At 36.0% G+C, this 72,089-nt stretch overlaps 4 protein-coding genes and 1 long non-coding RNA gene across 12 annotated transcripts in view; 3 read left to right on the forward strand and 2 right to left on the reverse strand.

Moving 5' to 3' along the window:
• Positions 1 to 749: 749 nt before the first annotated feature.
• On the reverse strand, positions 750 to 12,259 carry LOC127844413 (uncharacterized). The gene is made up of 6 exons (XM_052374580.1): positions 12,109 to 12,259; positions 4,493 to 4,540; positions 3,655 to 3,744; positions 3,072 to 3,094; positions 2,793 to 2,866; positions 750 to 1,569 (listed from the first exon to the last, which is right to left on the reverse strand). The coding sequence occupies exons 1-6, from the start codon at positions 12,143 to 12,145 to the stop codon at positions 1,515 to 1,517; spliced, it is 327 nt and encodes a 108-aa protein (XP_052230540.1). The 5' UTR covers positions 12,146 to 12,259; the 3' UTR covers positions 750 to 1,514.
• A 3,459-nt stretch (positions 12,260 to 15,718) lies between these two features.
• Positions 15,719 to 26,240, forward strand: LOC127844410 (zinc finger Ran-binding domain-containing protein 2-like). Of its 3 annotated transcripts, XM_052374576.1 has the most exons (8): positions 15,719 to 15,872; positions 18,066 to 18,118; positions 18,767 to 18,872; positions 20,272 to 20,434; positions 21,160 to 21,339; positions 22,562 to 22,791; positions 24,609 to 24,680; positions 25,177 to 26,240. In XM_052374576.1, exons 1-8 carry the CDS (start codon positions 15,820 to 15,822, stop codon positions 25,181 to 25,183), a joined length of 864 nt encoding a protein of 287 aa, XP_052230536.1. In that variant the 5' UTR covers positions 15,719 to 15,819; the 3' UTR covers positions 25,184 to 26,240. The 3 variants fall into 3 exon arrangements, with proteins under 3 accessions (XP_052230536.1, XP_052230534.1, XP_052230535.1); XM_052374574.1 differs by having other exon boundaries at positions 24,609 to 26,240; XM_052374575.1 differs by having other exon boundaries at positions 22,565 to 22,791; positions 24,609 to 26,240.
• A 191-nt stretch (positions 26,241 to 26,431) lies between these two features.
• On the reverse strand, positions 26,432 to 44,551 carry LOC127844405 (serine/threonine-protein kinase MAK-like). Its single transcript, XM_052374558.1, has 13 exons — positions 44,355 to 44,551; positions 43,249 to 43,303; positions 42,542 to 42,663; positions 41,877 to 41,956; positions 41,179 to 41,320; positions 40,083 to 40,260; positions 39,236 to 39,406; positions 38,487 to 39,055; positions 38,174 to 38,241; positions 36,052 to 36,100; positions 33,735 to 34,082; positions 33,221 to 33,270; positions 26,432 to 27,241 (listed from the first exon to the last, which is right to left on the reverse strand). Exons 1-13 carry the CDS (start codon positions 44,480 to 44,482, stop codon positions 27,171 to 27,173), a joined length of 2,031 nt encoding a protein of 676 aa, XP_052230518.1. The 5' UTR covers positions 44,483 to 44,551; the 3' UTR covers positions 26,432 to 27,170.
• A 482-nt stretch (positions 44,552 to 45,033) lies between these two features.
• Positions 45,034 to 58,357, forward strand: LOC127844414 (uncharacterized). 6 transcript variants are annotated; one of them, XR_008032718.1, is made up of 4 exons: positions 45,034 to 45,110; positions 57,247 to 57,440; positions 57,921 to 58,030; positions 58,253 to 58,357. It is a non-coding gene; the product is annotated as an uncharacterized LOC127844414 (long non-coding RNA). The 6 variants fall into 6 exon arrangements; XR_008032717.1 differs by lacking the exon at positions 45,034 to 45,110 and adding an exon at positions 47,780 to 47,967; XR_008032715.1 differs by lacking the exons at positions 45,034 to 45,110; positions 57,247 to 57,440; positions 57,921 to 58,030 and adding exons at positions 53,164 to 53,335; positions 55,192 to 55,385; positions 55,856 to 55,965.
• Positions 58,358 to 63,817: 5,460 nt separating this feature from the next.
• LOC127846165 (uncharacterized) overlaps positions 63,818 to 72,089 on the forward strand; it is a 15,282-nt gene continuing 7,010 nt past the window's right edge. The window contains exon 1 of the mRNA XM_052377341.1: positions 63,818 to 63,992. Coding sequence (XP_052233301.1) covers positions 63,818 to 63,992 — 175 coding nt within the window. The remainder of the gene's footprint in view (positions 63,993 to 72,089) is intronic.

Raw genomic sequence — 72,089 nt, forward strand, 5'->3', positions numbered from 1 at the left:
ATACGGCAGTACCATGGTGAAAGTTCAATAAACAATATGTTTGGATGTCCCCCACTATAGTAGTAGGGGACATATTGTTTTTGCCCTGTCTGTTGGTCTGTCTGTTTGCGCCAACTTTAACATTTTGCAAAAACTTTTGCTATATTGAAGATAGCAACTTCATATTTGGCATGCATGTGTATCTCATGAAGCTGCACATTTTGAGTGGTGAAAGGTCAAGGTCATCCTTCAAGGTCAGAGGTCAAATATATATGGCCAAAATCGCTCATTTTATGAATACTTTTGCAATATTGAAGATAGCAACTTGATATTTGGAATGCATGTGTATCTCATGGAGCTGCACATTTTGAGTGGTGAAAGGTCAAGGTCATCCTTCAAGGTCAGAGGTCAAATATATGTGGCCCAAATCGCTTATTTTATGAATACGTTTGCAATATTGAAGATAGCAACTTGATATTTGGCATGCATGTGCATGAGCCATCTCAGGGAGCTGCACATTTTGACTGGTGAAAGGTAAAGGTCAGAGGTCATCCTTCAAGGTCAGAGGTCAAATATATGTGGCCCAAATCGCTTATTTTATGAATACTTTTGCAATATTGAATATAGCAACTTGATATTTGGCATGCATGTGTATCTCATGTAGCTGCACATTTTGAGTGATGAAAGGTCAAGGTCATCCTTCACTAAGTCAAGGTCATCCTTCAAAGTCAAAGGTCATATAGGGGGACATTGTGTTTCACAAAAGCATCTTGTTTTTAAGAATTCATTTATTAGTTTGTAAGTACTTGAGTATGTAACTATCCACTGACGGGACAGACAAATAAGTAATATATGAACACTAGAAGAAATACAAATGAAGAAAATGTTAATGTTGATTGCATCCAGAAGAAAAACATGAGATAATATCGATCTTATGATGATGTTCCCTGGATAATATGAATAATTATCAAAATATAAATTGCTGAAAACATTAACTTAACGTTATATAATGCTCTTATGGTGTAAAAAAATATATTGAATGGCTAAACAATTCAAAACGAAGCTTTTAGTGTATAAACTTGCTGCCTACATATTGCCATAGAATAAATTGTTTTTCATAGAAAAATACAACTTACTATTCTTGACACCTGTTCAGCATACAATCTATGCCACCAATTGACTTTAGCAAACGATCATAATTTTGTTTTATTTACTCATAAAGTAAAAACTGTATATAATGTTGGTATTAAAAAATGGTCAAATTAAACAAATATCTTCAAGAATTAATGCGAAAAATGATGCTGTATTAATAAAATATAAAAAAGCAGTTCTACTATGATTCTTTACGAGTATGCATCAAAAACAAATTTACATTTCTCAAAAACCTTCTAATTAGCATTTTTTGACATAACATTGGTGCTTTTTTGGACAAGTGTTGACAACAATGTTGATTTCTGATGATCATTCTTGGATATTTTTCTGTTGGCCTTTCGTTGAAGATTACCAATGACATCAATGCACACCGCTACTACAATCTAGTTGATCTTCAGTAACTCTACTTCGAATATCAGAGTGGCGTTTGGTGGAATAGTGCATCGCAGTTAAGGAAAAATATGTGTTCCTTCATAACAATATAAGGGATGTTCATGTACATATACAGAACAGTTACTACTCGGATTGCACTATAGTTAGGATATACACAAACTGAAATAATTGCAAGTAAACCTTGCAAGTATTTTCAAGCTTATGCCACCTCTTCAATTACAGTCTTCAACACCATAAATTGAATGACGAGGTAAAATTATGATGCTCTGTTTACAGGATCGGGTTTGCATAAAATTTTAACAACTAATTTCAAAATGTTTGGACATTCATTTAAACATTTCTATTATTATTTATAAAACAAGAAAAAAAGAAATATAATCAGCTCTTTTCATTTATAGCCAATTTTTCTAAATAAAAATACAGTGTGCACATTATTCTTAAAATGTTACAAGCACACCATTTTTCTATTTATGGTAACACCAACCTTTTTAAGCCTTGTAAAAATGCCTTACCAACACAAACCCTGCAACCCTTACCCTTAATATCCCAATATCAAGGACACCATTTATACAAGGATAACACCCTTGGCACCCAGGATCTGTATCTTCCAGTAAACAATAACATCTAACACAAGATGCTTTGCAAAACCACACCAGCCATCCCAGAACTCAAAAGTTCAGTATAAAGAATAACAATTACATACCTTGCTTTACAAACAGACCCCCAGCAACCCTCACACTGATTAATCCAGTTTTAAAGACTTATATTTAACACAAAAAGCTTAGCAAAAACCACCCCTGAATCCCTGGCACTGAATATTTTATTAAAAAAAATTAAAATTTACATAAAAAGTAAAATGCTTTACAAAAACCACTCTTGTGACCCTGGCTTTGCATACCAGTATTTTAGTATTAAGGTAACATTAAATACAAGGTTCTTTGAGAATACAAACCCTGGGACACTGAGTGGCACTGATTATCACAGATGACATAAAACTTCAGATGCTTTGATAATAACATCCCTTCATCCCTTGCACTGCGTATAACAGTTTTAAGATGAAATTTTACACAAGATGCTTTGAGAAAACCATGCTTGGGACTCTGGCACTTAGTTTAACAGTATTGATATAAAATTTAAAAATATTTGCAAATACCATCCCTGCCACACTGGCAATGTGTATAACAGTATTAATATAACATTTAATACAAGATGCTTTGAGAATACGATGCTTGCTACCCTTATACAGCATATTAAAGTATCAAGGATATGCTCCACCTGCTCCCTTGGCGCCGTAGCCGTAGTCAGGGGTGATGGTCAGTTTGCACTTCTCTCCCAGGGACATCTATAACATAACAGCCCCATGTGGCAAACAGGCTAACAGGTGGGGTAACCATCTTACTTAACATGTTATGGTATATCTACACAATGCACCAACAGCTATAATTACTTTGTCAGTAATTTAATCTTTCATGTGTATTTTTATGAACATAATGATTGCAAATAATTTTTTGTCAAAGTTTAAAATATTTTTATGGTTAACGACATACCTGCATAACACCTTCATCCCAACCTAAAAACAAGGAAACCGTTAAACAGGTGACTTTCAAATAATATATTATGGTTCATCATAAATATGTAACTAATAAACATATTCAGAATTACATGTATATTTTGATGAGTGTATATAGTTTACTTAACTGGTGTTTTGTTTAACTAATGATGCAACATAGATAATCATACATGTACATGTAAGAAGTTGAAAAGATTTCAAAATTGGCGAATGGCTTAGGTTTAAAGTACATTTTTCTACCTTACAAAACATAAATCATAAAATGCAATGCAGAAGACGTACATGTACAATGCAATACCAATATAATTGGCGTAATAGATTTGGATTTATAATCAGACCTAAAATTATCCCTATTCAAGAATGTTACACAGACAACAGGTGACACAGAAGAGATCCTTCAGACAGCACACAAAACTTTCAGTGCTCAGGTTAGGAAAAAATTTACCTATTCAACCTGGATAATATCCAGTTAAAGTAATGTGAGGGGTAATCTGCTGAGTTTGAATTAGACTCAACCTTTATTCACACATTAAAAAAACAGGTCTACATGTAAATGTTACCCTTAATGACTTGGCCGACTCCAATGGTGAATTCAAAAGGCTTTCCACGGTCACGGGAGCTGTCAAATTTCTTTCCATTGGTCAAAGTTCCTAATATCAAAACAAACCACAAATGCTTTAGTAAACTTGTTTATCTAAATAAAATAATATACAACATTAAAATATGCGTAAATGAAGGGTTCATTCAAGGAAATAGAAGGAATAAATCCAATACTGCCCCCATTGTAAACACTCATTACCATTTCACATTATTGAGAAATATTTTTCTTAATTCAGTATGATACTTCTCGTAGTACATGTTGTATAAGCAGCAATCAGTTGACTACTGTTTAACAGCTGTCACAGGGTACAAAAGTCAACTAGAAATATTTCCTAAACAAACTATTAGGTAAATTTGGAACAAGGCATAAATCTTGGTATACACTGCATTTTTCAACAAAGAATTATATACAGTATAACCTGTTGTATTTACTTATTTTGACCTCTAATAATTAAATTAGACACCTGCATAGGGCCCAGATAAGCGGACCATACCATGCCCTATAGAATACATTTTATATATTTGTATTTTATAGACACCTGCATATAAAATACATAAACATATATATATATAAATATTGCATCAAAAAAATTGATTTAACCACAAAACTGTATGCTTGTTTGGATTTTTTTAATTGCCGCAAAATGAAACCACATGGGGTCATAATATCACAAAGATAAATTTAGAACAGAAAATAAACAGTTGTCTAAGAGAAAAAAAACAAAAAAAAGATGTCTATTTTAAGTTCAATGTCTTATTCCATATTCTTTTAACAGCGTTTTTATGGAAAAAACTTACCTGTGTAGTGCATAGACAGTTTACTCCCTTTCTTTGGGTAGTTAGTACCTGAAAAAGGTACAAGCATTCATCAATGTTTACATTGAATTTTAATTTAAACTCTAAATTAACTAGGCATTTCTATATTTTACAATAGCTTTTTCAGAGACAAAACAGCTCTCACCATAACAGGCATTTATTTTTCTGGAACAAAGAATTTTGTCTCATCCCATGTGAATTCTTTGGGAACCAATAATAATTGGGAATTCACTGTGAGTTGTTCAGAAGCTAAGCATTTTGGGGATTTCGCATTGTTCTATATGAGCCCAGAATTTTGGGGAATGAGCTGTGTATTCTTCTGATAGCCCAAAATTTGGGGGAATTTGACTTTATCATAGTTGTTCATGTATTGCATTCAAATTTCAGATCAACAAGGCCAGACTAGGTTACAGTATAAAAGATGAGCCAGTCACACTACAACATAGTACTGTAGCTTAACTGTAGCCTAAGAAAACAGGGAGCATTGGCAGTAAGCTACATGTACCTTTAGTATATTTATAGTATTCATAATAGTATCCAATTACATTGATCGTTCATTTGTTATCCAATCAAACAGCATGCAGTGGATTCAATGGGGACAACCTTTCGCAATGAAATTCTGGATACCATGGGGTGGTTCAGTAAATGGCAGCAAAATTGGTGTTACTGACCAACTTTTCATCATAGCACACTCTGCTATCTTGCTAGCACAGCTTTTCTCTTCTAGGCAACACAATTTTAAATCTCTGTCAAGACACATGTGAATTTGGTGATCACCATACCTGACAGGTGGATCGAAACTACAGCAAAAGATGATAACAGTATGAAATTCAGCATTTTTCCCTTTTTACAAAGTACAAGAAATCAGCACTTTCCCAAATAGAAACAAAACTGCAAATTTCCTGATTGATGTCAGAAAAATTCCCAATTGAAGGTTTCAAAAAAAATATTTTTTTTGTAATAAATAAAATGCAACATTAAGTTAGTTTCCCTATGCAGCTCTATGGCATAAACCGAAGTAAATATAATATTGACAACACTACGTTATACATTTTTAAGTCCAAATATGAAAACTTCCCATGCGAATTTTCCCAACGTCAGGGTTTTTCGCGCACATTTTCCCAATTGGGCTGGTACCGGTACTTTTCTACATTGGCCAAAAAATGGTTGCATGGGCTCCGAGTATTTCGGTTCACTTACATTCCTACACTCGAAAATAAATACAGACATGACTAAAATGAGGAAAAAACTAGAAAATTGCATTTCAAAATCTTACAGCAAGTGAAAAACTTCAAATGTATCCCTATTCCATTCATTTTTGTTGGTCCTCTTCATTAAGCTACCACATAAATTGCAAAGTAAGGCAGATGACCATACTAGTGTAAACACAACACTTTTATGTATTTGATTAATTTAAAGATATTTTTTTTATTTTTTCCCCCGATTTCATAAAATATTAAAAGGAAAAATATGTGGGTGCACATCGTGAAAATAGGTGACATCCTGATATACACATGATCAGGCTATGTAAAGTATTTTTCTTATAGGTCACTTTGGCTACAATGTATTAGTTTTATACATGTACCGGTAAATTCAATTTTATAGACAAAATTTATACTTTTTTCACGGAATTCGGTTTGATCAGGAAGAACTCTGAGCTATACAATCATATGTACTTACGAAAGCTCAAGCATTCAAGAAGAACTACAAGATCATTCATTACAACCTAGTTCTTCTTGAATGCTCTGAGCTTTTATGAGTATATGCATACAGCTCAGAGTTCTTCCTGTTAACCAAAGTTTTAATGTTAAAAAAGTATGTCTCACCTATGTCGATAAAATAGAGTTCAATTAACCTAATACAATAGTAACATCATAACAAGAGCACCGCCTTGCGGGTGCAGACCGCTCATCTATTTTCTTTTTAAAGGTGAAGGGACTCTCATTTTCAATCACAAAGGAGGGAGGGGTGGAGTGAAGAGCGGTGCATTGTGTGGGGGTGTGGACATTTATTACATTTTCTTCCAAAAATGCAAAAAAAAAAAAAAAAAAATCGGGGGGTGGGGGGGTGGGGGGGGTGGGGGGGGATTCTTGGGTGTGATGGTTGGACGGTATTTCAAACATAAAATAATAAAAATAAATATTTGTGTTTTTTAACCGTTTCATAAAAAAAAATGGGGGGGGGGTGAGGTGGGGGATATAGTGTGAGGGTGTGGTGGTAATTTGTGAGATGATCTTAAAAAAAAAAAAAAAAAAAAGGGGGGGGGGGATTCGGGTGGGGGGAGGGGGGGTGGGGGGGATTCTTGGGTGCGATGGTTGGACGGTATTTCAAACATAAAACAAGGGACAAAATTGTCACAAAACCAGGTTTTCATTGTGAAAAAAAAATCTGATAAAGGGAGAAAACTCAAACTGAACTTTTGAAATGACCAAAAAAAAATTAACCCCCTTTGTAATTTTTTTTTTTTTTTTTAAATCTATTTTTAGTCGTGGCGACCTTGACATTGGAGATATTGACGTGATTCTTTCGTGGGACACACCGTCCCATGATGTTGAACAAATGTGCCAAATGATTTTAAAATCTCACAATGAATGACATAGTTATGGCCAGGACAAGCTCATTTATGGCCATTTTTGACCTTTGAACTCAAAGTGTGACCTTGACCTTGGAGATATCGACGTAATTATTTCGCGCAACACACCGTCCAATGATGGTGAACAAATGTGCCAAATGATTTTAAAATCTGACGATGAACGACATAGTTATGGCTCGGACAAGCTCATTTATGGCCATTTTTGACCTTTGAACTCAAAGTGTGACCTTGACCTTGGAGATATCGACGTAATTATTTCGCGCGACATACCGTCCAATGATGGTGAACAAATGTGCCAAATGATTTTAAAATCTGACAATGAACGACATAGTTATGGCCCGGACAAGCTTATTCCGCCAGCCCGCCAGCCAGCCAGCCAGCCCGCCAGCCAGCCAGCCCGCCCGCATTCGCCAATCTAATAACCAGTTTTTTCCTTCGGAAAACCTGGTTAATAATCAAAATAAATAGTTTTGTTTTTTAACCGTTTAAAAAAAAAATTGGGGAGGGGGTGGGGTGGTGGGGGGGGGTATAGTGTGAGGGTGTGGTGGTCATTTGTGAGATGATCTTAAAAAAAAAAAAAAAAAAAAGAAAAAAAAAAAGGGGGGGGTTGGGGGGGGGGGGGGGGGGCACGGGCGATGGTTTGGGTGGAGTCTATTGTGGTATGTCAGGTAAGAGTAGTTTTGTCAAAGTATCAATCAAATCTAATCATAAATAAAGAAGTTATGGCAATTTTAGAGAAATTTAATAATTTGACCTTGAGAGTCAAGGTCATTCAAAGGTCAAGGTAAAATTCAACTTGCCAGGTACAGTAACCTCATGATAGCATGAAAGTATTTGAAGTTTGAAAGCAATAGCCTTGATACTTAAGAAGTAAAGTGGATCAAAACACAAAATTTAACCATATATTCAAAGTTACTAAGTCAAAAAAGGGTAATAATTCCGTAAAAATGACATCCAGAGTTATGCAACTTGTCCTTTTACTGTACCCTTATGATAGTTTGCGAGTGTTCCAAGTATGATAGCAATATCTATGATACTTTAGGGGTAAAGTGGACCAAAACACAAAACTTAACCAAACTTTCAATTTTCTAAGTATAAAGGGCCCATAATTCCGTCCAAATGCCAGTCAGAGTTACATAACTTTGCCTGCACAGTCCCCTTACGGTAGTTAGTAAGTGTTGCAAGTATGAAAGCAATAGCTTTGATACTTAAGGAATAAAATGGACCTTAACACAAAACTTAACCAAAATTTTCAATTTTCTAAGTATAAAAAGGGCACATAATTCTGTCAAAATGCACGCCAGAGTTATCTAACTTTGCGTGCCCAGTCCCCTCATGATAGTAAGTAAGTGTACCAAGTTTGAATGCAATAGCATTGATACTTTCTGAAAAAAGTGGACCTAAACGCAAAACTTAACCAAAATTTTCAATTTTCTAAGTATAAAAAGGGCACATAATTCAGTCAAAATGCACGCCAGAGTTATCTAACTTTGCCTGCCCAGTCCCCTCATGATAGTAAGTAAGTGTACCAAGTTTGAATGCAATAGCATTGATACTTTCTGAGAAAAGTGGACCTAAACGCAAAACTTAACCGGACGCCGACGTCGACGCCGACGCCCACGCCAAGGTGATGACAATAGCTCATAATTTTTGTTCAAAAAATAGATGAGCTAAAAACACAATAACTGTTGTCTTCGTCGACTTCGACATAAATTGAGTCACTCGTGGAGAAATACTCACAACAATAAGAGATGTGTTTGTCAAAAACACAACGCCCCCTATTGCACCGCTTTGAAATAAAATTTCAATATATCATTCAGGGCCCTCAATCTATTAAATCTGCCGCCGAAATTTGGCGGCAGTCCCCCACCGGAAAAGTATACTTTTTTCCCCCTTTTTTTTTTTAATAGAAAGATGTGTCTCATGATTATTATATCTCAATTCTATTTCAATTTATTGCAAACATACTAAATTATGAAAAATGCAATGAATATAGTGCAAACATGTACAAATGTAAAAATGAAAGAGTAAGTAAAAAAATCCCCCAAAAAGGGAAACGCCGCGAAAATTCCCCCTCCCAAGGGCTGCGGACCCCTTCCCCCAAAGTAGTGTGAGGGTGCTGTCATTTGGCAAAAAAAATCTCCCTTTTAAAGCTTATTACTTCCCTAGGATTGTATTTTTTTACTTTTGACATTGAAGGATGACCTTGACCTTTCACCACTCAAAATGTGCAGCTCCACAAGATACACATGCATGCCAAATATCAAGTTGCTATCTTCAATATTGCAGAAGTTATGGCCAATGTTAAAGTTTACGGACGGACTGACGGACGGACAGACAGTTCAAATGCTATATGCCACCCTACCGGGGGCATAAAAACTTAACACAACAACCGTTATCAAACTGAAGGCTGAAGATTTGAATTGACGATTCGATCCATCTTACTGAGGTTCAAGAGAAAGTCGGTGTATTATGATTGGTTGACAAGACATGAGATCTAACTTGCGGAGGATTCCGGAGAAAATCAATAGCTTATTTTCGAATTTGCAGTGCTTTGCTTTTTCCATTGCAAAAACATACACATTTTCTTGAACTGTTGGCGGGTTTGAAACTTTGGATTAATATCATTATTTCACGAGCACACCAAATCACGTAACTGTAAGTTGTTTTAATTTGTGCATTAGTGTTGTATACAAGATATGTTTGTGTATATTTATACCAGAAAATAGTTACTGTTTCCATACCCGTAGCTAGGGGGGGTGCGTTGGGTCGCACCCAACATTTTTTTATCAGTCACTAAGTATGGTCCATGAAAGTGAAATTTCATATAAAAATGCTCTTTAACTACAGTCTCTAAATACAGTTAAATCATGCAGGATTTTAAGTTTCATTTTCAAAATTTGCTAGGAGGAGGACCTCCAAATTTTCCCAATTTCATGAAAATGCCGATAAAATTCCCAATTCCAAAGCCATGGGCTATCTTCCCAAAAAGTGGAGAAAAAAACCCTGTTCCAACAAACGCAAAGCCATAGTTGATGATAGACGGCTCATATTCCATACATGGCCAAGTCCTCAAGCAAACCAACACAGCAAAGTACTTTAGCGTTATACTCGACAATACCCTGTCCTGGAACAGCCATATTGACGCAACATGTAAGAAGGCTAATAACACCACAGCACTCTTTAAGAAGAAACCTGAGCGCATGCCCACAAGATATCAAGGCCACATGCTACAAGTCCTTGATCCGACCTCAGCTGGAGTATGCAGCATCAGTATGGGACCCGCACACTAGGACAAACATCGACAAGCTTGAGAAAGAACAAAGAAGGGCTGCTCGATTCTGCACAGGGGACTTCAAACAAGCCAGCAGTGTCACAGCCATAATGAAAAGGCTTGAATGGGACACACTTGAAGCCCGTCGCCAGCACTCCAAAGCCATCACAATGCTCAGGATTGTAAACAACCTAGTCGACATCCAATCCCAGCACATCCTACTACCAGCTGGTGTTCATTCAAGAGGCCACGCGAACAGGTTCCTTGTACCCTTTGCCAGCGTCAATGCCTACAAATACTCCTTCTTTCCCTCTGGCATCCGCATCTGGAACAGCCTACCAGAAGCGACGATCATGGCACCATCCCTCGACGTCTTAAAAACCAGGATGGACAAGCCAAGGCCTTAACTCTGGAGCATCTTGTTTTTATCTTGGTTTTAGCCGTTTTGCACGTGTTTCCCCTTACGCATGTACATAGTCACAATTGTGTGAAAATGCTCCAGAGGAGCCCAGAAGACTACCCGGAAGAAGAACAATCGTTGGTGGGAAAATTAGCACCCCCTTTTAGTTTTCAAATCCCTGGCTATGGGCCTGGTTGCAAATATTACCGATAAAAGTGTCGCCTGGATTCCGGGTGGCACGTTTCCATGAAATATCTCGCTACCATTTGAAACTCCCTGCGACAAGGATGGTCAATAGCTGGGAGTTGAAATATTGCAACTACATAACAACCTAGTGGCAATAATTCAACTCTAAGCTTTATAGCCCAATGGGCTGCTTCCAGTTGCAATGCGCTCTCTCTTGTCCATGGGTACAAAATGTTATAAACAATGCAAGGGTTAAGGAACACTGAATCTGCAAGAACTTATTAAAGTTTACCTATCTAAACCACAAACTTATCTAAATGGTACCATTGTAGGTCGCCGTGGTGTAATGGATATGGTGACCGCCTAGCGACAGGGAGGTCACGGGTTCGATCCCCACCGCGGGAGCGTTCTTTAGATCTCCCCAAAGACACCAAGTACTGGTTCTAGGCCCAGGAAACGGACTTGAGAGCGTTTATATAAGCCTTGGGCTTTCGATGCAATCGAGATAAAATAAATAGCTTTAAACCAAATGGTACCATTAAAGCAAGAAATAATTGATTTTATTGACTTAGGTTTTGTTTTGTACGCTGACTCCGCCATATTGGAAAATTGACCCAATATTGGTTAGGTCGCAGTACACCAATATTTTGCACGTCGGGTTATGTGCTCCAGCCTATTAAGTTGATAACGATGTAGTATTCGATACAGAATACACTGTTTCAAATTTAAACATAAACATGTCAGCGAGAAAAGTGTGTTGAAACATCGTCGTGTTTTTATAGGGTGCATGCATCCGTAGGTTGCCATTCAGGTAAATTTAACATGGTTTATGAAGTTTATTCATTATTTTCCTCGATTTGTCTCGAATGACGTCTGTTAAGTGAAGCGGACGGATTCGCTGCACTGAACTGCACCCATGTTTATGAAGGGTTGCATATGGACTGCCAGAGCCGCCATAGCAAAAATTATCAAAGGCTTTGGGAGTCCGTTTATATGGACTACATAACAACCCAAACATGCCAAAACAGACCAAAAACACGTGCGTATCCGGTTTGCTTTACACTTTAAGCGATTCACGGAACTAATTGCTGACATGCAAAGGCGATAATAAACCCTAAAAAATTGAAAGCATGGTCGCATCTTACCATCTCCTGGATTAATAACTTCTCTTGTAACTCCCATGACTGCTTTGGGTCAACCGATCAACAGGATTCACAAGCCGGCTCAGATTATTTTTTCAATTATCCAGTGCGCATGAGCAGGATATTGATATTTTGCGGCTTTAAAAAGTTATATCCGTGTGTATCTGAAATATAATCTTCTAAATTTAACAACTCACACAGATCTTTAAATAAAAAATTTGGTAAATCTTTACATAGATAAAAGTTAAATTGAGAAATTGATATTATTCGTCTCGTGTCCCACTTCCTTCAAAGTATAAATTAATTAATAAAATATTTAAGTTGCTATAATGACATTAATGAAAACATATTAGTTTTAATCTGAACATGTGCGGACCCTACGAATCAGTAATTATTTATAAAAATGACGTTGCAATAAATGGCAACTGTTCTCTTATATCATCGTTTAATGACAAAAATAAGGATAAATGTGTTAATACCTTTATTAACAAATATATGTTAAAAATACATGTATGACAATTTTGAGTGATCTCGACATACACACATTCGAAACATTGTGAAAGTGCTAAGACTGAACCCTTTTGCTGTGCTGCTGGCGGAAAAACTTCTTAAGCGGGGAGCAGATTTAGAAGTGCCACCGAATCGCGATATACACTGTTTAGGGAGAAAAATTGGCTGTGATTGAAGCTCTTGAAAAGGCTCGCTATTTTGTGCTCGGATACAATTAACCATATTATTGCTGTGGTCGTAAGCCCCTCTTAAAGCTATAAGGAGACATATTCCTTGAAAGTAACCCAAACGCTTGACTCCGAAATTTAAAAGAGAAGACTCTTCGTCATGTTCATGTTACAAATTCAAAATGATGAATATACCAGGTGCGAAACATCGAGCACCAGACGTCGTCTTACGCAACCCAACTGAATAAGCAAATACTATGGTACTAATTGATGACGTGTCTGCGGTCTGTTTGGAAAATTAATTCTACCTCTACTCTTCGGCCGTCAGCTTCGTTGAAAACTCGAAATGTGTGACGTGTGACAAAGTGCGAATTGCTTCATCAAGTGACGAGAACACCCATCAATTAGTAGAAATCATCGAAGTAGGTTCCCAGATACTCGTTGTGATCTCCCACCTTCCCCGCAAAGCTTCTATGGGATTAGAGACAATTGTCTACGGTTTATGGTGTTGCTATTTACAAAGATAGACCGGTGATTTTCCCCTCTCTTAGACAGACTATATAAGCATATATTTTCTCTGCACATCAAGGTGTCACATCAATGACATCCAGAGCGGAGCAATCAGTATTCTGGCCAATAATCACCGCCGACATAATAAATATGAGGAAAAATTGTACATACTGCAATAGAATGGCACCATCTCAACCGAATTCTACCCCACCACCATTGGTGTATGCGTAATACCTGTTTCAATGCATATGTGATGACTTCTTTCATAATAAGGGTGTGAACTATCTTGTCATAATCGACAGATATTCAAAATTGCCGATCGTAGAGCAATAATATACAAATGGATCAACAGGTCTCATTGACAGTTTGAAAAAAACGTTTGTCACTTTCGGAATACTAGATGAACTGGCGTCAGATGGCGGTCCGGAATTTACCTCTCTGTAAACTCTAGATTTCTTGAAAACTTGGGAAGAACACCAGAGCGGAGGTTGGTGTCAAAACAGTAGAACTGATGCTCTCTGAAAACATTGGACCTTGCTGGAGGGTTTTTTGAGTAGCATCCTGTATGTATTCCCTAAATGCAGGCCAATTTGCCTTTTTATAGAGACGGCATGTTCTGGGGATCTGTTTGAGGATTGTAGGTCTTGCTTTGACAGTTGCAAAGACAATATCATGATCTGATCGAGATTCCTGGTACTATCTCAACTCTCTCAACAAGGTTGTAGTTTTTAGTAAGGAGCAGATCCAGGATGTTTCATCGCCGAGTTACTTTCGCTCACCATCTGGGTGAGGCTAAATTCTTCTATGACCTCGAGAAATTTGTCATATACAGGAGAGGTGCTGCACCCTGATTAAGGGGATGGTTAGTGCTCTGTATCCCAAAGGAGTTTGGGGAAATTGAAGTCTCATATGATGATTTTTTTGGTCATTTAACCTTACTGCCCAGTGCAAGAGATTTATCAAGCTCAGTAAGGCTTTCCATGTCACTCTCATGTGGTCTGTAGTAGGCTGCGACATTAAGGGGCTGACTTCCCTTAATATGTATATTGATCCATAGGATCTCACAATCAGTGTTTAGTTTAAGCAGTGCAGATGTGAGAAGTGTGTTTTTAACCAGTATGAAGACTCCACCGCCCTTACCTTTGGCCCTGTCCCTGCGGAAGCCTAGTTACTCGGGAAAGATTTCACTGTTGTAGTGGCCATTAGTCAGCCAGAATTATGTTGCGGTCATGATGTCTGGATGACGTGTGTGGAACAATTTTTGGAACTCCAGTTTTTTGTTCACTATGGATTGGCAGTTGATACAGACAATGTTCAATTTGGATATGTGTAGCAAGGTTCGGTATAAGGAGAACTTATACCGCCTTGCTATATGAGCTAGCTTTTATAGCGACGCGGTAGAGTGTCTGCCTGATTTTGGAACCGGGAGGTCCCGGGTTCGATCCCCATGGTGGTCGGGGATTTTTCTGGTCGGGTTACATTGGCGCCCAACGGAAAAGACCCACCATGTGTGTCAGACGTCCCACATATGTCATGGCAACAGGAAATTCGTGGAAAAATTCACAATAAAAGGGGGTGTATGTAGCAGGGTTCGGTATAATGAGAAGTTATACTGCCTTGCTATATGAGCTAGCTTTTATAGCGACGCGGTAGAGTGTCTGCCTGATTTGGAACCGGGAGGTCCCGGGTTCGATCCTCCATGGTGGTCGGGGATTTTTTTGGTCGGGTTACATATGTAATTTGTGGGTTTCTTGGTGGTTATTTGTGATATTGGATTGATCATCTGCTATAAGAGAAGAGAAGCGATATACATGAGGCAGCCACACTAGAAGTTTTCAAAACCCTTACTACTGTGGCTGTCATTGTCTCCTGATCCACATCTAGACACTTACAATTTAAATAATTTAAAATTAACACCCAACTGAGCACTTGTGTTCAGTTTTTATCCCTTAACAAACTGGCGTCTGTGCCGGCACAAATCTTCTATTAAGAAGGACTGTTGTGTCGAAAGAAAAAGTAAAAAAAAAACGTATCATTTGTTTCCACTTATACTTCACACATAAAATTTGGGTATGTCGGTCAGTTATACAGTAAACTTTTTCAGTGACGTCACCAAACTGTCACAAGAATATGTAAAGACATGCGTATATTGTGTGTTTGTTGTTTTCTTATATATTTAATTGTAATTTAGCGAATATGATCGATTGGCAAAATTATCGCAAACTAAAAGGTTTATTTTGTGATTCTATGCAATATTTTCAAAAGTGATATGAAACTAAATATAGAAGATCAACAGAAACCTTAGGGTCGGCGCAACCCGTATTAGGTATTTATATCCGTCATATCTCGAAACATACTACTCGCAAGTGAGAAAACCGAAATAGCCCACAATGAGCAGTATTTTCTAACATTCCGGGAAATATACTTTCACCAAGCAAACATAGTGGAGTTTATCCGAAAGATCGCTGAAAACATTGTAAATCGAAAGCCATATTTGCATGCTCTCCGACTTTTTAACGTTTTAAATATGTCAGGAAAGTTTAAGCCAAACGAAGGCGATTGGATTTGCCCAGAACCAAAGTAATAAACTGTTTGAAAAAAATGTTTGATTCAACATTGGCTTATCTTTGGCGTTTTAGCAATTTTGTTTTTTAACCTTTGCAGTGCTCATTTGTCGCTTATATCTTGGACAATGTTTATCAAAAATCAAAGCCCAGTAAGACGATCTTAAATTGAAGATAAATGTCTTTGAAGTGTTAAATATGTGTTGTTTGTCCATTGACATTGTTACTGACAAATGACTAGCTGTCGGTTAATGAAAATCTCACACCTTTCATTTTAATTTTGGGACTTTCCGTAGTTGCAATAATTCAACTCTCTGCTTTAAAACCCAGAGCTGGAAAAAGCAAAAATCATCAAAGGCTCTTATTATTGCTTTTACAAAGTCATAATGTATTTAACCATATAAAATCATTGTGCATAAAAATGAAATGGAGGACACTTACAGTTTGGGCTGTCCTGTCTCCTGACTTATGATTGACATTGTCTCTTGTAGGTTCTATAATTGGTTGGTTTCCAGTCGTTACACCCCCTGGACGTTACACCCCTGGTCATTACACCAACCAAGCCTGGTCATTACACCCACTAAGCCTGGACATTACACCCACCAAGATATTGATTAGATTAGAAAGGTGTTATCAACTTATGAACCACTAATTGGATTTGTCATGTAAGATGACACTGATGAGATTAATGGTTGCTCAAATTATTTAATGACTGTAACAATATGCATCTAAATAATAAATACTTTTTTCAAGAATATACAGACAGAAAAAACTTGAAGAAATAAAAATAAAGATAAATAAAATAAATATTTAGAATAAACAAAACACAATCTTAATTCATATACATTTATTTTTATTTCACCATAATGTAATAATATGCATCTACATCATAAATAATTTTTTCAAGAATATACAGACAGAAAAAACTTTGAAAACAAAATAAAATAATGATAAATACAATAATTATTTAGAATAAACAAAACACAATCTTAATCCATATACATTTATTTTTATTTTACCATAATGTTATAATATGCATCTAAATCATAAATAATTTTTTCAAGAATAATCAGACAGAAAAAACTTTGAAAATAAATTTCAAAAAATGATAAATAAAAAAAATATTAAGAATAAACAAAACACAATCTTAAATTTATACATTTCTTTTTATTTCACCAAAATGTAATAATATGCATCTAAATCATTAATACTTTTTTTCAGGAATATACAGACAGAAATAACAAAACTAAAATAATATTGCCAAGAAATCCCTTTTCACTTTAAACAGTATATACACTTCCTACTAGTGAGATTTCACGATTCTAGACAATTTCTATACTTTATATTCAGCCGCACCGTACAACCTACTCACTAATCTCAAGAGTCCCGATGTACTGATCTCTTTGGCCTCATACTTTCTCCAGGCATCAAAAATCTTCCTGTCACATTCCCTATGATGTAGTTGGTTAAAATGTAACAAATAGTTTCTAATTACTAATAATTAATGGATATGTTTTTATAGAGACTAATAATTATATAAGTTATATAAACAGATAAAACACAGATACCAAGTTATACCCAGTAATGTCCATAAGACCATTAAATTGAATTTCATTTATGTAAAAATAAGAAAGTATTATTAGGATTCCAAACTTTCCACATTATGTAGTTGGTTAAAATGTAACAAATAGTTTCTAATTACTAATAATTAATGGATATGTTTTTATAGAGACTAATAATTATATAAGTTATATAAACAGACAAACAAACAATAAAAAACACTTGGACAGACCCCCATTGGACACACATTAAAGCAGAAACATCATTAATCAAGTGAAGTGTGCCCCATGGTAGGTGTGATCACACCTTAGGAACCTAATCAATTATGTTTACATCTTGGTGGGTGTAATGTCCAGGCTTGGTGGGTGTAATGACCAGGCTTGGTGGGTGTAATGACCAGGGGTGTAACGTCCAGGGGGTGTAACGACTGGACACCAATTGGTTAACACAAAAAAATATATTTAAGAGTTTTTATACATATGTGTCCTTTTCAATTTACATGTTTCAAGTAGAGGCGATTTAACATATTTTTGTTAAAAGACCAACACATAGGACATTTTTCTTTTTATAGTTTCTGCTGTTTCTCAATTTATTTGTTTGCTAAAAAAGTTCAATGGTGTGTATGTTTTTATAATCTTTAATTTTGTAGATGCGGAAATGTGAACTTTGCAAGAAGAGGACAGTGTAATAAATGTGGAAAAGGTAGTAATATTACTCCAATCTAGAAGATTTTGGTTGTCTTAAGGAGAAAATATTAATTTGATTGCCTTTGTAAATGTACATATATTTGATAAGTTTTCTATAAAATAAAGTTATTTAAATTTATTTCAAATCTTAATGAAACTCAATTTAACATATGTCCCAATCAATGGCAATCATATCTTTGATGAGTTTGAAACTGCGTCACATGAGATCAAAACTAGATTATATGGTCAAATAAAAAAAGCTTGTTTACACCAGGGATGTATTATACATCCCTGTTTACACTGTAGAAGGAAAATTAATAGTCCAATCTTGATGAGAAAGGGTAGAAACATTTTTTTGTTCTAATGATATCTTGACTGAGTTCAAAATGATTTAATTTCTTTGGAAAAACGCCGCTGCCAGGGGGTTCCGGCAGTTTTCCTTTTATGGCTATAGTGAAACATTGTTAACACTGGAGAAGTCACAAGTTTAGTGCAATTTCTATGAAACTTGGCTAGTTGCTCAGAATAATTTTTATTGTTGGTTAGATCATTTGCAATATTTGTGCGTCTCCATTCTGCAATAAATGTTAAATATGTTGAACGCTTAGTATATTGAATATAAACTTTCATAAAAGCTAACATTATATATTGCTTATTTTTTCAGATCGCAAGGAAGGGATAGTGTACAAAAAGGGTGGCACTGAGATTGGTAAAAATCTTGCAGAGAAAAGTAAAGGTCTCTTCAGTGCTGATGATTGGCAGTGCAAAACGTAAGAGCATACTTATTTTTGAAAATGTATTTTAAATACTGCTTGTGACAAGAGTTTCATTAGTTAGGCTTCATGGTTTGTGGATGTACTGCCTTTCAGGCAAGATCATCATGCTGTATGGATTTGAATGTGGATGGATTATTTTTAGCTCGGCTGTTTTCGGAGGAAACCCGAGGTATTGTCATAGCCAGCTCGTCGTGTCCGCCGTCCGCGTCGTGCTTAAACTTTAACATTTTGTCAAGGTTTTGAACATTGGCTCTAAAATCAAAGTGCTTCAACCTACAACTTTGAAATTTCATATGTAGCTGCACCTTGATGAGTTCTACATGCCACACCCAATTTTAGGTCACTAGGTCAAAGGTCAAGGTCACTGTGACTTCTAAAAAAAATAAAAAAATTCTGTCAAGCTTTTATTTATTCAAAACTGAACCCGCAGCCGAGCGTGGCAACTGTTATGCGGTACTCATTTATATCTTTAATTTACCATTAAACATTGATTTCACCACTTCTACCACTACATTTGTAATCCCAGTGACAGTAATACAAAAAAGTTTATTGAAGTAAGAAACCTTTCAGTTGAAAAAAGCAAACAATTTTTTAAAAGTCTATAAGAATATTTAAATAGTTTAAAAAATTGTGTAAATGAGTGGATAATTTGAATTCATGTTGTATTAAAATAATATTTGTTTAAATTATAACAACAGAAACAAGACATCGGTAACAGTAATGATGAAATTATTTGAAATTGCTTGGCCACACTTTTGCATGATGCATTCATCTTTCTTTTGACAAGTTCCAAAAAAAGTTAAAATCTACTATATTTTCTAAAACATATTGGCTGTGCTCTGTGAAAAGGGGGTTTAATGCATGTGTGTAAAATGTCGTCCCAGATTAGCCTATGCAGAATGCACAGGCTAATCTGGGACGATGTTTTCTGCTTTTATGTTTTTTTCGTTCACAGGGTGTCTATTCTTAGCAAAAAACTAGTTTAGGCGGAAAGTGTCGCTCCTGACTAGCCTGTGCTGACTACACAGGCCAATCACGAACAACACTTTATGCACATGCATTAAACCCCTTTTTCACAGAGCGCGGCTAATACATAATTATTTGAAAGACGATGCGGCCAGCCAATATATATTTTGGCTAAAGGTTAGTTACAATAACATTGATAACATGGTTCATATAGGAAGGGAAACTTTTATCATTTTTACCATGGCTGCACAACCTCATGCTTGGAGTTCTTCTTGTAGTGTAATGTTAAGAAGTTTTTCATTAGTTTTCATAGAAAGTTAAGTGACTCTTAACAAATATTGTGGGCCATTTGCTAGCAGGGCCCATTGATATATGTAAGTTTCATCCTTACATCATTTCTGACTCAACTACTGCACTTGGTCCTCAGGTGTGGTAACGTGAACTGGGCACGACGTATGACCTGTAACATGTGCAGCACGCCCAAGTATGGCAAGCAAGAGCAGCGAACGGGGCTGGGCGGTGGGTACATGGAGCGAGATGAGGTGGTCGAGTATAAGGAGAGGGAAAACTCAGACGATGAGTATGATGAGGTATGGCATTAATCCTTACACTGGTTAATTTAGGGTAGTATTTTGGGCAAGTTTTTAAAGGATTTGCCTGTTTGGAATATTTTGTTCATATTTATATACCTTGCAAATTATCTGAAAGAAAGATGCAAATTTAAATTTAGTGTTGTTGTGATGAAGGTCAGAATTTTCAAAATAATACACTGTGAAATTAAGCATACACACACTTGAAAATGACATCAACTTTTTTGTTTTCTTATATGTTTTAGTAATAGTTTATAGAAATTTCTTATTTTAATCATTTACATCATGAAGACATAAAATTATGAGATAGTTAATGACTAGTATTTGACCCACCATAAAGCTTTGCTTTGTACTGTGTGTTTTCTTGCCATCCAAATAAACTCATCTTGTATTTATTTATTAACTTTGTTATCATTTTTTTCTCGGTATAAGCATGGTAATACTCCATTTAAATGTTTAAGAAGAAATTTATTGTCTGTATAGATTTTAAGATTGTTGTATCAACTTTATTATCTTATACAAAAAAGATTATTAAATTTCCTTCATAATCTTTATAAGGTTGAAGGCACTTTTATGTCCGTTTAAAATGTCCATGTCTTCGATGAACTTAGTAGATTGATTTCTCTATCACTTCATTGTAAACACAAAAGGGGAAGTAAAGTTATTCAGCATATTCTGGTTTCAAGTAGTCATGGAGAGTACATAAGTGATTTGCTCTTTCAAAGTTTGGAAGAAAAAAGAAGAAAGGTCAGGTTCAGGGTCGAACAAGTTCCACTGAAATGAGGCAGCAGTCAGATGATCAGGATGAGGCAGATGATGATGAGAATGGAAAGAGGGAGGAGGAGGAGGAAGAAGAAGAGGAGGAAGAGGGGGATGCATCTGCTTACAAGCTGGACTCTGATGAGGTGGGCTTGTAGTAATCACTCTGATAGGAAATGGACAGCCTTCTTTCAGCACTAGAGTTTAAGAGATTGAGGCTTGTTTTTGGAAATCTGAGCTCATTGCATGGGTGTAAGTGTTGTTCCAGATAAGCTTGGAGGTATTCACAGGCCTATCAGGGACAACACTTTCTGCTTTTATGGTATTTTTTGTTTAAAGGAAGTCTCTTCCTTGCAAAAATCCAGTTTAAGGCAGAAAGTGTCACCTCAGATTAATTTTTCAACGAAGGGTGGGGGGGGGGGGGGGGGGCAAATTTCAGATCTGCATGATTGCATGTTTATTCTCTATGATCCAAAGGCCTAATAAGATTATGATTATTCATAATTTGTTGAAAATTGCTTGGATTATTGACAAAAATGTCTATAGCTAAGCCATTTCTTGTACAAACATTGTCTTTTTTTAAAATAAAGATTATATTTAATTAAGACAAGAACAAGCATTAAGAAGACAAAGATAAACGATTTTAAGAGCTTAACTATAACTTTTATAGTACTTAAATAATTTCACTGAACTGCAGAAGTGATGTATTTGTCAAATTTCAATAAATATCTTGTTCAGGCACATATTTCTAAGTGAACGATTTGAATGATTGTTTTAATATTGTTCAGAGTAATTATTTCATCCTACAATGGGCATTGTTTTTTATCTGATTCATTACATGTTGGTCACCAAATAGTAAAAACATGTCATAGCTCAAGTGTTTACTTATTTCTTTTATGATATGTGTCTTGCTCTGTGAAAACTTTGCATAATGCATGTGCGTAAAGTGTCGTCCCAGGTTAGCCTGTGCAGTCCACACAGGCTAATCAGGGACGACACTTTCCGATTTAATGGTATTTTTCATTTAAAGGAAGTCCCTTTTTACCGAAAATCTAGTTAAAGCGGAAATTGTCGTCCCTGCGGACTGCACAGGCTAATCTGGGATGACACTTTACGCACATGTATTATGCACAGTTTTCTCAGAACAAGACACATATGAAAAGTTGTGGTATAGAATTTTTTCTCATGAAATTTCTAAACGTTCAAGATATGTCGCAATTATTCACAAAACCCATGATTTTGCAAGGGAGCACTCGTGAGAAAATCACACAATTGTTGGGGTATAGTTTTGATGGTACTGTTAAGTGAAATACAATTAATATGCAATTGTTTTATTTGAACTTGATGCATCAGTGGCTTTATCGTCAGCAGGAGGAAGATGATGACGATGCTGACCTTGATGCGTACAAACTTGATGAAAGTGATGAGGAGAAGGACAAGGACAAGTCTGGCAGTAAAAGGTCAAGGTCATCCAGCTCTAGTTCCAGGTCATCGAGCAGTTCAAGTGGAAGTTCAAGTTCATCATCGAGGTCAAAGTCTGGGTCAAGATCACGTTCTCCAGATAGGAAGAGGTCGAAACGCTCTCGGTCTAGGTCCAGGTAACGGGTAATCGGGGTCAATGGTAAAGGTCAAAGGTCAATATCAGTCTCTACTTTTCTTTTACTAATGTCTTTCCTATTTTAAAGTATTAAATGATATTTTAGCATCAATTTTTCATTAAGTTCCATTAATGTATGGGTTCAAACATATTATTTTCAGCTTTTTAAATCCAAAATATAAATTTAAAAAAAATGTTTGTGTTTAGGTATTCTTTTGTTTGGAACTAAGATATGAACATGTTTGCCTTATCAAATGTTTTAGGACAAATTTCTATTCAGTTTATGTGAATAATATTCAGAATTTGACATTAAAGCTCTTTTGAGAAGTATGTATATTTAAAATAAAAAATTGAAACTCGTCTTGTCCAAAGTGCACATTTATTATTCATGAATTGTTTCAAAGTAACAAAGATTATGTCATTTGGTCAGCACCAGTTTGTTTTTGCTCTCAACAGGCAGTTTACATACATGTACATTTACATGTATGAAGTTAACCCAATATCTGAAGACCAGAAGATAGTTTTGCAATTATCTTATGTATCTGTAAAGAGAAATGTTGGTCAGATACACCAGATAAATGTGCAACCCTGAGACAACCAAACTAATTTTTAAGGGGGTACATTGGAGTCACTCGAGCGGGAGGTTTGTCTAAATTGTATGTATGTTTGAGAAGCAAACTACTTCCACATTGCTCAAGTAGTTAACTCTCTCAGTGCTGGAACCGAATTTTGAAGGCCTTTGCAAACTGTTTGGATCCAGATGTGACGCCACAAACAGTGGCGTCTCATCAGGATCCAAACTGTTTGCTATTAAGAGAATGTGCAGGGTGTGTCTTTCAGGCCTATTGATTACTGGCATATGTGCCCTTGAACTTTTCAAGTGAAACTTGAAGTGTACATGCGCAAGATACAACTTTCATTCACATTAGTTGCTCTTTAACAAAGCTGACAATGCGGTGTGGGCACATTAGTCAGAGTTACGTCAAGGGTGTAGTTAATTGAGTTTGCATTAGCTACATATGTTTTGTTAAAATGCTATGCTCTATTAGTAAGAATTCTATACAAAGGTTAGCTATACAACATGTATGTTAAGTTAATAGGAAACTATTATAAATCAACTTCTCAGGTGCAGCACCCTGCTTCATTTTTGCTTTCTTCATGCTGCCCATTTGGGCTTATTGACACAGACATGTTCAATATCTTTTTTAATTCATGTATTTTGCCATTTGTCCACTGACAATGTGTGCTAGTTAGAATTTAACATAAGCATTTGACAATTTAATGCGATTTAGCAATCTGGGCTTTAAAAGCCTTGCATGAGTGCAAATTATTCACATAGATGTGATTTTTTCCTCCTTTCAGCTAATGTCCTCCCTTTGAACATCAAACTTAGCCCTTTGCATGCTGAGAAATTTGTCGTCTGCTAAAATGTCGTCTGCTGAATTTCTAAAATTAGCATTTTCTTCGATTTTTTTTTCAAAGAATACTATTATAATAGCAAACAGTTTGGATCCAGATGAGACGCCACGTTCTGTGGCGTCTCATCTGGATCCAAACTGTTTGCAAAGGCCTTCAAAATTCCGTTCCCGCAGTGAAAGAGTCAATTTACAAAAAAAAAGTTATTAACTTTGCGCGATCTATATAAGCATGAAGATATTAATTTAACCCTGTAAGGGTGGGGGGATCTGGCATTTTTCTCCTCTGGGGTGATTCTTATATCCGACCCCTGTTATTAGAAAATGTTAGATGACTAGTCTGGATGTTCACAAAATGATTCTAGATCTTTCCCTGAAGAAGTTCATGTGTACTTTATTTCAGGTCGAGTTCAAGCCGCGGGTCTTCAAGTTCTAGCTCAAGCTCGAAGGACAAAACACGGTCGCCTCGGTCAAGGTTTGATAGATAACAACTGGTGAAATTGTGACTTAAAAAAGCATTCCAACATTTCAAAATTTGTTCGTTTCACCAAAATTGACAAACTGTTTGCACTGTTAAGTGTTATTGATCCTTGTTTGTCATCATAAATATTACTATGGAAAATTAGTTTATTCACCAATATATTTAAAATCAATAAAAAGACTTAAAATTAAAGTCAAAGTCTTCCCCCAAACATCTTTACAATTATTATCAGTAATATTCTCTGTGCACTGTTCAATGTTCTTGACCCAGGTTGGTCAACATTAATATTTCAATCAAACATTATACTTGTAATGAATTTCTGTCACCAGTAAATTTTTAATCAATAAAAAGAATCAGATTTATATATAATGTCTCATTATTTTCCGAAACATCTTTGCAATTATAATCAGTTATGTAATTCTGTTTCAGAAATCTGCTTTCATTTTGTACTAATTGAATGTGGATAAATGCACCAGTGTTGTTTTTTCAGGTCCTAAGCAGGCATCTTCTTTGGGAGCTTCAAGATTAAACCTGTGTTTTCAATCATGAAGTGAAATCAATGAACTTTTTATTTGCAAATGTTTCACATCATTTGTTCATTTAATGATTATGTTTTGTGTCGTTTTGTATTTATTACATAACTTTGTCAGTTAGGTTACTGTTTACAGTACATGTCTTCTAGAATATCAATTGCTTGAAATTAATACAATGTGTTAAATTACTAATAATGTTGTACCAATAGTACCAATTGTAATACCTATTTGAATATTTTATACAAATCCTAACTAAAGGTAAGTATTTTAGCTTGATGACGGTTAAATGCGTTTGATAAAAGGATGTTTGCAAGTATCATACATGGTTTTAACAAAAAGGTGCATGATAATTTGTTACAGAATTATTGTTCTTGACTACGTTAATGCAATTTGTTATTGCCTATATTTAATATTTGGTATTGAATTCCATTTGATGGATTTAAATTATTTTCCTGTTTAAATGGTTACTTATTTTTACAACTGTACAAGCGAGTAAAATTGTACATGTATTTACTACGTTAATGAACCTGGCTCTGGGTAACCAGGTTTTTGCATGTGCATTAAGTGTTGTTCCAGATTTCTCTGTGAAGTGTTGTCCCAGATTTCTCTGTGAAGTGTTGTCCCAGATTTCTCTGTGAAGTGTTGTCCCAGATTTCTCTGTGAAGTCTGCACAGGCTAATCAGGCACTTTCAGTTTTTTTGTATTTTTTGTTTAAAACAAGTCTTATATCAAAAACCAATTTAGGCAAAAAAATGACGTTCATGATTAGCAGATGCGAAATGCACAGGCTAATATGGTACGACACTTGACACACATGCTTGAAAACCGGTTTACTCAAAGTGACGCTCTTTTTAAATCTGTCAGAATTCAATGTTCGCCTATTAAGCATGTAGAACCCCTTCAGTTCTTTCCTTTCTGTGTATATGTTCTATAACATGTGCGGATTATGATAATGCATTTCCATAGCACTTGGTCGAATAGGATAATGTTCTGTCAGAAATAAATAATTCATTTACATTGATTGGTGTTGTTATTGGTAAATAATGATAGTTCACTAAGCATTTTCTAAATACTACTTGATAATAAGAAATATTGAACAAAACGAAGATTATTGCCTTTTATTTGTTAAAATGTCACAGATTTATACAACGAAACACACATACAAATATAAATATACAACATTTGTAATAGGAGGTATAGTAACATATAACTGTAAATAAATCGAAAGCGTAATCATTAATGGGTTCAAATGCTTGAATGCTAGACTTCACGTATTGTATTGATTTACGTGCTTGGTAATTAACCAGTGTAGTCAACTGGTATGCTTTTAAATTCCGTGTACCTGATCATTGAGTGAATATATTTATCGGTATTCATAGTTGTATTATCACATAAACTCTCCTGTGGGCCCTACAGATTACGGAACAGCAGGCAAGTTTATAGCAGTTATTACGCCATCCAAAGGAACCAAAATTCATTGTGTCAAGCTATCGTTTAACAGTATGCAATTCTTTATAACAGAAAGTGTTGCGTCGGAAATAAAAACAGTCTTAGGTGGCAGATTCAAGTTACTCGTACAGGAAGATGCATTATTGTTGGTACCGGCTGCGTCGTTTCCTGCGTGAGCCCCAAACGGGCTCTGTGTTGCATAAAATCATGACCAGCCTTACAAACTCCCTCGTAAACAAAAGCGCTTACCGGTATTCATTTTATTATTCCTAGTTCATATAATCTAGATCACATATCTGATACCTATTTAACCTACGTTCATTTTTTTTTAAATCAAAATACTGAGCAAAATTGATGTGTTTAAATATATTTAATTTTACTACATGTATCATATATATGTATTAAGTGGGATAATTTCAATTATCATTTGAAAATATTGCTATAGTCAGCAAAAAAAAGAAACGTAACAAAGACGGCTATCCCGGGGACTTGGTATTAGCAGCTAGAACGCACGGGTTCCCGAGCCGTTGTCCATCCAGCTTGGAGTGTAGTTGCCGTGCTTGGCATCTGCATCTGGAGTGAAAGAATAAAATAACGTTGGACTATTCGACTGTAAATGGATTTGATAAAGCATTTCCAAAAATGATGGCTGACCAGTATACATTTTTAATTTGTAAAATTGAAATTTTTAAACAAGTAAAAGATATTTTGATACAACATACTGGCATTCAATTTGTTCGTTTTAATTTCGTTTTAACCTGAATACGTTCAATGACCGGTATATAAAGATGCAAATAATGTACACAATTGACGCTTACGGTTAAATCATGCATTTGTTGTGTTTTTATGGTCCCCCAAAAAATTTGGGGGGGAGCATATAGTCGCCGCTTCGTCTGTCCGTCCGTGTGTCCATCCGTGCACAATTTTTGTCCGGGCTATTTCTCAGCAACTAATGACTGGAATTCAATGAAACTTCATGGGAAGCTTCACTACCAAGAGCAGATGTGCATATTATCTGCGGGTTCTGGTCGGATGATTTTTCACAGAGTTATGGCCCTTTGAAATTTTCCATTAACTGTGCATATAGTGCAATTCTTGTCTGGGCTATTTCTCAGCAACTTATGACCGGAATTCAATGAAACTTTATGGGAAGCTTGACTACCAAGAGATGTGCATATTATCAGCGGGTTCTGGTCGGATGATTTTTCACAGAGTTATGGCCCTTTGAAATTTTCCATTATCTCACAGACATCTGTACATATAGTGCAATTCTTGTCCGGGCTATTTCTCAGCAACTAATGACCGGAATTCAATGAAACTTTATGGGAAGCTTCACTACCAAGAGGAGATGTGCATATTATCAGCGGGTTCTGGTCAGATAATTTTTCACAGAGTTATGGCCCTTTGAAATTTTCCATTAACTGTGCATATAGTGCAATTCTTGTCCGGGCTATTTCTCAGCAACTAATGACCGGAATTCAATTAAACTTTATGGGAAGCTTCACTACCACGAGGAGATTTGCACATTATCAGCGGGTTCTGGTCGGATGATTTTTCACAGAGTTATGGCCCTTTGAAAATTTTCCATTAACTGTACATATAGTGCAATTCTTGTCCGGGCTATTTCTCAGCAACTAATGACCAGAATTCAATTAAACTTTATGGGAAGCTTCACTACCACGAGGAGATTTGCACATTATCAGCGGGTTCTGGTCGGATGATTTTTCACAAGAGTTATGGCCTTTTGAAATTTTACATTAACTGTACATATAGTGCAATTCTTGTCCGGGCTATTTCTCAGCAACTAATGACCGGAATTAAATGAAACTTTATGGGAAGCTTCACTACCAAGAGGAGATGTGCATATTATCAGCGGGTTCTGATCGGATTTTTCACAGAGTGATGGCCCTTTGAAATTTTATATAAAAATATTCTTGTCCCCCCAACTACTGTGCCCTCGACGTTTCCTTTTATCTGAATATATAGTGCAATATTGTGACAAAAAAAACTTTGGGGAGCATCACCCGTCTCCGATGGTTTCTTGTTTCTATCAACTTTTGTCCGTTGTTAATATTTACCACTGCCATATAGAGCACGTTTATCTGCTGCTATAGAGAGCATATTTATTACCTTATCTTCATTTCCGTTTAAAACATGGCTGCCAAGGTATTGGTAAGTTTGTCTTATATGACTTCATTGCGACATAGCAAATAAACGAAACCTCACATGTTTACCCAATCATCACGAAACTTTCTCAGAGCATTTGTTCTTATGATACTAAATTTCCTGGTATAGTTTGAAAATGGTCTGTCCAACAGATTTTGGCATGTATTGCAGCTTGTCAGTAAATGCTTTATATTGATAAATTTAAACATTTGAACTAAAAATCTCCAGTAAAAAAACAAGAATACAATTTTTAAAGGAAAAAAAGTAACCCTCAATAGGGCTCGAACCACTGACCCCTGGAGTCCGAGATTAAAAAGCCTCCCGCCTAGACCACTTGACTATCCGCGCTCAGAGCAGAGCGGTGTGTGTTTCAGAGTTTATTTACAGGTCCTACTGGCCTCTTCACGAGGTTACGGTAGCCCGACCTGCCCCTGTGACCTCTCAGGGGAAAAAGATTAATTTTAGAGCCAAAGTAGGTCAAATTTACCCCGGCTTCCCGGGTATTCGCCAAATACTTAAATTTTTAAGAGAGTTCCGTGCACGTTGGCCAATGAGACCTTAATGTGCTAACTACCTAAAGGTGGTGATGAGGTGCGGATCCCGCCGAGTGTCCCGCTCATTACTAATGTACAAGACACGCAACGCGACCCACATTCCAACACCACCCGGTACGTAAGACCCGGAACACACACACGTATCGCTCTCACACCCCCACTCATTACGGGTGGCGCGTATGAGAGCGCCACGCCCGTGTGTTCCGGGTTCCTTGGTGGTGATCTGTGTATGGTTGTGTATAGTGTGTGGTATGTGATTGTTGTGCATAGCAGAGCGGATGTATTGTTTAGCTATATAAGCAATCCTCGTAGTTTCCCAAAATATCGAATCGCGTCGATACGACGCTTTATGTGTTGGACGGCCCCTTTAAAGGGACTGTCAACCACGACGACGAAGAAAAGAAAAGTTGTAAAATACCGTATTTTTTACAATTTTGTTTATATTGATTAAAATATAACGACTTGTAGATAACATTACTTGAAAAAAGTTGTTAAGTTTTCATATTTTCAGTATACATTGTATTTGGAAATAAATTTTACTGGGTATGTCTACCAGGTAACAACCGGTTAACTATAAATAACGCCAGTAGATTGATCATCATCGTCACGTTGTAAACCATGCAGGCATGCAAATTGTGCAAGCGAAGTGGATTGTATATATCAAATATATAAAATGATCGATCTACTTGCGTTATTTATAGTGTGTATATCGTTATGTCACCTAATTTCGCGATGTACTTTCGAGTTCACATCGCGAAATTGTATTACCAAATATACTGAAAATATTAACTTTTTTCAAGTAATGCAATATACCAGTCGTGATATTTTGATCAATATAAACTAATAATTGTAAAAAAATACGGTATTTTAGAACTTTTCTTTTTTCGTCATTCGTGGTTGACAGTCCCTTTAAATAAATATCTGCGAGGAGGTATTATGATGAACAATTGTATGCGTATTAGGCTTCTACTAATATGTTATTGTTCCAAAATAGTCAACAAAAACGTTTTTAGCTTACTTATCAAACTTGTTGAGTACACCTGTTCTACTTATGTCTCGGCCCACATAAAATCTGTGTTATACGTTGTAAAAAGCTTAGTCGGAAGTGACATTTATTACACAAATATCCCAAATGTAAATCAGATCAGGAAAGTTTGATTGGGTCTCAGGTGAGCGCATTAGGGCATTTGGCCATCTTGTTTTTCATTTGTCGCTGTTCTTTTTTTAACCCATTTATTCCAATGGGACTATCCTCTCCTTCTAAATTGGACCAATTTATTTCCAAAATTAGGGATGTCTAGTATATTTATTTCTATATTTAGAATATTTTACAGAAGTTCCTTTAAGCAAACAGCGCAGACCCTGATGAGTTGCCGCGTCATGCGGCGTCCCATCAGGGTCTACGCTGTTTACCAATGCCTTTTTTCTAGATGCTAGGCATAAATGGGTTAAGGTAGCGCATCCCTAATGATTTCCCGCGATTTCTTCGAAGGTTGAAGAGCCTAATATTAGGTGCCGTTGCCTAGTGGTTAAGGCGATAGACCAGAAATCTTTTGGGATATTCCCGCACAGGTTCGAATCCTGCCGACGACTTTTTTGCTACGCGTTTTATTTCTTTTCTAACGTAATTTGATTTAAAAGGCATATAAGCTATGTTTATTGTTAAATATGTTTCGATTTTTATGCACATTCTTCAATTTTTAAAATTAAAACAACGTTTTGGTTAAATTGGGTGATTAACTGCTGAAATTACGAACCATGCATGTTGCATTTTTATTTTTATTTCAAAAAGTAAACGGTAAATCTGTCTATTTCTTGGTATTTTTGCTGTATATAGTGTATCTATAAAAACTAAGTTAAAAATATTACTTAAATGATACTATTTTGAATTTTATGACACTTTGTTTTAACCAACCCAATTTCTACTTGCCTGAAACCACTTACTTTTCATGGCGCTCTTCCATATATAACAAGTTATAACAAGAGCACCGCCTTGAGGGTGCAGACCGCTCATCTATTTTCTTTTTAAAGGTGAAGGGACTCTCAATTTCAATCACAAAGGAGGGAGGGGTGGAGTGAAGAGGGGTGTATTGTGTGGGGGTGTGGACATTTATTACATTATCTTCCAAAAATGCGGGAAAAAAATGCAAAAAAAATTAAAAAAAAAATCGGGGTTGGGGGGTGGGTGGGGGGGATTCTTGGGTGCGATGGTTGGACGGTATTTCAAAAATAAAATATTAAAAATAAATATTTGTGTTTTTTAACCGTTTCAAAAAAAAATTGGGGGGGGGGGGTGGGTGAGGGGGGGGGGGTAAAGTGTGAGGGTGTGGTGGTCATTTGTGAGATGATCTTAAAAAAAAAATTAGGGGGGGAGGAATCGGGGGGGGAGGGCACGGGGGATGGTTTGGGTGGAGTCTATTGTGGTATGTCAGGTAAGAGTAGTTTTGTCAAAGTATCAATCAAATCTAATCATAAATAAAGAAGTTATGGCAATTTTAGCAAAATTTAATAATTTGACCTTGAGAGTCAAGGTCATTCAAAGGTCAAGGTAAAATTCAACTTGCCATGTACAGTAACCTCACTATAGCATGAAAGTATTTGAAGTTTGAAAGCAATAGCCTTGATACTTTAGAAGTAAAGTGGATCGAAACACAAAATTTAACCATATATTCAATGTTACTAAGTCAAAAAAGGGGCCATAATTCCGTAAAAATGACAACCAGAGTTATGCAACTTGTCCTTTTACTGTACCCTTATGATAGTTTGCTAGTGTTCCAAGTATGAAAGCAATATCTATGATACTTTAGGGGTAAAGTGGACCAAAACACAAAACTTAACAAAATTTTCAATTTTCTAAGTATAAAGGGCCCATAATTCCGTCCAAATGCCAGTCAGAATTACATAACTTGGCCTGCACAGTCCCCTTATGATAGTTAATAAGTGTTGCAAGTATGAAAGCAATTGCTTTGATACTGTAGGAATAAAGTGGACCTAAACACAAAACTTAACCAAATTTTCAATTTTCTAAGTATAAAAAGGGCACATAATTCTGTCAAAATGCCAGTCAGAGTTACATAACTTTGCCTGCACAGTCCCCTTATGATAGTTAGTAAGTGTTGCAAGTATGAAAGCAATAGCTTTGATACTTAAGGAATAAAATGGACCTAAACACAAAACTTAACCAAAATTTTCAATTTTCTAAGTATAAAAAGGGCACATAATTCTGTCAAAATGCACGCCAGAGTTATCTAACTTTGCCTTCCCAGTCCCCCAATGATAGTAAGTAAGTGTACCAAGTTTGAATGCAATAGCATTGATACTTTCTGAGAAAAGTGGACCTAAACGCAAAACTTAACCGGACGCCGACGCCGAAGCCAAGGTGATGACAATAGCTCATAATTTTTTTTCAAAAAATAGATGAGCTAAAAAATAAATGTCTGTAAAAGAAAACTTTTTTCATCTTGTATAAACTTGAAACACCTTTACTGCATCTGTACACACCAACTGCATGCCTATATTTGGAAATCTGGATGAATTATGGAACTTTCATATACCCCAGGGGCGCACATAAACTGGACAAAAGCCGAGTGTGGGGGTGGTTTTGAAAAAATCAGTATATGAAAGACTACCTAAAAATTTGCATGTAGTTTAGTGAAATGATGCTGATTAAGAAAATAATAGATTAGATTATATTTGGATAGGTGCCCATTACAAGTGCGCTACCTTAAATGGTATTATCGATCTAATTGTTACGCAAACAGATCGTATATTTCAGATTTATAAAACATCGCAGACACTTTCTGCTGCTAAGAAGCTAAAACTGTAAACTTACATGTTTTCGGGTTAATTGCCCCGTCATTGCCACCGCCACCCATAATTTTCCTGAAAAAGTACCAGGAAGTTTCACACATGATCATTGCAGCAGCGTGCTGAAGATAACCGAAAATTGCTTAGTCAATGATATCAGAAAGCTTAACATTTTCCCTGTCATGGTAAAGATACCATTCAAACTCGTTTTTTTTTTAAATCATAACGAAATTAACTGTAATTAAAATCAATCTTATTAAAATCCTCGTCAAGGTTGCCATTTAAGTCAAACAATTTACACTGATTTTATGCAAATAAATCTTTTCAGAAAGCACAAAAGTGAAGCATCAAAACCATAAGATCGACTGTATGCTAAATGGTAATATAAGCTTCTAAATACAACACATGTAAGTTGTACCCTGTATCCTGCAAGTTGCCAGACACCAGCTAATACAAATCAGACGTATCTCAGGTCATGTTAACAACATATTTAAAGCGGAACAAAAAAGTACCATGAGTTGTTCACTCGTACTACTTACTTCATATCATCGTCTCCGTACTTGTCCCTGTACTTGACGAGGTTCTGCTCACGGAGCCTGGCCGCCTTGCTCGCGTGGTCGATAGGCGCGTACTTCACGTCGGACTCAGGAAGGCGGCGACTCGGGGAGACGCGCGGCGCGCTCTTCTCTTTGATCGCCGGCAAGCCGTTCTCCTGGGGCTTATTGCCGCGATAACTGTTGGTGTTGTTTTTTGGACTCTGTGGTCCTCGCAGCCACTCTGCCTTGTTTAGTTCCGTTTCTGATTTCTCCCCGAAGTCCAAGTTAATGTCGAGGTCGTAGTCGGCATCTGAGCCGCCCTTTCCGTTAAACGCCTGCTTGGGCGGGGATCTGTGGGCATTATATGGATAGAATGTTGGACAACAACTTCCATCTAGGCCTCCCGAGCCTCAAGTAACGATGAAGCATAGTATTGTATCAAAGAGCATCAGTAGTATTGGTTTAGTGGCATTGGTTGTAGTGAAAATAGTAGTAGTAGAAGTAGTAGTAGTAGAAGTAGTAGTAGTAGTAGTAGTAGTAGTAGTAGTAGTAGTAGTAGTAGTAGTAGTAGTAGTAGTAGTAGTAGTAGTAGTAGTAGTAGTAGTGGTAGTGGTAGTAGTAGTAGTAGAAGTAGTAGTAGTAGTAGCAGTAGTTGTTGTTGTAGTAGTAGTAGAAGAAGTAAGTAGTAGTAGTAGTAGAAGAAGTAGAAGTAGAAGTAGAAGTAGTGGTAGTAAGTAGTAGTAGTAGTAGTAGTAGTAGTAGTAGTAGTAGTAGTAGTAGTAGTAGTAGTAGAAGTAGTAGTAGTAGTAGTAGTAGTAGTAGTAGTAGTAGTAGTAGTAGTAGTAGTAGTAGTAGTAGTAGTAGTAGTAGTAGAAGTAGTAGTAGTAGTAGTTGTAGTAGTAGAAGTAGTAGTAGTAGTAGTAGTAGTAGTAGTAGTAGTAGTAGTAGTAGTAGTAGTAGTAGTAGTAGTAGTAGTAGTAGTTTTGATGTCGATGGCACCCTTTTGGTTTCTCCTATATTACAGACATGTTCATGTTCAACATACAGTCAATAACCCAGTTTCCCCTTCCTAGAATATAAAATGTATCAAAAAGATGAAATAGTTGAGGATTTCAAACAAAGTATAATTTTAAAATAAAGACTTTTGCATAGGCCTACATCATGATACAAAATAATTACATGTCTAATGCAATAGTTAAATATTACATACACCAATAAACAATCCACATAATAATACAACATTTTGTGTGATAAAAATAAACACGTGCTTTTATAACATTAAAAAGTGAGAAAAATATATATCGTTATACGAATAAATAATGATTACGTAAATTTTATGTTTAATTAATTAAATTAGAAATAACACGTTCCCGATTTAGATTAAATAACATGTTTTTAGGAAATACATGTAATTCATTCTTCAAAACAATCAAAGTGAAAGTTAACAAAATAAAAATAAAATAAACTGATGAAATCAAAATATTAAACTCGAGCATACAGGTAAATTATTCGTGATTTCACCAAATCTTTATTTCGTAAGAAATACATTAAATGTCTAGTCAAAGAGCAGACTACATATACAACTCTTCAAAAAAATCAAAGTGAAATTGAACAAAATGAAAATAAAATAAACTAATGAATTCAAAATATGAAACTCGATCATAAAGGTAAATTATTCGTGATTTCATCAAATCTTTATTTCGTAAGAAATACATTAAATGTCTAGTCAACGAGCAGACTTCATATACAACTCGTCGCAATATAAGTATTTTACATTTATCATACTAGCATAGAGAGCATGTAAAGGTGTACGTACAGCAGTATGACACTGATAGGAAATGATTACTGGCACCGATTTCCCTATACACATGTAAGATTTCTAAACAAAATAACTAAAATCTTTGCCAAATGCTTCATCATTCAAAGATTTATTTTGTAAATACAAAAGGTATTTTATATAAATGGTATTCACATAATAAATGATAGTACAGATGTTGTTGAACTTATTACATACATTTTATTATAACCTTTCTAGTTTAAAATACTTTAGCCAGTAAGTCTTAAAGCAGTTCCCGAAACCGGACCCAGACGATAGCCGGTGGGGTTTATATGGGTGCAGTACACACGTGAATAGAATCAGGTCCACCAATACAAGGGGTACCTTAAATCATGAAGAAAATAAAAGGTGAAATTGAGTCCGCTGTTATATAACAGGGGTATCGATAAAGAAGAGAGATAGTTCCACTAGAATATGGGTGCATGCGGCTGACGTGTCGGTTTGCCCGGGTCAGCCCAACTGGGCTTGTAAAAGTCGTCGTACCTGGTTCGAACGGGGTCACGTGACTGGCCCCGGTCCTGCGCAACTGAGCCTGAAATACGGAGCGCGTGACATTAGCGTTCCCTAAAATAGCACTGATATGCAAAAATGAATGGTTGTGTCCTATGATTGCATTGCAATTCAATGGTGACGTGAAAATGAATAATTAATTTGCAGTGATCTAAAGCCAGAGCTGTATATAATATTAAGTATACATTTGATCCAATTGTTATGACTGGATTGCACCCAATACATAAAGCACTTATTCTTATTAAATAAACTTAATAACACGATTTCTGGCCAATAACTAAGTATACGTGTATGTTTACTATGACGTACGCGTTAGAGCGTTGTTTCTTTTTTAAGAGCGCAGCTTCTGATTATTGCATAGGCATACAAGCACTATGTAAATACAAGCACTATGTAAATACAAGCACTATGTAAATACAAGCACTATGTAAATACAAGCACTATGTAAATACAAGCACTATGTAAATACAAGCACTATGTAAAGAAACTATTAAAAACATTGATAGCAAGTCGATTCTCTTTGTGTCTAAGGGTTCCACTAAATACCGGTACGTGCAATCCTTGCATTTTATTCAATACATAGTATAGGTCAAATGTAAGCCTTATTTAAGATTTAAATTTCCATCATATACAAATAAATATCTGCTACGTTAATGAATAAATTAATGTAATTTATACTGTTTTTCATAAAAATTACACTCGGATAGCATTTGTTAAAGTTTTTAATAACACGTAGTACATCTTGTCAACTATGTAAGGAATGGTCAGAGATCTTTAAACGACCGTTTGTTCGGCCTTATTACTTAAAACCAGAAGGTACAATACAATGCATGAATAAAATCCCGGTGACATACAAGTGACCCTGATGTATTGGTCGTTAAATCTGCTGTTTTGGTTTTCGCAAAGATTACAAAAAACAACAAGATAAGTATTGATGCAAAGCATCAAAGGGAGTCGGGAATTTCAGTGTAAAAGGCACTCAATGCAGTTACATGGAACGTTTTTTTTCTTCTGTAAATATTTATATATTGGCCGATTATTTTAAACAAAATAGAAAAAGATACTGGTTTAACCATTATCTATGATTTTGTGTTATAACCCCCAAATAACCAATATCTATGAGGTTGTGTTATAACCACCAAATAACCATTATCTATGATTTTGTGTTGTAACCCCCAAATATTGCATAGTTCATTTTATTTACATTGGTTTCCTTTTTTTACTGGCATAAGTGTGCAGTTTTCATTAATGGAACAGAACTGTGTAGGTTTTCAAAAATCTGCTTCATCTTAACATAGAACACAAATAAAATAATTTGATTCTACTCGGGCTCGAACCTTGGACCTCTCACGTGTGAAGAGAGCGTGTAACCACTACACTACGGAACAGCTTGAACAATCACCTTCTAAATAAGATATTAATAAGCTATTAATAGTCGGTTTAAATGTAAACCCGGAAGTTTAAACGCTGGATAGTGAGCGGGGTTAAAGGTCCATACCAAAGGGCCCATACCACTGGCAAGATACGGGTCAGGCCTGCGGCCTTCTATATGTGGTTCTTAAAAAAAACCTGTAGGAGGACTTGATAGTAATGAGAATGGGGTGCTGTGATGGTGCTCCTCATTGATAAGCGGCTGCTTCCTTTATCAAGACTCATTTTTACAATTAAAAATACGTGTCGCGCTTCGCGCTCTATAGCGCCTTTATTAGTAACTAGGTGGTTGCTAGGATAGAGGAACAAAGAAGGTATGTTTTTATACAAAACCAGAAAGTTTCACCGGTTCGCATATTTGCCCAGTCCCTGTGATCTTTTATTATTGCCCAGTCCCTGTGATCAGTTATTAATTAAAAGAATTAGCTTTGCATTATTGGAAATAAATGTTGTAGTAAATGTAATAGGCACAAATGCAGTACTTATTTACACTAATTTACACAAAAAATCACCACTATACAAGCTATTCTGACAAAAAATATATACATTGATCCGTAAAATAACTTCTCCTCCCATAAGCGAAAAAAAAACGTATTACATACTAGTCGCCGCACTTCAGTGCGACGCCAATCATGAATTGTTTATCTTGTATTTATTTGCTTACCCTTTCTGTTGTTCGACGGAGCGACTGTTTCTTTCTCATTCGAGGCGAGTTTGTCTCCAAGCTGGCTTCTACAAAATGCAATTACAACATAAAACAATGCGTGCGTTACTTTAATCAAAGTCTTCCCGAATTTTGTATTATTTGATACTAATAAGTTGATAATTCAATGATTTTTTTTTTTTAAAGTGAAACATTAAAATAAACTGTCGAACATGCGTTTCAGTCGTATGTATTCATACTAATATAGGACACACATTAAAAATTGTATTTTTCGCTGCTTGTAAGTATTGGCATATATAAAAACTGCGTTTACCTGAGGAAGTCATCTCCATACTTGGTCCTGTACTTGAGATAGTTCTGTTGCCGCATTTTGTCCGCGCGATCTCGATGATCCACGTTTTTGGGAGGCTCTTCTGGCGCAAACAGTGAGTCTTTGTTTGCCGGAGGTCCCTGGTGCGAGCGGCGATGCTCTTCTCGGCTCTTAATCTCCTCTGTAAAAGGGTTCTTCTCGCTCTTGCGAGGTGAGAGGTCCATCTGGAGACGCTGAGGTCGAAACTGCCCGAACGGATCATCTGCGCCTCCCTTTACACCGAGTTTCCTCTGTTGAGGAGGGGAACCAAACTTGCCACGCGGCGTACTGTCGCCAAGCAGCGGATTTGACGTCTCAAAGCCCTGGAACGGGTTCCGCTGAGGCTGGTGGCCTGCTTTGTGCGTTACGTCGGCGATGATCCTGTCGAATTCGGCCAGCGAGTTTCTGGTCAGATCGGCCTGGTAAGTTTCCCGCCATGTTTGCATCTTCTCGCGCGCGAATTTCAGGATCTCCTGATTTTCTGTGCTGTTTACAAACTCGCCATCCGACTTGAAGAAGTCATCCCTGATCGCCTATAAACGCAAATCAACATGTCCCAACCCAAAACAAAAGAGTATTTCTCTATCTAACAATTACTAGGTTGTGCATGCATGTTGTATATGAAACTCATTTTAATTACTTATTAAACAGCCGTTCGTAGGGTGCTGAGCCCAATATCAGATTTTAAGCCTACTACAATATTAAAAACATACTTGATCCGCCGTCTTCCTCTTGCTAGGGTTCCAAACGACGAGGTCCATGATGAGCCCCTTTGCGTCCGCCCCAACTTTCGCTCCCGCCTCGCCGAGTCCCCTTCCGACCTCCACTTTGGGAAGGTTGAACATGGCCTGCCTGAGTGCCTGGGACCCTTCCTGCCACTCGCCCTAGAGTCAAATATGAATCGCGCTCAGGGAAAAATGGACTTAATGCATGTGCGTAAAGTTTCGTCCCAGATTAGCCTGTGCAGTCCACACAGGCTAATCAGGGACGACACTTTCCGCTTCCGTTGAAATTGTCGTTTATAGGAAGTTTCTTCTTCACGAAAATTCAGTTCAGGTGAACTGCACAATGTAATCTGGAACAACACTTCACGCACATGCACTAAGTCCAGTGTCCACTGAGGCTCATATGTATAAAATGTGTTTGTTTGTTTTCATTGTAGTAACGTGTAATACGATAACCAGCACGGAAGACAAATATTATTAATATTGTACTGCCGCTTAACACTCTTCACCGTAAATATAGATATTACATTGCCTCCATTTTCTGAAGATGTTCATGACAACAAGTATACAAACATAGCACAAATACTGCGGACTACACAGGCTAATCTGGGACGACACTATACACACATGCATTATGCCCAGTTTTCTCAGAACGCGACTCATATACTAGGAAGCAAGCGTTCGTGAAAAAAAATGTTCTCACTTTACTGAGAAACACACACGGTATTACGCCAAATAAAAATCTTCTTTTTATTAAACTGTGCTACTAATTAATTGCTCATTTTATTATTTTAATTTAATATAATCGAAAAATCAAAATAAAGTGTTTCCATACCTTTGTGAAAGTTCCTATTATAACACAGATCTTCGACATGAGATCCTTTATCTCCATGACGTCACTCTGGAAGAGGGGGCTTCCGGTGAGCAGCTCTGCCATCACACAACCGGCAGCCCACATGTCAACCGGCGTGCCGTACTTCTCGACCTGCAGCAGCACTTCCGGAGGCAGGTACCTGGGGCAGAGGTCACATGTGGGTTTGTCATAATGCCGCAAGTGACAACAACTGGAATGCTTTGCTTATTTTGCCAATATTCAATGAAATCGTTTTGATGTATGTGGCACACAAATCATCAATGTTTTGAAAGCATTAAACATGCACTATGAGATTATCTCGACGACACGAGATAAACCTTTTTTTATTTATTTTTTATGTGTTAACACTTTGATTACGAAGGTGCTGTATAATGCATGTATGTGTGATGACAATTAACTTATTTTCATAATGCCTTCAAACATATTAAAACGTATTCGCATTATAAATAACATAAAAATTTAAGTGTGATAAAAAATAACAGTAATACATCAAACGTTTTACATGAATATAAACAACTTTATAATAATTCAGATTAACATGACATCGTATTTCTTGATGTAGCAAATTTAACATTTTTCATATTCATGAATTTTGCCCACAGTTGCTTAAACTTTCAAAATGTTTTTGACGCTTCGTGTCTGAATATGCACACAGAAGAACAAAATAATCAACCGACAATTTTAGTCGAAGAGGTGTTTTAATAGAAACATGAAATATAGCTTAGAAAGGCGTACCTCTACAACTATTAAACTATTTCCCACTCAGAAGCAAAGTGAAAATGGCTATGTGCAAACAGCATAAAACCAGAACAGCCTGCGAGTAACTCGCAGTCTGTTCAGGTTTTATGCTGTTTGCTGCTCATCGGTATCTAAGGCTTGGACAGGGTCTGCGCTGTTTGCTTAAAGGAATTTCTGTAAGAAATATAGTAAGAAAGTAAGATAGTAAGAAATATTCTAAATATAGAAATAAATATACTAGACATCCCTAATTTTGGAAATAAATTGATCCAATTTAGAAGGGTGGGAGATTCCACTAAGCGGTAAAGGGTTAACGTACGGGTGAAGCTGTCCCGTGTAGTCTGCGATGGTGTTGATGGTGTCGAGGGAGGACCGAGCCAAGGAGAAGTCAGAGATCTTAACTTCCGTCGCGTCCTCGTTGCAGACGAGCAGCTCCGGGCGCAAGTTCCGGTGGATAAACCCTGCATTAAAAATGCCCGAACCTTTGAGAAGGGATTTTCATAGTAACATGCAAGTAAAGTGATACAAAATAAACAAGGCTATTGTCAAGCAATATGGTCCACTACCGGCTCCACCATTGTCAGAAATTCCATCATTTTCAGAATATTTTTTTTTTGGTTGCCAAGTAAACCACAATTTTTGACGTAGGAACAAAATGAAATGACGTGCATAATGTCCATATTGTCATCTATCCGTGTTGCAAGTTTCATGAAAAAATATTAAGAACTTTTAAAGTTATCGCAGGATCCAGAAAAGTGTGACAGACAGACAGACTCACAGACGCACAAAGCGCAAACCATACGTCCCCTCCGGTGAAACCGGTAGGGGACAACAAGTGTTACTAATAGCTTGATCATATCCATAATACACCACCCGATGATGGTCGCTTAGAATATTTTTGTATCATTTTTTATCATTTAAAGTATTAGTTTCCATTGCTCTGTTATATGTTTGACTGCAAAGTACGTACAAAGTTCAATAATGCAGAAAATAACACGACTCGTTGCTTAAAACAACCTTGACCGTGTATGTAGGAGAGTCCATGGAACACCTGAAGCATGATTCCCTTGGTCTCGGCCTCGCTGAATGGTTGGTCCCTGTAGGACAAGGGGGCAAACATTGAACGTTTAGCGGGGCTATACAATCCAAAATACACGTGTTATTCAGTAAAACGTGTGTTAAATGTGTATTATTTAACACTAGAAGGTTTGTCAAATGTATTCCAAGTCAGGTCTGCCAACTCAACGGACATTTCAACTTATATAGCTATACTTAATATTGTTCTGGTCATGTGGATTTAAAGCCAGAAATTTTAGAGGCTACATCAACACCCCCGCAACAATCATATTATCCAATGAGTGGTTTTCTGGAAAAACTGTGCTTAATGCATGCCCGTAAAGTGTTGTCGAATATTAGCCTGTGCCGTCCGAAAAGACTAATGTGGGACGACACTTTCTGCGTTTAAGATTTTTTTATTTATGGCTCTCTCCAGTTTATGCGGAAAGTGTCGTCCCTGATTAGCCTGTGTCGACTGCACAAGCTTAGATCTGGGAAGACACATCATACATGCATTAAGCCCGTTTTCCCAGAACGAGGTTCCAATATGCTCTGTAAACCAGACTTACATTTAAGCGATACACCCCATACAACAAACACATTTGGAACACGCTCAGACGACGTACCTTCGTTTCATGACACGCTTTACGTTGTCTGGAATATACTCGAAGATCATCAGGAGCTGGTTTGAGTCATTGATGAACTCGAAAAACTTCAGGACGTTAGCGTGGTTCAATTTTAAGCAAACCTGGGGAACAAGACGATAAGTGAGAGTATTTTCGTATCATCCATATTTAATGGAACACGAACACGAATTGGTATTACTAAGTTGAACACTTGACTCAAACGGATTAAACATGGTCAATAAGAAACTGAATTGTAAATAATACGCAAAAAATTGATCGTATACTTGAACTTATATCGTTGATTTTCACACAAAAGTGGCGCGATAAAGGAGTTTTTATTGCAATATCTCATGGGTTTGGGGTTTCTAAACGGTGTTCTCAATACTGCTCCACGTGGTACATATGAGCCTTGTTCTGAGAAAATTGGGCAAAATGCATGTGCGTAAAGTGTCGTCCCAGAATAGCCTGTGCAGTCCGCACAGGCTAATCAGGGAAGACACTTTCCGCTTTTATGGTATTTTTCGTTTAAAGGAAGTCCCTTTTTACCGAAAATCTAGTTTAAGCGGAAAGTGTCGTCCCTGATTAGCATGTGCGGACTGCACAGGCTAATCTGGGATGACACTTTACGCACATGCAATAAGCCCAGTTTTATCAGAACGCGGCTCATATTGTCAAATATTGCAACCATAAAGAATTAGTCTATTCACCTGCACTTCTTTGTTGCCCTTACACTCTTCCAGCGTGTAGTAATTCTTCTTCAGTCTGAAACGTTTTGGACACGGTTTTAATGTATTCTCGTGAAGAGCCTACATACTTTTGTGGTAAATAAAAACGTTAGTGTTGTCAGTCTTAGCCTTTCTTAGAACTATGCCCAGAATATGTCAGTGAGATTTTATCTTATGTCGCACAATACGCTTGACAAATTTTTCAGCAGCATACAATTACATGAAATATATGTTGCAATGTTGTGTTGTTTTCAGGCTTAATTTAATGAAAATACCGGTATTCACTGCTCGCGTTAATAAAAAATATGAATAATATCCCTTTTCAGAAAAGCTTTTGCTTGCTTTCACATTGAAAAAGAAAACAACTCATGTTGCCTACAACGAAAAGACTGTGCTATTTATGAAATATTCAATTCTGATTGCTATAATTATATAGGACTTTTACATGGACATTTATCCACATTTGCTAGGAATTATCCAGTCGTGCAATATGAATACAATTCAACGCATGACGTATTACTGATATAATGCATTAATAATTAACCCATTTATGCCTAGCGTCTAGAAAAAAGGCCTTGGCAAACAGCGTAGCATGATGCGGCGTCTCATCAGGGTTTGCGCTGTTTGCTTAAAGGAATTTCTGTACGAAATATTCTAAATATATAAATAAATATACTAGACATCCCTAATTTTGGAAATAAATTGACACAATTTAGAAGGATGGGAGAGTCAACTTGTCATAAATGGGTTAAGACGACTTCGTTGTCGCCAGTTGACGGCACGGGTCGTGTTTATTTGACATTGCACGGATACGATTATAAATAATGCAGAAGCAAAATAATTACATACAACGGTAATGACTTATAAAGTCATCATCCAAGTTTTTCAAATAAACATTAAAACGGACCATCATATTATGGTAGTCTTCTTCTTGGTGAACAATAATAAATGCATATAAACCAGGTACTATTTCTGAAACAAAATGGATCTAAGACAGACGAATGTCGGAAGGTCAATTTTAATTGGCGACTTATAATAGTATCCCAACATTGTCGGCAATTTGAATAAATAAATAACTGTTGACGTACATTTTCATTAGGACGATCTCGTCCTTTTTGACGTTCCTCGCCAGGTGGAAGTCCGCCGTGGGCGTGGTCTCGAGGTCCTCGGTGATCTTGTAGCGGGACATCTTGTTGGAGCGTGCCGCGGGCTGCATACTGACGCCGACTTTCGTTGCGCGGCTGTAACGTCGTATCCGTCTGCGTTGTATTTTTGCTACGTTTACGTTGCTGTAAGACAGTAACGTAATTTGACTGTAAGAGATTGGTGCGAAAAATGAAAAAAAAAAATAACGTCGCGCTGCGGTGACGCTTAATCCGTTGACGCTCTAGGTTTGCTGCGTTTTTTACGTTGACGTTTTGCTTTCTTAAGTATTATTATAAAGGGTGCGATGTAGAGAAATAAGTATATTCTGAGATTTCTATACCAGTTGGATAGCCTTTGACATACGTGCCAACGAGTATTCCTGTGTTAAATTGATAAGGCGCGAATGTCATTCTACATAATAAATAAATCTTCAATATTTTAGCTTCTTTCCATTTACGATCCACGTGAATGATATTATAGTATATTAACAAATAACACAAAACAATCGTAGTCCAATTTAAATATATTGTATTGATAAACCATATGTACAACCTTCTACTTACCGTTAATTCTCAGGAATGGCAACCAATTGTTTGTTTAGGGGCAATTTATTGCAATTCACTCAGGTCAGGCATGGCTGACCCGTTTCACTTGGGACTACTTAATTATGGATGTTCATCGTCCATCCGGTAATATTGGTAGGTAAACTTTATTATTGCCTCGACCGCAGTTGATACGCAAGCGCCTTTGGGAATAACAGTGGTGTAGCCAAAGCGAATTTTCAATAGAACGGAATTTAGAATTCATGCTTTGTATTTATTTAAGGCACGTAACCTGCCTTCAACTTGTGTTAACTCACTAAGTTGAAATTATTGTACTTTATTTATAACACATCAAAAATAAAGGGGATTTAGCTTGAAATGCATGCCCTGGCTATTTTATTTAAGTTTTACATACACGAGTTCATAAAAATATTTCTGGTTCGAGTGGGGTGGGGTTACACGATGGTTCGAGTGGGGTGGGGTTACACGATGGTTCGAGTGGGGTGGGGTTACACGATGGTTCGAGTGGGGTGGGGTTACACGATGGTTCGAGTGGGGTGGGGTTACACAATGGTTCGAGTGGAGTGGGGTTACACGATAGAGGTTCATGATCACAATAGCGAAGCTGTAAGAAGCAGCACAAATTAGTTCATGGTTCGATGTAACTTTTCTATAGTTTATAGTGTACTACTTTAATGGATAAATTGTGGTGACCTCACGTATTGGTCGCTAAGTTTCAAGACTTTGGTTGACAAGCATTAACGCAAAGCACGCCTTCAGTACGTAGCTGGGTCCATATTTACCGGCCCTGACTTAGATCCGCGAAAGAAAAAAGGAATATGTGCAGGCTACCTATGGTGCCGATGTCAGTCACAAACTGTATTAAATAAAGACATGTTTAATGTTCGGTGGTGCATGCTAGTTTTGATTCAAGATTAAAGCAATTATTGAATATTTCAATCTAAAGAATGTTCTTAGTCTTAAGTCTGATGATTTGTTTGGGGAATGCGGGTCCTGTTGACACGAAAAGAAAAACAGCAGCGGATGCTGCATGAGAATACTAACAGATGGCGCTGTTCGCCCTTTCTATAGGTAATTGGAGCTAAATCATGTCCCTCGTTGCGACTATAAGCAGGTCCACCCGTGGCACTTTTATATACTTATATACATGTACAGCGAGAGAAATAGAGCGACATGATTGTTATGTACCAGACGCGTCGCCTAGTAAACGGTTACTACTCAATTAGCGTGTTCAGTTGTATTTACCGGGTACCAATCGATATTGGAACCTGAATAATTTAGCACGGCCTCCAAGCCTGGGGATATCTGAGAGTTCCGATGCGCGACCGAAGACTACACAACTTAATCGTATTGGCATCAGTGGACGATTTATTAGTCATATCGTTTAACTCTGTTGGTCTCTCTGTCAACCGCTTACAGCTACTCAAACATGATTGAATAAATTATAACCATGATCGATGATACATGTTTGTGAGGATAGTCATAATTGGGATTAATTTATATATATACAATATAATATACAATATAATACAATACACATACCTGTTAAAATTAATAATGTTATATATATATATATATATATATATATATATATATATATATATATATATATATATATATATATAGGATCTGGCACGAGTTGTCATATCATACCTTATTTTGTTAAACGAGTTCAGGAATTTTGTTAGTAAGAGAGCCTTTGGCGAGCTTACTAACGAATTTCGTGGACGAGTTTAATAAAATATGGTATGATATGACAACGAGTGTCAGATCTTTTCATCGCATGCTTTTAAAAGAGCAAATTAACTAAATATTTATGCAAACATAATGATAAATCCCGAATGCTGTTTACATTTTGTGACGTCATTTGACGTCGCAACGTCATTTCAGCAAAATAACAAAATGCGATTGGTCAATAAACGAAAACTAAGCCAATAAAAACGCTTAAAAATGTTGTATTACACATGTGAAATAAAAAAATATTTAATGGTTGTATTACATGGGAAACAGGGTGTAGCATCTGATATATATATATATATATATATATATATATATATATATATATATATATATATATATATATATATATATATATATATATAACATTATTAATTTTAACAGGTATGTGTATTGTATTAGGTTAATACACATACCTGATTTTCATAAAGAAATAATATTTTTCTATCATGGTTTGTTGTCAAATAACCCACAGTAAGGAGCATAGATGCGTACGAAGTAAATCACGAGTGCTAAGCACGAGTGATTTGATAACACGCATCTATACTCCTTACTGTGGGTTATTCGACAACAAACCATCATAGAAATATATTATTTCGATTCTAACACGATTCTGATTAATTTGGCTTAAGCTTTTGGACGTGAACTATATTTTTCAATACTCCGCCCTTCTTACATCGTCGGATACCCACGACTAATTCATTCCGTTACTCTCCAGCATTATGCTGGAGAGTAACGGAATGAATTAGTCGTGGGTATCCGACGATGCCCTTCTTAGTACAAAGTTCACTATTTAGTGACGTCATCGAATTGTACAAACAAAGGACGTCATTTCCATTCATAAAAATTTCGCAAATGACGTCACTTTCATTGAGAACAACAATCGTAGAAACTAAAGACGTCACGTTTATTGATGCTACTGAAAAGTTGACATGCTATAAAAAAAATTCTAAATTACGTTTCTTAACAAATAACATTATTACATTTCTTTTAGAGCGGGTTCTAGCACGTGCATTTTACTTCAATATTTTCTTTATTCATTCGGCACTATTTTCGAAACATTAAAGGGACTGTCCAACAGATTAAACCGTCGTTCGACGCGAATCGATATTTTTGGAAACTACGAGGATTGCTTATATAGCTAAAAAATACCTCCGCATTTGACGTGAGCGTGGATGGTCGAGTGGTAAAGTCGGGAGACATTTTACTCCAAGCTTCCATGACTCTAGGGGTCAGTGGTTCGAGCCCTGTGGAGGTTAACGTTTTATCTTCTTTTTTTAAATTGTATTCTTATATTTTACTGGAGATTTTTAGTTCAAATGTTTAAATGTATCAATATAAAGCATTTAAAGCAGTTAATGACAAGCTTTAATACATGCCAAAATCTGTTGGACGGCCCCTTTAAGCTCCGCCCATAATTTATTGCAGAATAACCCACACTTGATTTCCTTCTTTGTCTATAGAAAACCAGTCGCCTGCCGTGTTAATGCCGTGTTAGAATAAACAATATAACATGCAATCTCACATCGTCATTTGTAGCAGAGACGCAGAAAACAGAGATAGGTAGCTTGCCAAATAACGGCAAACTCTCGCACGTCGCGGGTTTCGGCGAGATAAGCGCGCAACTGCGTCTCTGTCTGTAGTATTGGCTTTATTTTTGCGATATGGCGTTTCATGCCTAATTAAGATTATATTATTTTATTAATAACCCCCATTTATAATTGCTTAGGTTCAATAGTTCTATTAATTTCATTTTTTATGTAAAACATTCAGTTAAAAATAAGCAAAACGTAGCATCTCTCATTAGACGGATCTAGATCTATAGCCTGTATCAGGTGTTGCCGTCGAATGGTACCACGCCACATTTTTATAAATATATACTACTTACCGGTAGTTATTTTTAAGTATTAATTTCATTAAAATAAACATGAGTGCAATTGCTGGTATTTCAAGTACCTGTAAGCAAACAGTAATACAAGCAATATTTGTTGTTATTTTTTAAATTAAAGTATGGTTTAAATAAATAGAGTATAGATCATCATCATCATCATCATCATCATCATCATCATCATCATCATCGTCATCATCATCATCATCATTATCATCATCATCATCATCATCAGCTCCTTGACCGGTTTGGCCGTTGGGAGGAAATGAGGGACGACGATACAGAAATCCTCCTCAAGTCGGGTCTGTTGTGTGCTGCTGAGCGTAATTCATCCATGGGAAGGGATACCCATTCTTTTACATTGTCCATCCAGTTTTTCTTCTGACGGTCTCGACGACGACCTCTCTCTAGCATATCCTGAAGAACAGTTTTGTACATAGAGTCGTGCCTGACGGTGGCCAGAAGGGGCTCTTGTGGACCAACGGCGACAAGTGTTGCAGACATGTACCGGACGTACTCGTTCGTCTTGTGCTCCGTATAGGAGATGCGGAACAGTCTTCGGAGACATTTATGTTCAAATCCATGTAACCTGCGTTCTGTATCCGCGTCCAGGGTCGAGGCCTCGCAGTCGTAGAGCCTGTTCTTGGTGGCGAAGCTGATTGAACTGCTTGTCAACAATCTGCTCAGTCCATCGCTGCGGTCTTCAGGGCAGTTCTTATTCAGACATCAGCGGTACTAGCACCATCCTTGGACAGGGTTGTGCACAAGTACTTGAATCTGGTCACTTCTTCTAGCTACTCGCCGTTCATGGTTATGTTTTCATTGGTGTTGGTCGTGCTGTTCACCATGATTTTTTACTTTTCCGTGCTGACCTTAATCCCGTATGCTTCTGCTATTTCATAGAGTCTATTGGTGAGATCTTAAAGTTCACTGCTGGTGCCTCCCATGAGGCCAATTTCATCAGCGAATCTCAAGTTGGAGATGGGTCTTCCGATGGAAATGGTCATGGAAAGTCTCCTGCATTATCTTCTTAATGGAAAGGTTGAACAGGACGGCATATAGCAGACACCCCTGACGGACGTCCACTGATATCCTAAAGAAGTCCCCCTTATGTCCGTTAAGAAGTGCTGCGCTGCTGGCGTTTCCGTAGAGTTCTTGAATGACTAGCACCAGTCCTTCGACAATGTTGAATCCTATAATAACATGCCATAGGCCATCATGCCACACGCGGTCGAAATCTCTCTTAAAGTCAACGAAGTTGTGGAAGAGCTCGCGTTAATATTGCAGGTGTTTCTAAATGATGATTCTGCAGTTGAAGATCTTTGCCACTGTGCTCTGCCCAGCTCTGAATCCAGCCTGCTCTTCGACCAACAGTTCCTCTGCCTTACTATTCAAATGATTAAGAATGATGCGTAGCATGACTTTGCTTGGATGACTGATGGTGCGGTAATTATCGCACAACTTGAGATTGCCCTTTTTCTGTATGTTTATGACCAGTGACTTGGTCCACTCTTGGCCACATCCTCTCCTCCCAGATCGTTACCGTCATTGCTGCAGTCGTTGCCTCTTCGCCGTGCTTACTCAGCTCGGAAGAGATTATCCTTCCTTAAGACTACGCATTGCCAATATTGCCTTAAGCAGGGTAATGTGAGACTATAATTTGTATACAAGTATAGCATAGTTTATTGTCAGGTCCGTCTGCGCCGAATGCATAAAGGGCCGACCTATCGCCGTGATCTTTTTTTATTCTAAGCCAAAAAAGGTAAATTTTACCCCGGCTGACCGTTTATTCGACAAATATCTGATTTTGATTCAAATAGACCAGCACTCGTTGGGAAATGAGACCTTGATGTTTACTGATAGACAATTACAAAGCCAATTCATGTCTGGTTTCCTATCCCCCGAAAGAAAAGCGGGACAGTGCTGTCAACTTCAAGACTTCTACTTCACGATCCTTGCGCGCTGCGCCGCACTTATGAACTCTCGTGACCTCATCATCTGTCGACCCGATCTTTATATTATTAATAATTCATTATCGGTAGATATGAATGAGATTCAACCAGAAAAAAATGATACTAAGATCTTTTACATTTTATAATGTAAAAGCAACAATAACAGCTAAAACGTATTTTACAAACATCGGGCGCAAGTGCTCATGAAGTCATGATTTAGAGGTCAATCGTCAGAAAAGATTTTTATTCCCGTCAAAAATGATAAGTCGTCGCGATTACATTTTATTATTTCTTAAAAAAATGGGAGAGTAGTCGTATCAAGGTCGGTACGAATAAAAAATATAATGAACAAGAGATGTGTTTGTCAGAAACACAATGCCCCCTAATGCGCCGCTTTGAATTTTATTTTTATTTATTTTTTGACCTTTGACCTTGAAGGATTACCTTGACCTTGACTTTTCACCACTCAAAATGTGCAGCTCTATGAGATACACATGCATGTCAAATATCAAGTTGCAATCATCAATATTGCAAAAGTTATGACCAAGGTTGAAGTTTTTGTTAAAGTTTTGGGACACACACACACACGCACACCACACACAACACACACACAACCGCATAATGGCATAAGGACATGTAATATTAACCTTGCCCGTGTTTGTGTCCGGCTCATAACTGTCGGTTGTCAAACTATTATTATGTTGTATCTGGAACATGACTTTCTATTTATAAGGGAGAAATGTTATATATGAATCTTAAACAACTTTTCTCGAAGACATGGACTCCACAAATTGAAATTAGGCTTAACTATGTGTACTATGTTGCAAGGGAAACAACTTGTACGTGCCTACAATGGCGTATGCGAATGGGATTATCAGCAATATAGTATAGCGCTATGATTAGTTTTTCATATTTAAGGGAAGTAAGTCTAACAGGTTTTCATTCTAAAATAACTTTCGGTTGTCAAACATAAATTATACTGTGTTTGGAACATGACTTTCCATGTTTAAGAATTTAATGCACCACACACACACACCACACCACACACAACACACACACAACCGCATAATGGCGGAAGGACATGTAATATTACCCCTGCATGTGTTTGTGTCCGGCTCATAACCTAGGCGAGCATTATGGGATTTTTTTTGGAGTAAATTTACAACAAATGGTTATCACCTCAAGAGTACGTGTCGCGTGTAACAGCCATGTTTATCGCTTGAATTTCGGGGTTACAGTTGACTGTAGTTCTGGCTACCATAACTTTAAATGTCGCTTTTTATGATTTTTGACTGGCGCGACTTTATAGTTATGGACCAACCCCATTAGGAAAGTCAACCAGAAATTCCCGAAAAGTTGACAGTTAACAAAGACCGGTCCAAAACAGCTTTTATATGCAGTTGTTGGCCCAAATCAACCACTTGATTGGAAAGATTGACATTTTTCACATTTAACTGATATATTCTTTCACAAAATACTATCTTAAACATTTTAAATGTATCTATTCTGCTCTTACATATCGAGAAAAACAGCGATGTGACTGACTTTCTTGAAATGCGAATCTCTCGAGATTTCACGGTCATATGACGTTATTTCTATTTTTAGTAACAAACCATGTGCTCAAGTGTTTTCAAATTCAGAATGACATTTCCCGGTATTTTAATTATTCTGGCTTATTTTGTAAACAAATTGTAGTGTCAATACAAAGTCAAAGTAAATATTATATAAAACTACCTGATTCACAATGAAATCAAACTTAATAATCCACCAGACGTAAGTTGTTAATCACAAATAATAGATTTCAGAAAACGAAAGTAATGTTTACAATTTCAGCATAAAATGTCAAGGTCGATCCGAAAGTATCCAAATGAAAACTCGTCACGTGACAAAGCGACAATGGCGTCAAAATTGTGAATTTCAGACTGATGAGAGTTATTTTCATCTATTGTAAGATGCATTTGAAACATTTGAACCTTAAAATATTCCTCGATGCAGTAATTTATATTCATTCACCAATATATGTAGGAATGTATCAAAGAAAATGAGCTTTCTTTGATTTATAGCGTGACATAAATATGTTACGACTCTGGTTGACTTTCGATACGGGGTTAGCTTCAGCGTACAGGTCTGTCAATACTATATAAACTGTACGCTGAAGTTTCTTTAGCTAAGTTGACTGTTGAGGTTTGTGGATTATTTCTGTTCGTGCCCAGACCAATACTGTAGTATATGTGCATGATGGGACTTCGAAATAAATTAATAAAAATGACCATCGTATCATAACAACGCGTCGCTTGCAACTTGGGCTGGCGATTGTAAAATCAATGTCCAATTTGAATGATTTGTAACAACCGTAATAAAAAATACACCACCATTCTTATATTTTCAACAGTGTGCATTATCTGCCACAAAACACTAATTATTGTGTCCAATTAAATTGACGCCTGTGTTCTATGAATACATTCTAGTTTTTATATAAATCAAGCAAATCAGTCACACAAATGAACAAATACATATTCAGATTTCCCAACATTTCAATTTAATGAAATTGTATTTAAGTAGTAATATCTGGTAAATATTTACAAAATTTAACGTGTTATATCTAGTTGAAAAACCAGTAAAGCACCGGAAACACCATCCCTCCAAATGTCGATCCATCCATTGGCGCCACGTGTCTCAATGGTATAAAACACGTATACATATACCATGTTTACGTTTTGCGATCGGAAGTTGTGGGATATATTGTCAAAATACCAACATTCTTACCGCCAGTGATTGATTAGGTATGTATGTATTTATTGGAAATCGCTTTGCAAAAACATTTTATCCTTTAGTCATGTGTTGTTCTAAAGGCAGTTGTATGTTGTTTACTTGCATCTGGTAAGCAGAAGTGTAATTTGTTTGATATCAAATTAAAAACAGAATGTTATTCACCATGTAAATGTTATCTTATTATTTCTTCCCTTGCGCGTATGTGCGAAATTTTACATTACAATTGAAGTCTCAGATTGTTTGGTCTAACAAGGTGAATGTTGTAGGGTTACATGCTCCTTGGCCATTTAAAATTTAAAGATATATATGAGCCGCGTTCTGAGAAAGCTGGGCTTAATGCATGTGCGTAAAGTGCCATCCCATATTAGCCTGTGAAGTCCGCACAGGCTAATCAGGAACGACACTTTCCGCCTAAACTTGATTTTCGGTAAGGAGAGATTTCCTTGAAACTAAAAAATACCATAAAAGCGGAAAGTGTCGTCCCTGATTAGCCTGTGCGGACTGCACAGGCTAATCTGGGACGTTACTTTTAGCACATGCATTAAGCCCAGTTTTCTCAGAACAAGGCTCATATATATATCGACTATTCGTTATTTAAAGCATAGTTGTGTCCTTATTTCGTATTGTTTTAATATGCATCAGAATCCATATCAAAACAAATTAAACATAAATCAAAACGCTTTATGTTATCAAAATTGACGCTTCCAAAACTGAGACAAGTCAATGAATAATTCTGGCACACATTCGCATTTCTAAAACACTTAGCGGTCTGAATCATTTAACATAAACTTTGGTGGTGTTCGTCCTATTAAAAACAGTGTTGCAATTTGTGTGTGTGTTTCAATTAAATTGTGATTTTAATCAGCCTATTCGTTATAATGTTTCTTGGTGTTTTTTATTAGCAAACTGTCGATGAGTATATAATGGAACAATATACATTTATTGTATGCTGTACTAAAGACAAGCTTGAATCAACGTGTTTGTTTAATATCAAAGACAATATACGAGGCAATGAAAACGTACCAGTTTTCTATCATAGACAACAAAATAAAGATCGTATGTGTTATATTGTCAATTCTGGTGACTCATGGAAAATTATATTATTTTATCAATCAAGTTTCAACAGAGATAAAGTACACGCCCCGTAACTATCAAAAGAATGAATATATGATTTGGACCTTAATGACGCTTACATGTTCTGACTATTTAATGTCATGAAGTGCTACAGTCTTAAAACTTTTAGATTCAATATTTTCTTAGCAACATTCAAGTGATACTTGGTCTTTCTCTTTTTTTATACATAACAAGGAAACCTAAAGCGATATGGCGACCATGCCTTCACACTTCATATAAGTTTACTGATAATTGCATTGGCCACGAAGTATTTATTGATGTTCTCGATTGATTGACTTTCCTCGAATTGAAAAACAATTACCGGTCATAAAATTATACACAACGTTTATATTTGTGTCAAACGGAGTGGCGCCTATCTCGAATATTTAAATACTCAGTTACAACTAGTCTGTCATTTTAAGTGGAAAGTGAGATTACATGATGTTGTTTCTATGCATTATTTGTGAAAACATAAATCATTTTTAATATAAAAAAAAATGTAATAAAGCATGAATTAGTATAATCACTAAAAGAATCAAATCGAATTTCGCGTATTAATGTAAGCAATTTATAATAACACTATTTACTCTGAAAGGGTAAATACAAAATAAACAATTTAGTTCTTCTTTGGATATCTATTATACATTTGTTCTTAAGCGTATGATAAACCTTCGATTATTTAGAATTGTGATACCCTCTGACTTTCGTATAAACGCGTATAATTATTATATACTATATTAATGCTCTTTAATAGCAATCTATAAAGGACAAACATGAAAATATTCGTGCTGGGATGTCTGTGCGTGTTGAGCGTGATTGCATTGGTTTCTTCCACGGCGATGTATGGTGCTTATCCGGCCTATACCGGCACTGTTGGCTACGGTAGCTATGGATACGGGGCAGGAGGTGGCGGCGGATTCGGGGGCATCTTTGGCATCCTTATTTTCTGTAAGTGCTTGATTTCTTTTATTGCAATGTTGTGATGTAAAGACTGGTTTGTTGCTGTGTCTGTATAGGCATATTATGTCTGTGTAGTTTCTTATATTTTGCCTATTTATTTTCATTAAAAACACGTAAGGTGAATTAAAAAAGTTGTAGAAATCAATCTGCATTTTTTAGTATAATAGACTTCTATTCTATTTTTCCTTAATATTAGCATTATGACAATTCCTACACGCAATTCAAATATGATAAATACTTTGTGGACAACTGCTTGTTTTTATCATTCTTCCTAAAAAGGTAACGGATATAAATCAACGAACTTTTCTTGTGTGTATATATATATATATATATATATATATATATATATATATATATATATATATATATATATATATATATATATATATATATATATATATATATATATATATATATATATATATATATATATATGTTATAAATATTTTGTCTTGCAGTGTTTGTATTTATCATCATTATCAACCTTCTGTTCGGCGGTGGTATCGGAGGCGGCAATCAAGGCGGTGGCGGTGGATACACGAACAACAAGAACAATTACTAGACAGTGGTAACTGGTTAAAGTTCTTTATTAACGCATACTATTCTTCAAATATAATTTATAGCGGTTAAATGGTGACATGATTAATACATATGTGCGTGTTATGCTGACACGTATAATAGCTACGTTTTTATACACTATTTGCCGGTAAAAAATGAATCGACATTATGCTGATTTAGTTTTGTTGTTACTTTGTTTTGTTGTAAAAATAACTCAATTTTATCTTTGCAGATCAGCCTTGTGACAACCATTCGACACGAGTAATGGAAAAAAAGAACAAGCTTCTGTAATACTGGATGGAATTTTCAGAAATGAAAGATATTCATATAAAAATGTTTAAATGACACGAAGTGTTTTGAAATACATGTCTTAATATAATAAAAGAGTATTAATTGAGTATACCCTTCTATATAGATAATTCATTGGCCAAGTGTTTCGAAAAATGTGTTTGTAAAACTGTTAAAATGGAGAAACATTACACAAACATTCCTGAAAACGTTCATACTTATTTTGTACCTCTGTATTTTGTTTTACTTGATTTGATGTTCTATGGACATTGTGAAACTCACTTATTTTAGGCACACTTTGTTCATTTCAACATATAAATATTCATTGTCCAAATAACAGTACGAATTTGTCTTGATCAGAATTTCAACATTATTTAGATTCAATATTTTCTTAGCAACATTCAAGTGATACTTGGTCTTTCTCTTTTTTTATACATAACAAGGAAACCTAAAGCGATATGGCGACCATGCCTTCACACTTCATATAAGTTTACTGATAATTGCATTGGCCACGAAGTATTTATTGATGTTCTCGATTGATTGACTTTCCTCGAATTGAAAAACAATTACCGGTCATAAAATTATACACAACGTTTATATTTGTGTCAAACGGAGTGGCGCCTATCTCGAATATTTAAATACTCAGTTACAACTAGTCTGTCATTTTAAGTGGAAAGTGAGATTACATGATGTTGTTTCTATGCATTATTTGTGAAAACATAAATCATTTTTAATATAAAAAAAAAATGTAATAAAGCATGAATTAGTATAATCACTAAAAGAATCAAATCGAATTTCGCGTATTAATGTAAGCAATTTATAATAACACTATTTACTCTGAAAGGGTAAATACAAAATAAACAATTTAGTTCTTCTTTGGATATCTATTATACATTTGTTCTTAAGCGTATGATAAACCTTCGATTATTTAGAATTGTGATACCCTCTGACTTTCGTATAAACGCGTATAATTATTATATACTATATTAATGCTCTTTAATAGCAATCTATAAAGGACAAACATGAAAATATTCGTGCTGGGATGTCTGTGCGTGTTGAGCGTGATTGCATTGGTTTCTTCCACGGCGATGTATGGTGCTTATCCGGCCTATACCGGCACTGTTGGCTACGGTAGCTATGGATACGGGGCAGGAGGTGGCGGCGGATTCGGGGGCATCTTTGGCATCCTTATTTTCTGTAAGTGCTTGATTTCTTTTATTGCAATGTTGTGATGTAAAGACTGGTTTGTTGCTGTGTCTGTATAGGCATATTATGTCTGTGTAGTTTCTTATATTTTGCCTATTTATTTTCATTAAAAACACGTAAGGTGAATTAAAAAAGTTGTAGAAATCAATCTGCATTTTTTAGTATAATAGACTTCTATTCTATTTTTCCTTAATATTAGCATTATGACAATTCCTACACGCAATTCAAATATGATAAATACTTTGTGGACAACTGCTTGTTTTTATCATTCTTCCTAAAAAGGTAACGGATATAAATCAACGAACTTTTCTTGTGTGTATATATAATATATTATACATATATATATATATATATATATATATATATATATATATATATATATATATATATATATATATATATATATATATATATATATATATATATATATATATATATATATATATATGTTATAAATATTTTGTCTTGCAGTGTTTGTATTTATCATCATTATCAACCTTCTGTTCGGCGGTGGTATCGGAGGCGGCAATCAAGGCGGTGGCGGTGGATACACGAACAACAAGAACAATTACTAGACAGTGGTAACTGGTTAAAGTTCTTTATTAACGCATACTATTCTTCAAATATAATTTATAGCGGTTAAATGGTGACATGATTAATACATATGTGCGTGTTATGCTGACACGTATAATAGCTACGTTTTTATACACTATTTGCCGGTAAAAAATGAATCGACATTATGCTGATTTAGTTTTGTTGTTACTTTGTTTTGTTGTAAAAATAACTCAATTTTATCTTTGCAGATCAGCCTTGTGACAACCATTCGACACGAGTAATGGAAAAAAAGAACAAGCTTCTGTAATACTATGTAACATTATGTATGCATATTAAATAAGAGCATCCCTCAATATGTTTCTGTTGTTCATTGGTTTCTTTTTCTATTAAAGATCATTATTAAACGAAATACATATTTATTCCAATAACATAATTAAGCAACTTGACTTTTAAAAACTGTTTGGGCAATAAATTGTCCGTTGATATATACAATGAATGATGCCGACATCAAATCAGTTAGTGGAACGTTTAGCGGTGACAACGAAACATCCACTCAAGTGGTTTATGTATACGTCTAAAGGCAACAACAATACACTCAATTTGGTTATATATATACAAAGCTAATAGAAATGTATGACACCTGATTGTAATATCATTGTTAACGCAGATATGTAATGGTAACATATTACAATCAGTCGATAAATTTATATCCATATATATGTTTGTGACAACAATGCGCTCTAGTTTTGCCATTCTATTTTAATTTGTAAAACAACAAAGTAGACAAACCTTTAATAACACAAACTAACGGTACATTCATTTTCAGGAATGAAAGATATTCATATAAAAATGTTTAAATGACACGAAGTGTTTTGAAATACATGTCTTAATATAATAAAAGAGTATTAATTGAGTATACCCTTCTATATAGATAATTCATTGGCCAAGTGTTTCGAAAAATGTGTTTGTAAAACTGTTAAAATGGAGAAACATTACACAAACATTCCTGAAAACGTTCATACTTATTTTGTACCTCTGTATTTTGTTTTACTTGATTTGATGTTCTATGGACATTGTGAAACTCACTTATTTTAGGCACACTTTGTTCATTTCAACATATAAATATTCATTGTCCAAATAACAGTACGAATTTGTCTTGATCAGAATTTCAACATTATTGAATGATATTATGTACACAACGAATAAATGGAACAGGAAGGAATAATAAGTTGAAAGGCCATCACTGTATCTTATGAATTGATCAAGGTATGGAGCTAAGCCAAGGTGCAACCGATCACACTTTCTTGTCGCAGATTGCAGCAAACTCAATGCTTGGGCGGTTATATACATACATGGATTAATGCACATTTTAGTGTCAAGTAATTGCTGCTTTTCAAACTTCTAAACTAATTGGGTACGAGTTGGTTGCAATAATTAGATCACGAATAAGATTTCACAAACTATTTTTTTATAATATTAATTAGCACTGGGCTGATGAATCATTTTGTTAAAACATCGAAATGATTATTACAAAATAATAGACGTAAAGTAATAGTTATACAGTCAGATTAAATTCTATTATTTATGTAAGTTTCAACAACAATAGTTTTGACAATTCTTGTTTCAAATTGTATCAAAAGGAAGAAGCATATATTAAAACAACTGTGTATATGAAACGAAATATTCATACATACTGAACGCTTGTAATACATGAAATCGCCGTGATTAATCGACTAAGCTCTCAATTTTGCCGCTGATTAATCAACTTATATTTTGAGTATTAAAGTAAACGTCTTATATCAAATAGACTTATTTGCACGGCAGTAAAATGTTTTTCTCTTAACACGTGTGCATTTCGAAGTTTAAGAGGTTTTTTCATTGCCTGACGCTGATTATGTGAGGACCCGGAGTGTTGGCAAAATTCCTACCTAAGTTATATACTTAACACACGAAAGTTGGGGCAAATTTTAAATTATAGCTGAAATTTAAAGCTGTTACTTGTTATTATGTTGGTGAGGTCTTATGCTATGGGTTGAAGCCGGATTATTCGGAGATAACACCACCTGCCCGGTATTGTGACCCTCAAAAATTCTAATCGCGCCGTAAATAGGAATTGAACCCAGCTCCTTTATGTAAGAAGAGAGTGTACCGACACACTACGCGCAACCGTTTATATAGCAGCAAATAGCTTGACAAAATATTACATTCGGGGTAATTCCATTTCAAAAACCGGTTAATAAATCACGCACAGGTCACATATATATATCAATTGTGGTACCATATACATGTTACTTGATGAATTTATATACAATTTAGATGTTATCGTTGTTATGACATTAACTTCGCTGCTTTCTTATAATTAAACGCACAATGACGTAATTTATTGATTATACACCTAGCTTACATACCATTCATATATGTATATGCATTATACAAACGGAAAAAGACTGGGCTATTTCGCTACATAAATGTATCAGGCGCAAGGATGTGCACGTGTAATACCCCCAATACACCGACTCCGTTCGAAGTACGTTCTGAAAAAATGTGACTAAACGGGCTCGAACTGTGTGAGAACGGAGTGATCGTAGTAGCAACGTGTTACGAACTGTCTTCGAACTTTGTTGACGGCCTGGAACGGGGTGGAACGGGAAAGGTCTTTCAGAACTTTGAGCCTACTCAAAATGTTCTTCCGATCATCCCGTTCTACAAGTAAACGTAGTAACAACGTACTGGAAACGGGATGGACGTACTAAGAACGGATAGGTCGTATTAAGGTCGAGTTTGGAACGTGCCAGAACGTAGTGCGATCGGACCGAAATTACCTGTACGATGCCACACAGATCGAGTCCGTTTCTGGTCCGTCCAATCCGTTCTCAGACAGACTGACCCCGTTCGCACTACGTCTCAAGTACGATCTTGTTTCGTGAAAATATATAGAAACTAAAAGATAAGTTCTTACAACGTTTGCAATACGTTCTACGTGTTCTCAGTACGTTCTTAGTACGTTGTACTCGTTTTAAGGAGTTCGCAGTAAGTTCCAAGTACGTTGTACTCATTTAATGCAGTTGTTACAACGTTTAAACCGTAAATACAATACTTTCAAACAATGTGCATATAAATAAAGGTCGTTGTCTCAAAATTCATCATTTGTGATATTAAGTTGAAACATGGACAATCTTGGAGCTCTTAATTTTGTAAATGTTCGCTCGTGCAATTTATGCTAGAAGCAGAGCAGCAATATACTGTTTTGTTGGGCCGAGAAAGAAGGCGGAGACGACACAGAACTTGTTGGGTGAGAACTGGCAGGAACGTAGTCGGTTTTATAATCGCCGTGCAGAAAATGGCTGCAACTACGTCCTAAACGTACTAAGAACGTAGTAGGACGGAGTGAGAAGTGCCTTTGAACGAGTTACCACTGCTCAACGAATAAAGATGAACTGCGTACGAACGTAATCGAACTGGCTGAGGACGGGCTCGGTCTGAATGGAAACGGTATACCAACGGGGACAATGGGGAAATTTACCCGTTTTGAACTGGATACAGACGGACTGGCAACGGGATAGGACGGGATAGGAACGAGCTGCACGTAGCGCGAACTGTGTATGAACGTCATTTAGTCATATTGCAGATTTTTTTCTGACCAAAACTACACGTTCAAGCAAGTTCACATCCCGTTCTGCATTTTCTTCAAAACGTGGTCGAACTGTCTAAGAACGTGTTTGGTGTATGGGGCTCTTAAATAAAATGTTAGAAACGCCGCAATTAATATGAACACAGTAATTACTTGTATCAATTTATTTGATTACATGTATATACAATAATTAACTTTTATGAGTATACATAAACTGAATATGCCTAATCTTTATTTCTTGATACACATGTTTGCTTTAAATAATTTAAAAGCCGTTTAAAAATCGCATTCCGACGAATCAATTGTTATGGAAGGACTTCATTACAGTTTGATATTTTATTTTAGTGTATAGGGGATAAAAATCTACTGCATCATGCTTTTCACATCGATCAAAATGATATTTTAAATTCTAACACGGCAAAATAGATACAGGTAATGAAGAGCGCATAATCGTTAGCAAATATGATACAATTCTCTTAATTCTATTTAATAACACGTCATATTTTTAAGCATCTCTTTGTTGCAAACGCAATTTAATTTTGTGTGACTGGTAGATATTTAATGTAAGTTTATTTAGCACTACAACACTCTTTAGGAGAAACAGGATAACATAGTAGGGATTCATACGTTGGCTTATTGTGTATTGAACTCTATTTAGCCAAACGTTTTGATCACATACGTTCCCGACCGTATAATGACTGAAAACTATATGCCCTAAATAATGTTTCATATATATCAATCTATTGATGTTACACATAGCCATCTAACTAATTATATTCTAGCACTTTGTATTGAAATAAATAATTTAAATAGAAACAAAAAGTGTATGAAGTTACTTTTGTCTGACTTTAGTATGATTACTGTATTTAAGTATTCGAAGATACAACTGTTTAACTGGTTTATTACAGAAATTAACTTTTTTTAACAAAATGCATTAAACATAGGCAAAATGGTAATGTTCCTGCACAACTAAATTGATAATATTGTTTCCATTAATATTGTCTGTCACAGTTTGGCTTACACATATTTTTGCAAAATTTGTTTTACATAAGATTTGCACATAGGAGGTAGTTTTTTCATAAAAAGAATAGCTTGATGAAGATAACACTCGTAACAATAAATAATTTTAAAAAAAAACTATCTTGTTAAATATATTGAACATAATACATTATAGCAATCTAGATTTTTTACTGAATATTCGCTCCCAAACCTCTGCCGAGTATCACATGGCTCCCGGACGATGTAAATGCGTTTTATTTTTTAGTGACGCACGAATTGGAGACAACCCGTATTATGTTGCACCAAACAACCTCTTTGTTTCTTCATACAAGGGAGATGAAAGTAAAATGTCTTGTTTAGACGTTTGTCAACTTTAATGTAAGGTTATGTAGTCCAATTACAAACATAATGTATGTATTTCTCAAAAACTTTATTCTGAAGCATAAACATATTTTGCCTGTCACAATTTAAAAAAAATACAGAAATATTACTTATTACAGTCATGCATTTGTCTAACGTTACATTTCGCATATAAATAAAAACAATTTCGACTCTACAACAAAGTACTAGTCGACTTTTGGTATATTCTGTTTATTATTTACGCGTATGACGCATATACAAGAGGACGGACGGATATGGTAAAAAACATATATTTGATGACGTAGTTGTACGCTTCCTTGTGTATCAGCCACACGCGTATAAGGTCTATCAGGTACAGGATGGAGACGGAATGTTATTTGAAACCGAATAGCGCTTTAGGCGTCGGATATCTGGTTGGGATTGAAACATACGACTGACTCTATTTAACGGGCATTCTGTGTTGGCAATTTGGAAGGGACACAGCAGGAAAGATATCCAGACCGTGAGTATTACATACTTTTAACGTACCATGTTTTAATGATAGAAACATTATGTTATTGTAATTTAAACACCACAAACAAAGTTTTAACATTAAGTTATCACAAATTACATAATTGTGATGAAAATTGAAAACAAATGTATGGTGTTTAAACCGTTCTCTTATTGACTTTAAAGTTAGTATATTTTTTTCACAAGGGAAAAGTCATATTTATTAAAACATTCAAATTGCAAACATTTCTTTCAGGACACTTGGATATACAGAGAAGATACAGCCATGAGGGTATTTTTGATCGGATGTCTGTGTGTGATCAGTACAGTGCTCATGGCAACCGCCATTGACGCCTACTACGATATGTCTAGCATTTACGGGGGAGGCGCTGGGATGGGCTCCATTGGCTACCCAGGCGCCATGGGATACGGGTACGGGGGCGGTGCTATAGGCGGTGCCGGCGGCGGCGGGGGAGGAATGGGTGGAATATTTGGAATTCTCATCTTCCGTAAGTACAGGAGTGAACATGTGATTATTATACACATGTATATGTTTATTTTATATGGTTTGTCCGATTTTAAAATACACCTTTGTCAGTTGATACCTGAAAATAATTTGGATGCCTTGAGCAGTTAAGCGTATTTCAGAACCCTTCGTGTACGCATGTGTTATGAGACTTTTTAAATGCAATTTCTACTTAAATTCCTACATCATTTATTAGATTATTTGTAAAGAGGGACTAAAAAGGCATTAAAGCATCACGGGCCCTGTGTTTCAAAATGCAATCTTTTTTTATTAATGTTCCAATGTGTTGGACGATGATACCCATCTCGTTAATACGCTCAATATGTATTTTTGTTATTTTTTTCACTCAGCGAATCGTCAACATATTTTTGGTTGTACCAGTTTGACCCATGTTCATTATTCTGACAAGCATTGGGTTTGAGCAATGTGTCTTATTTTGTTCGCACGTCAGTGTCTAATGATGCGAACATGCATATATTAGTGTTTGACGACAGAATCACCATGGATGCGATTGCAGCAATAAATGGTTTACTGAACACCATCGATGTTTATAATATATTATAAAAATAATTAAATTGTATTTGCATGTTTTTATATGATAAACGAATAATTAATATAGTGCGTATTGAAAGCTTGAATATTCAATCAAGTTTGTTATACTCGTAAATTAAATTTAAGCCGTCTCGAAATTAATTAATATATGATAAAATTGAGTCTCCGACCCTTTCCCGTTTCAGTGTTTGTTTTCATCATCATCATAAATGTCTTGTTCGGTGGATCCGGTGGGTTTGGCGGACTCGGCGGGGGCGGCGGGGGCGGCGGGGGCGGCAAGAGCAAGGGCAATGGTGGCAGCAGCTACGGTGGTGGTGGTGGTGGTAGCAGCTACGGTGGTGGTGGTGGTGGTGGGGGACACAACTCATATAAAAGATAAAGTGAAAGTGGTATGTTTAAAGATACATTTGATGTTTTTTTCAATACATCTTTACTCAAGTATTTTCCATCCATAAAATTCGGAATCAGAATAATGTAAATAACAAAATCCGTTGACTATGCTGATTTTTTTTTAATTTTTAAAACCTTAAATGAAATTGATAAATATTGTAGTTTAACACAAATGCAATCGTCATCCTTCAAGCAATGATTGTGTACTTTTGCATTAGTATAACTTGTTTTCATTTCCTAATATATCTTAACTATTTTGAAGATGAACTCAAAGGAAAGCGGGACGGAGAGAATTGGAACGCGTATGATTTTGGACAACGCAACTCATTTAAAACAACACTGTATTTGTTATTTTGTAAATGATATTTTATTACAATAATATTAAATATGCATCCGTAGATTGAATTGTTATTCATGTGTTGGTCCAATTGTCTCGAGCATGGAAATTAATTTTGATCTGATTGACGGCAGTCAATACTTGTTAATGACAGATTAAAGCCTCCATAAGGGTGGTTACCATAAACAATAGAAATAGACATTTGAATGTCAACTAAAATTGTTGTATTATGTTTTGAGGTATTGACTTATGTGTGTCAAGTAATTTTGAGGGAATGCATGAAGCATTATGTTCACTGTTTAAATTAGAAGTCTATCATTTTTTTCAACAAATGACAAACTAAAAATCACTTCATAATTTCCAGACCAGAAAATATCATTTTAATCATAAATACCGATGTTTTCCTAAAATATTGTTTTTATCCAAGTAAAGATTAATTTAAAAACATTTTTATTTTCCACAATTACGTGAATAATCGGAGCACCCTTGGTATGGCTTTAAGTCCCCGAGTCTCGATTTATTTAATTCTTGTGAAATAAAACCAGTCAAATAGCATACTGCTGGAGAACATTTCTTTGATGGCGTATATTGTATATCCGAGAACACGCCATACTCTCAGTATTTAAGTTGTATGACGGAAGGTCAGTTAACCTACTTGCATTCTTCCTGGTCAAGCTATTTTACCAGTACATAGTGTTAATACTTTTTCGAGAAACTGGCTACTGCCCTACTTCAATACAGATGAAGAAGGAGAATGACCGTAACAATGATTGTATGACCAACACTCCCGTATTATGTGATCGGAAATGGAATCGAGCCTTACCGTTTATAGTCCAAAGCTCTACCATCTGAGCTTGTCAAATTAAAAGACTGTATTAACTCTTTACCACTTAGATATTTACGCATTTGTAGTCCCTTAGAAAGTTAAATTTAATTAAAGACCTTTCTTCCTAGATTAAAATGTTAAAGGCGCTGTTTTCAACCCTTAGATGCTGATGAGCAGCAAACATCATAAAACCTGAACAGACTGCACACGTTGATCAAAGACTTCACATCCAACTGATTGACGTGTGACTGGAAAATTAAGTCCAACCCACGACGATCTCGCTAGCCAATCAAATGCTATATTTAACATTCAACGGTCTATAATTTAACGTATACATCAATAGGTTTACACATTCAATATTATCGTTGACGACGCCTTATTTTCCTTTTAATATGTATTTCATTTATAAAATATACACGAGAAACTTATAACACGTTAGAAAATGTTATACAGTTGATCATATAGTAAACAAGATGCATTTTAATTTCTTCTTTGCTTTTAAAACGGTCATACAGTAAAAAAGGACATTAAATAGTAAGCAATTTAAACACATTTGGTATTGTTATGTCAATAGGGGGGGGGGGCATTAAATATTGACAAGAGTACACTATATGGCAAAAGCTGCAAGAGCGATAAACTCCGTTTTTGCATCACGAAAGAAATAAAAGTCCCAATAAATGTTTTGTTCATTGGTAGAAACCGGGGGGGGGGGGGGGGGGCATTAAATATTGACAAGAGTACACTATATGGCAAAAGCTGCAAGAGCGATAAACTCCGTTTTTGCATCACGAAAGAAATAAAAGTCCCAATAAATGTTTTGTTCATGGTGTTTGTGTTTCTTTACACATTGGTAGAAACCTTACAATTATTGAATCTTTTATTAAACCGCATCAAAATAAATAAGGAAATTGTGTCCTTAATACTATCATTCATATACAAGGATTAAGAATTGATAAACAAAATAACATTATTAATTGGTCCTCACAAGTTTGCCACATTGTAAATCAAGCAGGATTTACAGATGTATCATGCATGGCTATATCTTGAGTCAGTTTTATTGATACCTTTATTCCTTTGTTAAATAAAAGACTCAGAGATCAGTGTATATCAGAGTGGAGAGTTAATTTTGATTCATCAACTTCATTACTAGTCTACAAAAATTAACATGTATCTGAGAGGTTTGAATAGTCTGTGTATTTAAATGTATCCGAAATTATTTTTTTTTAATATCAATAAAAAATATCACTTCATACTTAAAATTATTGTTTTGTTTAGCAGAAAGATCCAAACTCATATCACTTAAATTCTCAACAAAACAAAGCATGCATACTAATTTTAAGTTTTGAAATAGTAACAAGAAATATCTTTAAAACAGATATACCGCGTTGATAGTCCAATGAATGAGATCAAGGATAGCGAATGTCTTTTTCTGTGCAGTTCTTAGCTGCATCACACGCAGTGCGGGATGTTACGCGGAGTTTTCGCGGCTTATTTAACATTATTACATATTGCTGGTCATAAATCTATAGATACAAAACAGAAAACCAAAAGAAGAATGGAAGTGAAATTAAAACATACGAGTCAACCGGCCACACGCGAAGTATTTATAGGCGCGTTCTTCGAACAAACATGTTTTAGTGGTTTGTCGGGCATTGCTATTTGATTCGATTATTAACAGTATCGAGAATCATCGCACGCATGATGAATACATTAGTCAATATGGTGGAATAATTATTGTTAAATTAATCAAAAATAATATTTATCATTGTATTGTTGAAACCACGTTAAGAATCTATTATTGACATACCATAAATATATTGTTGAATATCTTCATTTAACATATTTCTGGTCTAAAGAAAATTCCAGGTCACCTAGTTCACGGAAAGCTTCTTTATTATACAACGATTATTTTACTGGCCGCGAACTCCGGTGATGACCTGTATATAAACTCGATACCTCGCGGGTTGAAACGCAATCCATTAAGTGAGGCCTCGCTTCCACTGCTCTTTATACTTTTACATGTTTACATGTTGACAGACATATGAGAACATAGCCTTTAAGTATGAACGCTTTTGTCCTGACAATCCTCAGAAAATAAAATGAGCATGCACAAACTGTATTGATGTCGAGAATTGAGTGTAAAACTGTTCTATCTATTAAGCCTTTTCATTAAAGATAAAATTGTTTCATGCAGTAAAACAGTGTTACAAAGACGCGGATATGTTTTCAATGTGTCAGTGGTATACTCAAATCAGCCTATGGAATAAATGAAGTGTATTCATTCTGACCTAGCCGTGGGAAATTTTATTTGAATTTTATTGGACACTTACAAAGGTCAGGTAAGGTGAAAAGCTGGCTTGATACAGCTATGCCAAAAAATACCGGAATGCTCAGGGAGTAAGCTTTATCTAAATAACAGGCTTTAATAAAAAAAGATAATTATGTTTTCTCTAACATACCGCTTAATATTTTCTTTCATGAACACCCCCCCCCCCTTACCAAACATCAAACTTTGCTTCCAAAAATAAATATTTTAACCAAGATTCATACAATCTTTAACAAAATTGTGACTTCTAAGAGTTTTCACAAGGATTTTGTATAATATAATGAAAATTTGGACAATCTAAGGGCAATAATTATGGCATTAATAATGTGATTTTGCTCATTTTTCAACTTGACTGAGATCTTTCAGCAACTTTCATAAAGAATGCTTGAGAAGTGTGAATGTCAGATTGTTTACAAACCAAATGTGAACGGACGGACGGTTGACAACGACCAATCCTAAAACCTCACCTGAGCAATCAGGTGAGCTAAAAAGTGTGTTTCACCGATCTGAGCTATTTTCCAACTTGTCCGAGAAATCAATAAAACCAATGTATTGACTAAGTTTCACGATGATTAGGCAAAAAATGTGACTTCTATAGTGTTCGATCACAATGTTTCTCTCTTGTCACATAAGGAAAACTGCCCCCTCCCCTGGTGGCCATGTTTTTTTTACCAATCGGGACCATTTGCGAACTCATCTGAGATATATATAAAACCAATATTTTCACCAAGTTTCATGATGATTGGGCAAAAAATGTGACTTCTATAGTGTTCACAAGCTTTTTTTACTATTTAAATATAAGAAAATGGCCCCCCACCCCCCGGCAGCCATGTTATTCAACTGACCGGAACCATTTTTGAACGCAACTCTTGTATCAAAGAAACAAATGTTCTGACCAAATTTCATGACAATTGGGACAAAAATGTGTCTTCCAGAGTGTTCACATGTTTTCACTATATACATATAGAGACAAAATGCCCCGCCCACTGGCGGCCATGTTTTTTTCACCGATTTGGACCATTTTCGAACTCGTCCGAGATATAAATAAAACTCATGTTTTGACCAATTTTCATGAAGATCGGACAAAAAAAATGTGGCCTCTAGAGTGTTTACAATGTATCACTATAGCCAAATAAGGAAAACTGCCCCGCCCACTGGCGGTCATGTTTTTCAACGGACCAGAACCACTTTTGAACTCCACCAGCATATCATTAAGACAAACATTTTGACAAAGTTTCATGAAGATTGGGCATCAAATGTGACTTCTACAGTGTTTACAAGGTTTTTCTTTTTTTTGACCTAGTAACCTAGTTTTTGACCTTACATGACCCAGTTTCAAACTCGACCGAGATATCATTGGGACAAAGCTTCTGACCAAGTTTCATGAACATCGGAAAAGAAATGTGCCCTCTAGAGTGTTTACAAATACATGTTAACGGACGGACGGACGACGGACGGACGACGGACAAAGACCGGTCACAAAAGCTAACCTGAGCAATCAGGTGAGCTAAAAAGATATACGGCGTTGATTGTAGTTGGAGTTTATGAAAGGTAAAGAGTTCAATGAATGAGATCAAGGATATCGAATGTCTTTTTCTGTGCAGTTCTTAGCTGCATCACACGCAGTACGGGATGTTACGCGGAGTTTTCGCGGCTTAGTTTACATTATTACATATTGCTGGTCATAAACCTATAGATACAAAACAGAAAACCAAAAGGAGAATGGAAGTGAAATTAAAACATATGAGTCAACCGGCCACACGCGAAGTATCCGTACATATTTTAAATATGTATACGCGCGTTCTTCGAATAAACCTGTTTTAGTGGTTTATCGGGCATTGCTATTTGATTCGATTATTAACAGTATCGAGAATCATCGCGCTCATGCTTAATACATTAGTCAATATAGTAGAATAATTATTGTTTAATTAATTAAAAATAATATTTATCGTGGTATTGTTGAAAACACATTAAGAATCTATTATTGACATATCATAATTATATCGCTGGATATCTTCATTTAACATCTATCTGGTCTAAAGGAAATTCCAGTTCACCTAGTTCACGCTATAGCGTCTTTATTATATAAGGATTATTTTACTGGCCGTGAACTCCGGTCAGCACATAAGAAACTCGTGAAGACGCAGCGATGACCTGGTATATAAACTCTGACATTCACGCACACTGGCCGCGAACTGACCCTGATACCTCGCGGCTTGAAATGCAATGCATTAAAGTGAGGCCTCGCTTCCACTGCTCTTTATACTTTTACATGTTAACATGTTGACAGGAATATGGAAGTTAGTACTAAATATTAGAACATAGCCTTTAAGTACAAACGTTTTCGCGCTGGCATCCTCTGAAAATAAAAGATGCACGCACAAACTGTATTAATGTCGAGATTGAGTGTAAAATTGTTCTATCTATTACCGGTGAGCCTTTTTATAAGAGATAACATTGTTTCATGTTGAACATGCAGTAAAACAGTGTTACAAAGACGCGGACATGTTTCCAATGTTCTGGTCGTATGCTCAAATCAGCCTATGGGATAAATGAAGTGTATTCATTCTGACCTAGTCGCGGGAAATTTTATTTGAATTTTATTGGACAGTTACAAAGGTCAGGTAAGGTGAAAAGCTGGCGTATACAGCTATGCCGAAAAACTTCAATCTTGCAATATACATAGACATTTTGACAGCATATACCGGTAAGCAATTAGGGCTTTCTGAATGTTTGTGTGTGCAAAAAGACTACCAAAAAAGTGGTCTTACGTAAATAAGATTAGTGAAAGTAATACATACGGAATATTACGCTAGTCAATTGTTCCAAGAGTTTGTATCACTCGAGTGGCTTGTGTGATGACGTATCACACGAGAGGCCTCGAGTGTGATGCGAAATAGCACAAGCCACGAGCGTGATACAAACTCTTGGAACAATTGACTAGCGTAATATACCTTTTATTATATACAACAACTAACGAAAACAGTTAATAATTGTATTGTTTACTTTAACAATCAAAGCGCTGAAGGCACTGAAGATGTTCGCTATTGCATAATTTAACACGCAATTCATTTTTCAAAATCAATCGCAAGTTTGAAATGAACACACGCCATTCAACTTTAAAAAGTGTGTGTCATAGCGCACGGGTCGAGTTTTGTGTGCACTTTTTATCATCCTTATTATTTCATAGAAATAACTAAGACAAAATAAAAACAGCATGCTTTTTTGGAAGTTTTGAAAGCAAAGAAAGTATGATGAAAATGGTAATGAGAACTTAATATAAAGAAAATTTGCAGTCACCATCATATTATAGGAATATTTGTTCTAATATCAAATGACTATCTCACCAAGAATATAAATTCATAATGAAAGTTCCGTGTACAAAACTTTTGATTTTTGACACCATATACAAATTCAAAATATACAATAATCTTCGTATCTTGTATATGGAGGAATAAAAGTATATAAACATTGCTGTTTATGCTTTACTTGTTACCCGAGCAGTTCACACGGTGTCAATAACGCTAACATAAACATAGGCATAGAGCACTAATGCGCTTTTAGGCGAAGCTGTTTCAGTTTTCATCTTAGTGACTTTAACATAACGCCAACAGACACGCATGAATATTTTCGAATATTTAATAAGCTG

Source organism: Dreissena polymorpha, chromosome 9, assembly GCF_020536995.1.
Source record: "Dreissena polymorpha isolate Duluth1 chromosome 9, UMN_Dpol_1.0, whole genome shotgun sequence".
Taxonomy (NCBI): Eukaryota; Metazoa; Mollusca; class Bivalvia; order Myida; family Dreissenidae; genus Dreissena; species Dreissena polymorpha.

Excerpts from the sequence above, each read along its gene's own strand:
- LOC127844405 (XM_052374558.1), bottom strand. The coding sequence starts at position 44,482 with ATGCAGCCCGCGGCACGCTCCAACAAGATGTCCCGCTACAAGATCACC. Across the intron at positions 41,321-41,876 it reads CTCCTACATACACGGTCAAG|GGTTTATCCACCGGAACTTG; the intron begins GTTGTTTTAAGC and ends TTTTTAATGCAG. Across the intron at positions 33,271-33,734 it reads TACGGAGACGATGATATGAA|GAAAATTATGGGTGGCGGTG; the intron begins GTAAGTAGTACG and ends GTACTTTTTCAG.
- LOC127844410 (XM_052374574.1), top strand. The coding sequence starts at position 15,820 with ATGTCAGGAAAGTTTAAGCCAAACGAAGGCGATTGGATTTGCCCAGAA. Across the intron at positions 18,119-18,766 it reads GTGTAATAAATGTGGAAAAG|ATCGCAAGGAAGGGATAGTG; the intron begins GTAGTAATATTA and ends TTATTTTTTCAG. Across the intron at positions 22,792-24,608 it reads CGCTCTCGGTCTAGGTCCAG|GTCGAGTTCAAGCCGCGGGT; the intron begins GTAACGGGTAAT and ends ACTTTATTTCAG.
- LOC127844413 (XM_052374580.1), bottom strand. The coding sequence starts at position 12,145 with ATGGGAGTTACAAGAGAAGTTATTAATCCAGGAGATG. Across the intron at positions 3,745-4,492 it reads ACTGTCTATGCACTACACAG|GAACTTTGACCAATGGAAAG; the intron begins GTAAGTTTTTTC and ends TTTTGATATTAG. Across the intron at positions 1,570-2,792 it reads GCCAAGGGAGCAGGTGGAGC|TATTCCACCAAACGCCACTC; the intron begins ATATCCTTGATA and ends ACTGCGATGCAC.